The 61,497-nt window shown below is 52.5% G+C and overlaps 2 protein-coding genes across 5 annotated transcripts; both read right to left on the bottom strand.

Moving 5' to 3' along the window:
- Window positions 1–1,186: 1,186 nt before the first annotated feature.
- DMAP1 (DNA methyltransferase 1 associated protein 1) lies at window positions 1,187–30,854 on the bottom strand. The gene is made up of 10 exons (XM_063165958.1): window positions 30,816–30,854; window positions 30,288–30,443; window positions 27,667–27,758; window positions 27,086–27,281; window positions 22,621–22,779; window positions 21,352–21,519; window positions 20,223–20,408; window positions 17,295–17,366; window positions 6,425–6,497; window positions 1,187–4,612 (listed from the first exon to the last, which is right to left on the bottom strand). Exons 2-10 carry the CDS (start codon window positions 30,387–30,389, stop codon window positions 4,266–4,268), a joined length of 1,395 nt encoding a protein of 464 aa, XP_063022028.1. The 5' UTR covers window positions 30,390–30,443; window positions 30,816–30,854; the 3' UTR covers window positions 1,187–4,265.
- A 5,196-nt stretch (window positions 30,855–36,050) lies between these two features.
- Window positions 36,051–42,869, bottom strand: LOC134423170 (Krueppel-like factor 2). 4 transcript variants are annotated; one of them, XM_063165957.1, is made up of 3 exons: window positions 42,329–42,869; window positions 38,178–39,147; window positions 36,051–37,396 (listed from the first exon to the last, which is right to left on the bottom strand). In XM_063165957.1, the coding sequence occupies exons 2-3, from the start codon at window positions 39,142–39,144 to the stop codon at window positions 37,221–37,223; spliced, it is 1,143 nt and encodes a 380-aa protein (XP_063022027.1). In that variant the 5' UTR covers window positions 39,145–39,147; window positions 42,329–42,869; the 3' UTR covers window positions 36,051–37,220. The 4 variants fall into 4 exon arrangements, with proteins under 4 accessions (XP_063022027.1, XP_063022026.1, XP_063022025.1 ...); XM_063165956.1 differs by lacking the exon at window positions 42,329–42,869 and adding an exon at window positions 39,689–39,731; XM_063165955.1 differs by lacking the exon at window positions 42,329–42,869 and adding an exon at window positions 39,403–39,549.
- Window positions 42,870–61,497: the final 18,628 nt, after the last annotated feature.

Below are 61,497 nucleotides of genomic sequence, written 5' to 3'. Positions count from 1 at the left end.
AGTAAGCCAGCATGCACCAAGCCCTAAGGAGCAGGACACTGAGAGAGGGGCAGAACAGCTCTGTGCTATGGGCAGCTGTGCCAGAGATGCTTGACATGGGACAGGGCAGAGCCTGGAAATGCTCCTCTGCCATCCAGACCTGCTGTGATGTGGCCAGGGAGCAAATCAGGAGGCTGACAGAAAACCAGGGCTCCTCAGAAAACCCACCCCTTTTCTGGGCAGTGCACACCAACACGCCTGAACGAGGCTGGCAAGCTCTGGGGAGCTCCCCTGCACAGAGAAGGTTCAGGGCAGCACCCAGCCCTAGGAAAGCCATTGTCACCAGGTGGGACCTTCCCCAGCCCCATCAGTGCCCTGCAGTGAGACTGTGCCAGTGCCACACGGACCCTGAGCCATGGCAGGATCAGCATTGGAGCTGGGCTCTGTGTGGGTGCCCCAGGCATGCACAGCTACCGGGTACCCTCAGGGACACGAGGAGCCAGGGCCCCGCGGCACAAGGCACGGCAGGCAGTGCTCAGGGACTGCAGTGCCCCAGAGCCCTCCCCTGCTCCCAAGGCCTCCGAGCCCCTGCCCCAGCCCGCAGGCACCCAGGGACGGACAAGGCAGAGCCATCCCTGCCCATCCCTGCCCATCCCTGCCCATCCCGGCTCCCGGCAGGAGAGCAGAGCTCGTCGTGGGAGGCCCCGCTGCCTCCCTGGCGGGAAGCGGCCCCCAGCTCCCGCCGGGCAGACGGCAAACAGAGCATGGAATTTGCACGGCTGAAAGTTAAATACAACACACACACGGATTTCGTCAGAGGCCCTGGCACCGCTGCCTTCGTGGGATCCGATTAACGGGGAAATAAAAGGGCCAGAGAACCCACACAGCAGAGTGAGCAGATGCCCTATAAAAATCAAATACAGGGTAATCAAGGGGACCGAAAGGTACATTTAAAAAAACAAAAACCCACCCTGGAAACAAAGGAGCTGGGCTTTGTGGCTTTCCTGGGAGGGCTGCAGAATTAATGGGGAAGAGCACATGTGTTTGATAATCTTTATATGGCAAAAGACCCATCTTTCAAATATGTCACAAATTCATATTAATCACCTTCCTATTGCCTTCCGTGGCACAGCTATTCCAGTTGCCTCGGGCAAAATTGGGAACTGTCTGGTTAAAAAAAATGTTTTACATTATAATTTACAAGAGCTTACAAGTCTAGTTTCTTTTAATGGAAAGAACGATTAAAAAAAAGAGAAGAATATATATACACCCTGGTATATATACACTATATATATTAAAATATATATATATAAAAGACAGATATTGTAACTCCATCTGGAAAGAGAGAATGTTTGATCTTAACAATGTAACTTCTAGCTTTCAAACAGGCTCAGAAAACAAGAAGTCAGCAGGAGTTCAGATAAAGGAAGCTTAAAAGTCAAATAATTCTGACTCTGAACCCGAGACTTCTTAGACTCAAGGTCCTTTCCTTTACCCATTAATGGGCTGACTTGTGAGCTCAGGAACAAAGTGCTGCAATGTGAGGATTTCTGAGAGTCACTCATTACAGATCACTGAGTGGAGTCTGAGTTGCGGAAATCAAAGGATCCAATCTGGAGTAACTGGCTGAACTTCTGCTTGGAACTAATTTGTTCCGAGTTCGGCTCACCTTTCACCTCCCAAAGGCCCCGAGTAAAGTCCCCACCGGGGTCAGCCTCAAACAGCACTGGGGGGATCCCAGCTCAGCTTTAATGGTCAGCAATGGGCACTGCAGCCCCTGGGGGAGCGTGGACAGGAACCAGGGGAGCAGGAGAGTGCTGGACACAGCAGGGCAGGACAGCACCAGGCTTCCCACTGCCCCAGGGGCTCTGAGACAGATGCCTGTCCCAGCCTGACTAACACACCCTGCTGCCATGTCCCCCATCCCCACTGCTGGCCAAGCGGGCTGGTGGCAGACAGCTGCTGACAAAACCAGTACCTCAAAAGACCCTGGTGTGCCTTTGCCCATTCATTCCAATTCCTGGAAAGGAATCCAGACATGCCAGGCAGCGCTCAGGACTCAGGACTCCTAGTCCTATTCCTGGCTTTGCCACTCACTCCCTCCAACATCTGGAGCAAGATACTTCTCTCCAGGGAAACAAATCTGGCTTCAGGGGAGCAGCTGGTTTGGAGACTGAACTAATCCATGCTTAATCCAACGTGTAGAGTGCCATGGACAGGCAGTGCTAGACAGCACAAAGGGATTCTCCAACTCAGAGGAATTTGAAGGAGGGAGATTAAATGATTCTCCCAAAGGCCCTGGCAGCTCAGTGGCAAAGCACACGCTGGAACTCGGGAGTTGAAGGCTGGCATGGCAGGGTGAAACCACTGCAGCAGGACGAGGGCAGGTGTCGTGGCCAAGCACCCATGGCTGCAGGAGGAGAGGGAAGGAAGGGCCATCCACACCATGTCCTGGCCCTGCTGTCCCCACCACAGCCTGGGACACCTTGGGGCCCTCACTGTGCAGGGTGGGGACACATGCATGCACCCACCAGCCATTCCCCTTCTCAAAGCTGACCAAGCCCAACCATCTTCCAGAGGCAAATTTCAGCCATGATGCTGGACAAGAGGCACTGGAGCTGCATCTGCCAGCTTTGGGCAGGGCAGGAAGGATCACCAGGACATGACCTCTACTCACCCTGTCTTGGGAAAAGCTGGCTGTGGGCTGCAGGGTGTTGATCTCTCTCTCCCACCACCACATAGCCCAACAATCATAGACAGGTTCAGGGTAAGCACGCTGCCAAGCCCTGCCTGACTCTCCAAACATATCTGAACCAGGCAGAACATGGTACAGCAGCCCCATTCTCTTCCTCTCCAAAATACCCCTCCAGCTGGGATGTAATTCCCCCCCCTCAAAAGGTAGCAAAAAATGGTCACAGTGTGAATGTGCTTGACCTTTTGTCTTGGACTAATCTAATTGTGTCGTCTTTGTGTAATCAGCCGGTAAAGGTCAGTGCTGTATTTAACATGGGGGCCCTTTAGGTACTGAATTTGCCTTGCAGTGAATTAACTTGATTATATTTCTTTCAAATATGTCAGAGACCAGGTCAGTTTAACCCTCTCTGTGCTGCCTGGGCCCGTGCCTTTGTTTCCAATTCCAGGAGGTGGCACCGAGGAACAATATGGTCAGAAACACACACGTGGGCTCCCTCCTCCTACAGGCATGGCCACCACCACCATCTCTCCCACCTTCCCAACAAGCCAGTTCTCAATGGACACCAACTGTACTGTAAATCAGCCCGAAAAGTTTGCAAACCAGGACACTCCAGACCGCAGGGAGGGAGGGGTGAGATTCCAGATTGAATGCAGTAGGGAAAAAAATAATAATTCAAAAGACTCCTTTACAAACATGAACCTGTCTCAGTGGAACTCTTCCTTACGACTCAACATTGTCACAATCAAATAGGACATTACTCAAGTCCAGGTTAACGTGTCGCCTCTGCCGTTGACAGATAAGGTGTTCTCAATATCCTGCAATACATTATACATTTCAGAAAGTAAAGGTCTGTGCCGCTACCAGGGGCAGTGCGTCGGAGGCGTCGGGGATGCCACGGTGTGGAGATGGGCAGCTTTCATCAGGCAGTTCAGCTCAGCTGTGCCAGGGGACTGCACAGAGGGGAAAGCAGCCTCAGCTGATCCCCAGGCTTACCCTTGGCCCTGAGGCAGTGGTGAGGGGCTGGGCAACCTGCCCTCCTGGAGGCAGGGAGGAGAGGCCGGTGATTCACATCCTGCAGAGGTGCATGCACAGGACATTGCCACAGGGCTTGCACTGGAAGAAGCCCTAGGCCAGGCTTTTCTTTCTTGGCACTGGAAGTAGGGTATAAAAACCCTCCTTTGCTCTTCAAACACCTCTGTCCTTCCCAAGCCTCCTGCTCCAGGCAGGGCTACTGCTTGACTCCAGGGTCTCGGGCAGGTCATGTCTCATCACCTGAAGACTGCTTTCCCCACCTGCTTCCCTCTGCTGAGCAAAATGCCTCAGGTTTGCAGCTGTACCGTTGCTGCCTTAGAACAAGCTCTCATCACCCAAAGCCTCACCGCTTTGGTCCACAGTGGCACCCACACCAAGCCATCTGCCTGCATGCAGGATGTAGAAAGCCCTGCTGACCCCACCTGTAGCACCAAGAACACTGTCCAGCACAGGAGACAAGCCCAGAGAGCAGCACTGGGCCTTGGGGGGGAACAGGCGTGTTCTGCTCCCTCGGACGCGCATGCCTGGAAGGAGAGCAGGGCAGCATCCCCAGCGCTTGTCAGGGCATCTGCGTCGGAGACCTGAGTGCGCCCTGCTCTGCCCCCCCGACCTTCCTCCTCACCGAGTTGGGGGTCAGAGGTGCTCCTACTACATCAATGATCTGGTCCTTGGTATCGCCCTTGCCCTCCTCGATGCCGAGCCCTGTCTGGCCATCTGGATGGGCGCCTTCCACGCTGAGGGGGCCGATGCTCCCAGCCTTGGCCAGGGCCTCGTAGCGGTGCCGTAGCATCTGCAGCTCGTACTCGCAGTTGGCAAAGGCTTGTTTCAGCTCGTACAGCAGCACCAGGTCGCTCCGCAGCTCGTTGAACATCTGTACAATCTCCTCTGTGGGCATAGGGTTAAGATCTAGGGAGAAAAACACCGCCTGTTAAACACCCAGACCTACAGCCCTGCAATGAAAAATCCCTATAAAGGTCTCGGCTGCTGTTTCATTTCCACAGAGATACACCAGGAGCCTCGCTCCAATAACATGGATCAGTAGCAACTGCTATCCCTAAGGGCTGCACTCCTATTTCTCAGGCTGTCCTTTGGTTCTGACCAAGGACTAAGGGGGAACCTGCTAAGTCCAGGACTCAGCAAGGGAAGGATGATGGAAGACCAGATGATTGAATCTTGCCACCCACCAAGTCACATGAAGACAGGTCTGTCTTGCAGAGTTTGGATCCACACTGCTGCAAAGGGCAGAAGAGCTCCTGCTGCTACCTACACCTTCACCAACATCAGGTGGACAGGCTCAGTTCTGTTGACTCTCTTATTGCTCCTCCCAGGGCAGGTCCAAGGCAGAGAACTGCTCTGCTGCTGTGTTACAGACTTGTTTGTAGCAGCAGCTACCTTGCATTCTGCTGCACCCCACCATGCACACACACAGAGCCAGGAAGAGCTGCAAGTTCTGCAGAAGGAAAGGATGAAGCTCTGTGTGTTTGTCCTGATACACAGCAGTGGCCCCTGTCTGCAGGGCTGCCCACCTGACCCCCTTCCTGCTGGCATTGGGTTCACCCCCACAAAGCCCAGGTGTGGTTCTGCACTCTAAGGTACAGCAGGGCCGAAGCCCCAAGAGACCCTCAAGATATGTGAGTTCTGTGAGGCAGGAGTGGGGAGTCAGGAACCCCTCCTTACCCTCATGGAAAGTGAGCTCCAAGAAGCACTCGCATGCTTCCCTCAGGCTTCCCCAGCAAGCACAAACAGCAACTCCCTTAGTTCTACAGCAGAAAGAGGAAACCATCCTGGCTGAGCCACTTTCGCCAGCCACAGGAGGCCTTCGGAATGGCACAGTCTCTGAGACAACATATCAAGCCACAAACCAGTTGGCCCAAAAAACTAACAAGACTTAACAGAAGTCAGTGCTGGAAACAGGCTCAGTAATCTCCTGTAAATCATTAATAAGGCTTCTATTTTTCTATTTTTCTCTTTTCCTACCTTTAAATGTCTCTCTAGCCACAGTGGGGGAGGGAAAGGAGCATCAGGTGTCTAATCAAGAGACACCGCATGCTGGGACCTGTAATACCTGCAAACTGTCCCCACTGCATGGAGAGCAGCCGCTGGCCACAGGCTGCACTTCTCCCCCTCTAGCCACGAGCAGGTATTGTACATGTTAAGTGAACCCTTCTTTCAGCTGCTTAGACACTCGAGTTCAAGAGTGAGGGATGTGTGTTTACTCGCCTTTCAGCAGAGATGCTCCAGATTTTCACACAGCATGCAACCTATAAAGGGGGGGATGAACAGTCCCAGATGCATTTTGGACTTGCCACCGTGAGCAGTAAATTAAGAGGAAATGAAGCTTAAAAGCAAGACAGGGCAGCCCTGAACAATGCGCATGCCGTGGTCACTAACACACTTAGAAGTAGCTCTCCTGGCAAGGCTGAGATTTGCCTTCCTAATACTGTGCTGCCTCTCTTGATGGTTAAAAAGGCCCAAACAAGAGAGAAACAAAGGCTCTTTTAAAAGATTTTTCTACTGGGAGGAAAAAAAAAAACCCTGTGCATCTTGTTCTGGCTTTTACCCTCTCTTTTTTTTTTAAACACATAAAATATTTTAAAAACCATTCACATACTGTTATTCAAGAAACTGGCTGTATTACTAGGGGAAAAAATAGCCCATCTCGAGAACAAAGGCTAGCTCTGTGTGTCTCTTTCTCTCTCGCGTGCCCCCTTTACTCACCTACTCCGAGTTCCATCAGCATCTGCTCCAGGGCTTTAATCTTCTTCTGTCCCACCGAGCTTGGCAGTTTCATCTGGAACACAAAGGTAACAGAGCCACACAGCTCAGAGATAGCCCTCACTCACAGCCGTCTAGTTCAAAAGGCAAGAGAGCTTTTCTTTTTATAGTGCAGGGGGAACAAAAAAAAGAAAGGGAGAGAAAGGAAAATCAAGTGGTAAGAGAGGGAGACAGGGGCTGAAAGTTTTCAGACTAGGTCTGAGGGCAGGTATTGAAAAGCCCGGTCGTGAGGGCTTTTATTTTCTCTCTCGTGTGTGTGCAAGACACGCTGTTTTACAGTTTCCATGTGTCACTGAATTAACAACAAAAGTTCTTCTTGGCTTCAAACCCTCTCCCGCGGTGCCCAGCCCATCAAAGGGCTCATTTACACAGCGGCTAATGTGCAATGCTGCCCTACTTTATTCGCTTTAGCCGGCCTGATTAGACTCATGCGCTAACAGACTCACTTCTCCTTTTACCTGCTGAGCCCCAGACCTGTGGGATTCATTTACAGAGCAGGCTTTGTAACAAAGGGGAGAGACAGAGAGAGCACAGTTACTTGACTGGCGGAAGTGTGCACACACATTTACATCGGAGCTAAGGGGCTAGGTGAGAGAGGAAGCATCAGATGTGAGCTATGAAAGGGAATTGGAGCTGGCCAGGAGAGGAAGAATGCACACACTTAGCAGGGTCCTTCCTCTGCATTCATTTGGGCTCTAGCAGGAGTGCTAGCTGCTCAGACCAAGCATTTATTAGATTACCAGCAGCACAAATGCAGCTGGCACAATATGGCAGGGAGAACAGGTTTCCAAGCCCCACGGACATATTCAAGAAAAAATGAAAGCACTTGGCTAGGCTAGAAGACACACCAGGAAAGAAATGGTTCTCAATACTGCATTGTCAAACACCCTTCTGCACAGGCACAGGCTGCCCTTCCACATCCAGCCCTGCAAAGGTGACCTCACATCTCAACCTGGGGATCCCAATCTCCAACCCAAGTTGCCCAGCAGGCCACGGAGCAGTCAGGAGGCAGGAGCATCCTGCAGCCATCCTGCACACACCACTCACTGACCAGGGGCCCAAACCTCAGCTGCGAGTCCCCCAGCCACGAGTCTGCAATGTGGCAGGGAATGACCTGAAGGAAGGAACATTATTCACCCCACCTTAAAAGTGGCCTCTGAGGAGAGCTCACTGGGAGGGCCTGTGGTCACCTTACTTGCCATAAGCCACAGGCTGAAGTTGCCCAAAGCAGGCAGCCCAACATCAGTCTCCCAATTAGACCCATTGCTTCCAATGTTCTCTGCCCCAACACAAAAATGCCAAGAGGCTCCACCTGGAACTTCCTAATTCCTCTGAATGCAGGAGCACTGCATGCACACACACATCCCCAAATAGTGAGAGCTCTAACTTAACTCAGCTATGGCTGTTAAGTTAGAGCTGCTCCACAACACCAGTGTAGGACCTGTGTAGGACCAGAAGAATCCTGCCTTCTCCACAACATCACTTCAGCCAAGACACCAGAGTATGGATGCCATAGAGCACCCCAGGGGAATGGGCCTTTCACAGTACATGCTGAGAAGCACCAGGTCCTTTTTGACAGATATTAGCACTCCAGCAAAGGACCAATAGGATTATTAGGAGATGATTTCTAAGAAACCAGCCTGCCCCTGCCTTTTTTTTTTTTACCCCAAAGGTCTTTGGCTTAGTGCTGAGGTTTCTGCACAGCAGTCAATTTCATACTTCTTTCCTACTTGTAAAGAAACCAATTCTTTGCAGTTCACCACAAAATGATTGTTTTAGCAGAAGAAAGGCTGTCAAAGTTATCACGTATTTGGATTTCAGTCAAGTCTTCATCCCAGAGTCTCAACTTGAGCAGAACCTCACTAAAAGAGGTCTTCTGAGGAGCTCTCCTGCACAGATTACCTGCACAGGCTCTGCTGAAAAGGAGAGGGTAGAGCCCTAAGATAAGGCAGCCCAGAGCACTGGGACAGGAGATGTTCTGTTTATTCCACGGGTGCCACTGCAGCTAGCAGCAGGAGGCCGAGGAAGAAAAGGTCACTTTGCACAGCTCAGCAGAAGACTGAGTAGTCAGTCTAGAACATCTGGAAGATATCCCTGAAAGCAAGAGGATTCAGCCCAAAGAACTGTTCTGTGCCATGAGGAATCACACAGAACATTTAAATGGGTGACATACCCAAATCTGCCTCAGCTTGGGGATGTAAGGGCTGACCTAGTCAGAAGTGCTACCCTTAATTTGGGGGACACAACAAGCCCAGCATCTCCTCACTGAAAAGCTTGTGGACACACAACATTTGTGTGACTATCACAGCCCTGAGATGTCCTCACTCCTGCCCCAACACCAGCCATTGAAGCCTTTTTAGCCAAAGACAGGATTCCCTTCTGTTAATTTCCTTTCTGGCAAAAGCACGCTGGGCACCAAGCCAGCTTCAGGAACAAAGGACAAGAAAAGTTCATCCTTGGCTAGGCTAGGTAGACAGACAGGAGCTCTTGGTTTGTTGGTCAGAGGAAAAACACAAGCTTTCCTCCTGGAGGCCTCCACTAAGCAAAGCCTTCAGCTGTGATGTTGTGCACATCTGGATCATGTCCCACACTGAACGCTCCTGAAGATTAGGAGATGGAGCAGGGAGAGGCAGGACAAATTAATTTAACTTCAAAGAAAGGAACACTTAAGATGCTGAGGAAGAGTAGGACTGTGAGTTTAGTTTAAAACCACATCAATTAAGCTTCCTGTTAATTCAGGCAGGAGGATCTAGCCTGCAAACAGGAAGGCTTCATTGGTTTCTCAAAGCAAGAGTATATTTTAATTTTACCATCATTAAGAAAATGTTATGATTTATGTGGCTGCTGTCGGACTAATATCTTTAGAATTTAGCTGGCTAAGCCAATTCATCTCTAAGACTGATGAAGGCTGATTGCTCTCTATGCAAAATGTATTAAAACTAAATGAGCAGTCTATTACTCAAACGCTGCTGATAATCTGTTAGCCAAGGTCCGTTAGCTGGGCTGCCTTGTTGCAAGGGAGAAGTCTTCATGCTCTGTACGGCTCTGGTAAGACCAAGCTTACATCAGAAAGCCTTCTTTGTTTTGGTCTTTCAAGCAGATATGCAGGGAAGCAGCACAGTGCTGGAAGTGGTGCTCACTTGCCCCTCATTCCCAAGGAATAAAGCGATCTGCAGGGGCCACAAGTGCCAGCCAGCAGCCCAGAGAAGAGCCCTCTGGCTCATGATGTCTGCACTGGGAGATGTGGTTTCTGTGGGCCATATCTCTGCATTAATGAGAGCACCCCTTCAGGCAACCTCACTGCTGACACCACAGCTCCTGGGATGTTCTTGGTGTTGTCATGGATGGAGGCCTCCACAGGGGCTGAGGAAAATTATGTTCCTCTGAGAACTCCAGTGAGCAACCACAGCTTCTGAGGTGAATGGCATTTGCCCTTTTCTTTCCTTCCTCATAGCAGACTATTATTGTTATTTATTATCTTTAAAGTCCCCATATAATAATAATACCTGGGAAACAGATTGCTCCCGTCAGAAAACTGATTAGCTGGGATTTTTGAGGTTACTATATTTTGGATGCTCTTCTCCTTTGACAGCCTCTCCCTACAGCCCTCTTTGCAACACTAGCCTGTGCTTATAATTACACCAACATCACTTTTGATTTAAGGACTGTAATCCTTTGTCCTTGCTATAAACAACCTGCATTAAACACACGAACTGCGTGTACCAAGAGAAAAATAAAGAGCTACAGAAAATTGTGAGTCAACACCACAAAGCCACAGTACCAGAGCCTGCCTGGGATACACAGCCTCTGCTGGAATGCATTTGGTCTGGGAATACAGGGCACTGACCTGTATTGGGTCATGCAGTTTAAAAAGATCAGACCAGAGCAGCCACCACACCTTCACAGCAAGGGCTGGGACTGGGGTGGACTCTCTGCAGCTCAATTTCTCTACAGGATCTCACCATGGATTACCCTTGAGGTTTTGCATGATACAGGGTTTTTATTTAATGTTCGAGGCATTTTGCCAACAAAACCTTGCTAATTCACACTAATGACTAGGAGACCTACTGCAAATTAATTGCTAATTGGCAAAATTCATTAAATTAACAAACAGGATAAGAAATAACTGAAGATATAGCCTCCCCAAACAGACTTGGTTCATTTATTTCTGTGTGCCATTCAGTTTTCATGATTTATGCTAATACTTTTAAGCATAGTTGTAAATGTATTTGAATCTATTTTAGTAGAGTAATGAAGTCTAAATAATAGCAGAGCTTGCAACACAGTCCTGTTATGTCTCACAGCATCACCACCTGGCAGGTAGAGGCTGTCATGGGGATCTGCAGTAGGAATGGAAGAGGTCTGCAGGACCTACAGATTCAGTCAGGGCCTTGTGAGTGATTGTATTTGTGTGGTCATCTTAAATGTCCTGCTCTCAATCCATCACTTTCCACATAAATGCTCCTTTTCTGATGCTCCCAATTTCCCACTCCTCCCCAAAAAAATCTTCTTCCGTGCTGAAACCTTTTGTTTGGTCTACCACCAAAATACAAGGTTTTTAAAATTAATCAGTGGTTATTTAAATATTTCACATGAACCCTCCCTGATGCTGCACTTCATTTTAATTCAATTTTAAGGTAAGTTTTTTCTTAAAATCAGCCTTCCCCAGTCCTAAACAATATAACTGTCCTAAAACATTAACCCTAAAATCTCCACACATCTGACCTATGCCTGTACAGCCTGTACAGCTGTACCCGTGGTTTTATGCACCAGCACCAGTATTGTTCAGCATTATAATACAGCTCACTGACATTGAAAACCACCTTCCTTATGGATTTCAGCAGCAAGAAAACTTTCTCATTAGGCACTTTCTTCATGGATATCTTTAGAGTACTGAATGGTTTAGTGGATTTCCAGGAAGGAGTGCTAAAGTTTCAGATGAATAATGTTTTTTGCATTTTCTGCCTGAAGGTCAAACATTCCTGAGTTGCATGGCTCTACTCTGCAGGAGCAGAGAGCCTCCACTCCTGTACAGTTTTAAGACCCAAGGAAGGAAAGAACCATATTAAGTACTTTAGTCTTAGAGCTCTGGAATTTGAAAAACCTCAGCTGAAAAATTCAGTTTTAGATATGAACTTGCACATTTCTGAAATTCTGAAGTGCTTCACTGCATGGAACTGAAGGGCTGCAGAAGAAAGAACTGCACAGGATATTTTTACTGGGGGTATTTTATGCTAAAAGTACATTACCAGAATGACACTACAGTAGTTTGTTTTAAGCAGATTCCCAGAAAGTCCTACCCCTGCTCTCACTACAGGCACGAAGACCAAGCTGAGACCTGCAGAAAATGGAAATGGCTGCAGCCTCTGACAGAAAGAAACCAAGAGCACAGCAGTGTGTGCTGTGATTGCAGGGAGGACCCTAAGACTGGCCACAGGAGGGGGAATTCCAAGGACATTCTACCATAGTACAAGAACATTATGTAAACTTCCAGATCAGACACAGCAAAGTGTAGCAACACACGCATCTAGTCTTGAATTGATGCTTTTCTCTTAAATAATTTAACTGAACCTCCACTTACACAAATACCAACAACAGAGTGACTAATTGCAGTCCAATCATTATATTGGTTACACTAATGAAAGAAAAAAAGTGATATATATGGAGCTCTGCACACAATGAAACTGGCTGATGAATGACACCCCAGACTGTCTCACTAGAACCACACAAAGATACTAAAAGCTTCTCAAATCCAGGACTGACAAAGCTCCCTGAGGCCTCATACTGCATGGACACTGTTTGGTACTGGATGTTTCAACAGAAGCAGCAACGTGGAGTGTCCTTTCCAGAACTGGAATTTATTTTAAAGATCCCACTCCTGCACCCAGAGTGATCCCACTCCTGTAGCCAGAGTGCTCTCCTTATACCCAAGAACCTACTAAGGCTTTGGTCCAGATGCTCTCCCACATCAATGACCTCCACAAAAAAGGTGATGGATGGATTTTCTTTCAGCAATTTAACATTAAGTGCCTTTCAGTTTAGCTAGACACAAGAATGGAGGAAAAGGCATGTTGGATTCACCTTCTCTAGTTCATTCAAGAGTTTGTATCCTTTGCAGTTCTCTCTAAAAATAAATACACCAATATTTTCATCTTATTTCATTCTCTACAGACAGGAGTTTGATTAGGAAATGCACCAGCACTCTCTTGGCCCTAATTAAAGGGCATATAGTACAACAAATAGATGGCAATGCCACAACATGAATTCGATGCAGCCTGCATCATTTCTTCATAAGTTTTATTCACAGAAATGAGAGAACTACTTCCCTTCTACACCTGTCAGACTCCCTGTGGAAATTACTCCCAGCCACTCTCTTGAAGAGTGCAAAACACACAACTTCACTAATGAAAAATTGCTAGCAGAAGCAACAAGCACATCTCAGCTAACTAATCCATGGGATGTTCAGACCTGGAAACATAAACTTTCCCCACCTAATAAGGGCGTGCTGATCTCCATGAGATTGATGTCAGAACGCCTTGGAGTGCAATCAATACAAAGCAAATAAATAATTAATTGCTTCAAGTAATTAAATTTATCAAATCCAAATAAGAATAACTGGTATTTTATGGAACTGCTTTCAAAAGCTGAACCTCTGAAGGGACGGTATTGATCACAGGAGGACAGACAGATGTGTCACATGCTCACTGCCATTGAAGTCTGGGTTTGCATTAATGACAGGGAAGGAACAGAAGCCAGGAGCCTCCAGTGCAGGGTAAACAGCCGGCGTGCTTGGCCATGTAATTATTGGTCAGACCAAATACAGAGAATGAACATGTCTAAACACATACATACAACCCATCTTCCTCCAGAAATTTCATTCACCTTGGACTTGCAGGAAGTACTTAGTTCTCACTCCAAGAAAAAAAAATGGAAGAACTCACACACATGCTTCCCCACACAACCACAGTAAATTCTTATTCATTAATCAGTGCTAAAAAAGTGCTCAGAAGGCTACTAAACATTTAAAAGCTGGTGAGTGTGAATTTTTGAATCAATGGGTACTAAAGCTCTACTTGTAATTTTCCTTCCTTTATTTCTTTCTTAATTTGTTCAACTGGCAAAGGTCTACAAGATCCCAGTTAAGCAGATGGAGTCAGGCTGCTGGCTGGAAGCCTTTTCTGAGGGGAGGAGGCCAGCTTTGAATGACTAAGCTGGAGCATCCCTCAATCCTTCCTGCAGACTGAGAATTCTACAAACATCTTCTCATCACAAGGTTTTGTTTTGTTTCCAGATGAGACACCACTTAAATCAATTCTCTTCCCGTTCCTTTGCTTCCAAACCCATGAGAACTGAGCAAGGACACAGACATAGACCTCAACATGCAGGAGTGGGTACAAACATCCACCCTTTCCCATGCATCATCTTCTTTCTTAAACCACTGCTGCAACAATTCAACAGCATTACCAAAATTGTAAGTTAAAATCCACTGACAGAGCTGAGAGAGAACTTAAAACACACTGCAGAGATGTTAAATATGGCAAAGTCAAGTGCTCTGAACACAACAAAGACAAAGGTTAAATTTAAAAGAAAGCTGAACATACATGGTACAGAAACACTGTGATGAAATCAAACAAACTCAGTTCTGCCATACTGAAGCAGCATCATGCCCAGATCACAAACATGAGGTTACTGTTTGTTTGTCTGGATCCTGGAAAAGATCCAAGTTCAACAGCTCCCATCTTCCTTTCCTTCAGGCAGGCCCACAGCAAAGCATTCCCTTCTCATAGCTCCCTGCTTTCCCTTTAGTCTTTTCTTCACCTTTCCCTGTTCAAATTCCCTACACATCTCTCTTTTCCTCTGGCTCTTTGGCTGTCTGACCTCCCAGCTGAGCAGAGCTGGTATAACAGGAAGTTTTCCAGAAGCAATGCTTAGGATTAATAACACACTTCTGATGCTATTTTCATAACACTGTTTTACTAACATCAAATGCAAAGATCTGAAATTCTTTTCAAGAAACTCTTAGAAGGCTCACCCCTCTCCAAACATCTGCTACTGCCTCCTGTTCTCAGTGGCACCAAGGCAATACACTGCCTTGAATTAAGAGGGAGCTTTTCATAATGCCCAGCTTGCCACTGCCTTAGAGAAACTTGCAGTCTGTGCTGCCAGGAGGCAGAGGGAAATCCCAAGCAGAGCAAGGGCACGGGGGCTGTGGCCTCCTTTGCCTGTGGCCACAGTCCCATGGAGAACAATGGGACACTGAGGCCAGTCTGATAGCAGCCAGCTTGTCCAAGTCCCTGCAGAAGATTACTCTTCAGCGTCTGCTGAAGGAGAAACTTTCAGTTATGAAGAATAATGGCTCTAAGTGACCATTAATCCTCACAGGGGGAGAAAAAAACAGTCCTCAAATTCAGCCTGTCCATAAGATTGTGTAAGCTGTAATGAAAGGGAATTTGAAGAGCCATGGCTATTGTCACAAAAACTACTGGGAACAAATTAAGTTGAATGCGGATTCCTAACTTTTTCTTCAAGGACTCATTTCTATAAATTAATTTTAACTCAGATTTCAGACTAATTGTAAATCCTCAGGAAAAAAAAATCTCTAATCAAAGAGTAAGTGCTATTATCCTGGGGATGATATGGTACATTTTTCACACATGACAGAGGTTGAGCCCTGATCTCACTGCAAAATCCAACTTCACCTAACCACGAAAGGCATAAAGCACAGTAGCAAAGTATGAAACAAAGGAGGAAAACAGAAGCCTTTAGGTGAGGAACTCTTGAGGTCTTCAGGCAAAAAGAACTTACTGCAGGAAAGAACAAGCTTTTAGAAATCATTTTTCAATGTGCTAAGGGCAAAACATCTTATGCTGGATGTTGCCAGAGTATGAATTTCCAGCACTTCATTCCAATTCCTCACTTAGTCCTAGTCAGGACATCCTCCACCCTGATCAATTCCACATCACTGGAGATCAGAGGGTTTACCATATAAATCCCACAAGTAAAATAATTTGGATTAGCATGGACTGTCAACTTCATAACAGTTGGCACTTCAGCACCTCTTGCCAGTTCAAAAGGCCTGTACTGACCTCATGTAATTAATTCTCCCCATCATGCATCTCTGAAGCAAGTGAGTCTCATAGCTTCCATTTTAAAAACAGGGAAGGCTTGGATAAGGAAGCCAGGTGACTGGCTAAAAGCCACAAATGAATTCATTTTTCTGGCTTAGAGGTAGGTTTCACACTTCCAAACAGCAAGGTGCTGTTTTTTCACCTAGATCAGTGATGAACCATCTTTTTAACTCACAAACCACTGGCAATTCTAAGAACAGCATTTATCTCCTTAAAAATTTCAAGAAGAACATAGAAAGTTGCTCTAGGTCACTCCAGGAGCTTGGACACTGCAGGCTAAAAGTTGCTGAATCAGACTGCCATGCCTCAGCTTAACACTGCATCTTGTGAGCATGAGGGAACAGATAAAAGCAAGTAGCACCCATTTTCATGAAGGCTGGGATTTGAATTGCCTGTTTGGCACACAAAAAGGCTGCTGGCTTTGCCAGATGGTTCCATCACTGATACATTATTGCTCAGCTTCTCTTCCAGAGGGGGTAAAAAAAATAGAAAAGATCAACCATTACTTATTAGTTTTCAAAATCCAAATCAATCTCCATAAATTACTCTATTTATCTTAGTGCTGGAGAACACATCTGCCACGTCTCAATAAATCTCAACACCTGCACTGCAATCTTGCTTATCTCTGGACTGTGACTTCCTCAAGGCTGTAGCCCCTCACTCAAACACTTATCCTGCAGATGGTGGCACTGGTACCCTGAAGGGGCCCCCCAGCAGTGGCCCTGCTGAGGCATCCCACCTCTAACACACACATGCACCAGTACATCAAAGCAGCATTATCCCAAACACATTTCTATTAACAGCCAGCAAGATCTGCAACCAGTCTGATATCAAAAGAGCATTCCATAAAAACTGTCATTTAAATTTACTGTGCCAAGTGAGGATGCCAGGCAAGGAATGTACTCATCCAACTTTGCTATAATAAAGCAATTAATAAAGCAATTTAATTTTTTTTTTTTTTTGCTAGGAAAAAAGCAAAAAGTACTTGTACAGGCACATAGGATTTTGATATCAAAACTTCTCTGAAAACATTCAGTTGACCAAGCAGGTTTTTAAGTTACTTGATATCCCAAAACCTGTGGCAAAGAGGCAGGGGTCAAGTCTTGCTGATATATGAAAGCAATACAAAAACAGCAAGAAAGTTCTTTACTCAGGAGTATCTCTGCAACAGACTGAACACGGGGGGTTTAAAAAAAATCTTCTAACATAATGTAAATAGAAAAGCTAAAAATTCTACATGTTTATGTGTTTCTGGCTTTTTTCAAGATACAACCTGAACATGCAGTCCTTAATCATCTTAACTAGATGATTTTTAAGGTCCTTTCCAGCTCAAACCAATCCAAAAGAACCTCTCAGCTAGCAACACACATGCTCCAAGAGGCCCATTAGTTCTGGCTGTGAGCTCTGTTTGGACTAGAGAGCTCCATTTGGTTGTGTCACAGGTGTCTAACAGCAGAGCAGGCACATTAGTGACAAACACCAGCAAGTTCAGGTGCCTCTGCAAGGCAATGAGTTGGCTTCCACAGAGCCAGCATTCCAGGTTTCTGAGTCTCCACATTTATAGAATTCCTTTCTTATTTTAGAGGCAAGAACTCGACTTTCTTTAGCTATAAAAGGATGAGGAGAGAGGGAGGCAAAGTGAAAGACATTAACAGAGGTCCCATGGGAACAGGACAAGAGCCTACCCTCTGGCTCCGCAGCGTGACACCTGCAGATTTGAAGTCAGGAAACTTGATGCCAGCAGTCTCAGGAACAGCCTGAAAGAGATTGAAACAGGATGTGTTGATGGAGGAAACACAAGAAACACAACATTTCATATAGAGACTATCTGAAGGGGAAACACCATTTCCTATGACAGAGAACCACCTGCCACGGCCACACGTCAGAGCTGAGGCAAGAGGAAAATCCCAGACAACAGGATTCAGTGGGAAAATCCCAAGCAATTCATTGAGAAAACTACTCAAGGCATCTTTGGAAAGCTCAAACATTTTTGGTCAGTTGGTTTAAACGCGCTGCTCTGCACAGGGACTTACATCCACCCACACAGAAACCCTGACCCCACATGGTAGTTATACATATTTGCACAGTATCATCCTCATCCAAATTTGACCCATTTCACTGATCAAAACAGCCCAGGACTTCCCTAAATCTTGCCTTTTGACTGTAAATTCTCAAAGGAATGAGCTGAGAAACCTCTGATCTGTACAGACCTGAGGCCACTAATGAGGATGCAAGGACTGCCCTCTCCCAGGGAGGCCTGCTGTTCATACGTGTTTTGCCATTTGTCCACACATTAGACAGTTTTCTTTCTTTCTTCACATTTTAAGTACAGCATTAAAATGCAGCAAACTTCCACGTTTCTGCTGCTAACAGTGGAGCATATAGTTGCATTTCAATGAAATGGAAAAAAATAAATACAATCCCTTAAAAATCTATGCTGATGAGGAAAGCAAAAGGTGAGCAGACTTTTAAAATACTAAACCAGGCTATCTGTGCAGTGAATGGTTTGGGTTCCCCTGAGTGGATCAGCAATACTTATGATTCAAGCGAAGAATAGCCACAACCTCTGCAAAACACATGCACAATTGTGTTTTTCCAAAAGCAAGTCACCTCAAATCTCCCCATTTCTTTGGAAACAGCATTTGCCTTGCTGTACCCAGATTTCTCTGCAGAGAGGCTCTGCAGCTTGCTGTTTCTTTGTTCCAGACAGAGCTGAGACAGCCAGGGCTGCCCCAAGATCATAAGAGATGCTGAAGGACAGTGACTCAATTTCTCAAGTTCCCTGCCAATAACTCTCACATCCCCATCAGCTATCTCTAGGTCTTGGTCTTGAGGTGGCACCCTGCAAACCACTCTGCATGGCCAGGCATTAAGATTATTTCAGTTATCTGCTGTCTGTCCAATAAAGAGAGGACCTGGGAAAAGACTCCTAGACACAGCCATGAAGGAAAAAGTATTCTCTAACTACCAATAGGGCTAATGAACTTGTAGAGATCACTTTGATCTTTGGTAGGATACAGCCTCCCTGCTTGCCTTATTAGAGACAAACAAGGCTGCAATCAAAAACCAATCCTGTCTGCTTCCTTTGCACAAAGGCTGGCTTCCAAACTCCCTGAACTCTGCCCCTCAGCTTGTTGCTGAACACCCTGACACAAGCAGTGTGGGGAAATCAGCATCACTGCCTCAGCCAAGCCAACTCTGACTTGCATTCAGCAATAAGCAATTAAATGGGTTCTTTTGCCTCATGTGCCTGTACAGCCTGTACATGCTGTAAACGCTTCAACCTCAATTGACTCTTTGCTAAATGATTTTCCTTTGTTGAAATGATGCTGATGCAGCTCCCGATTCAAATTCTTAGTTAAAATGCCATTTTTTTCTTAACATTTCCTGGCTATAGTTGGTAATTGACTCCTAATGGACTCTGTCATGGATGAAATGATGCTACTGCAACAACAGAAACTGCTTCTCTGCCCACCCTGGTGTGCCTATGCACTACATGCCTGCAGACAGGTCCTAGACAATGTTTAGAGGTGAACTCCCTTGCCTTGGCACCCTCAGCATCTTTCCAGCCCCATTCTCTAGCCCCCTTTTGTTCATTCCCACCAGTGACAAACTGCTTTCTTCACGGGAGATATGCCAACCATGGCTGAGCTTTCCCAGAACAACCCTTTGGGGAATTCAATGCAAAAGGTGCCCAGTGGTATTATACTCATCACACAGCAGGGACACACACAGGACACGACACGCCAAAAGAGTGTTTTGAGCAAGTGGTGGCCATTAGGCACACTTCAAGCAATAACTGTCTAGAATTCACTGCTTCTCCCTGCTCTCTGTACAGAACCTTTTGGAGAAAAATTACTCAAGTACTCTCTGTTCACAAGGTGAAGGGACAAGAATTCTGAGGGACTGGAAACATCTGAGATTTTTTTAACAGCCCTTTCCTACTGAAGGTGCTGAATTTAGATCAGTCCATGCTGTCCACCTCTTTCCAGTAAGGGAAGCTGAGATAGCCCCAAATGTGAAGTGAAAGCTGTGTTCTGGGCTCCTTAGAATGCAGCTCAGCTCATGGAGAAATAGCCAACAGCTCCCAGAATACAGGAGTCCCACAGCAAGGCTGCTCTGATCACAACTGAGGATCAGGAGAGAGGCATAGCTTGGGGAGATGCTGCTGAGATCCAGGAGCTGGGGACAAAAGGAAAACTTGAACTAGAAAAATAAGGCAGGTGAAAGACAATGGCTTTGTGGGCCAACCCTACACAGCAGCAACAGAGTACACTTGGAAGAAGCAGGGAGACATGCTTCTCCCTGCCATGATGCATTAACAGCTGGCATTATTTCATCCCTTTTCTCAGGCAGGGAAAGATAAACAGGACTTAAACCAGCATTTTTCAAATGGGAGAGAGACTGAGAGCACACCAGGGGATTCAGACAATGGCTGCCTTACACCAATCTGCCTTCCAAAGATGTAACCAAAAAACATCTGCCAGAAGGCAGCCAGCAGTTACTCCTACCACCCAGAAAGGGCCTGATCCCCACAGGACTGCTGCAGAAAATGTTACCCAGCCAGAGCATAAACAGGGTAAAGGGAAAAAAAAAGAAAGATAAATGTTTACAGGCTTCTCTGTCTCCTTCTTCTGTGGCAGCTTCTTCTTGGGAGCCTTGCGCTCAGCACGCCTCTGCTCAGTGGTGGTGTCGGCAGCTGTGATGAGCTTCTGCAGGTCTTGGGTTCTCTTTTCTCTCTCTTTCTTCCTGGTTTCAATTTTACGGAGCTCCTGGATGAGGTATTCTTCTTCTGCCACCTGCAGAGCAGAGCGCGTCAGGGCAGTCAGAGAGCAGAGGAGGCCTGGCAAGGCAAGGGGGCCCTCTACCGACAGCAGCTCTGCCCTGGGCCAGCCCGGGAATGATTTCGTGCTCCTGCCTGACTTCTTGGATTTGTAGAGCACGTTATACTCCATAACCTTACCCTGCACCCACGGCAATGCCACTCTACAATCTGGCAGGTACTGCACCACAACCTTTATGATGCACCCTTCAACAATCCATAAATTAATAATCCCATTTTCCAGAGATCAAAAGCACAGAAGGGTTAAAAAGCCCAAATGTGCTGTGGTTGGAAATACAGTGTTGTGAAAAGAAAAAAACTCCCCGCCCCAGTCATAGCATATAGAACCTAGAGCAGCTATGCCTAGTTCTCACACCTATCAGTGGGGTGAAGAAGCAGAGTAAGTCACATATGAACTTGTCCTTGGGGGGAACTAACTGAAAACTGAAACTGATGCTCTCCCCCAGCCTATGGAGAACACACTTTCTTAATCTCTGAACTGTAGGACCCTCACATAGCTTCAACATAGAGAAGAACTAAGCATGTAGATTTAGTCTTTGATGCTTTCTGGAAAGATTTCTACTCTCAGATAAATAATTCTCTCTCCACGAGACTCTGGTATACTCATAACAACACTGAGAATTTGCTTCTATCAGAGGACTAATACAGTCAGTGTCACTGAGAAGGTCAGACCATTACTCTGTTCATGTAGACCTTTCTCCTGGATAGCCAGGTTTCTCAATGATTGTCCTTTTAAACTCCTTAAAGGGACATTAACCTAACAACAAAAGCTGTACTCAGGTGTTGCTTTTTTCTTGTCCAGCCCTTCTTTACCTTTCCCACCCTCTGGCCTGCATCATACACCTCCTGATTCAACTTATCAATCTCCTGGAGAAGTGATGCTCTCTTCCCCAAGTTACCTGCTCTGGTGTCCTATTGTAAAGCCTTTCCAGCTGTTCCTTCCTTCGTCTCTCATGGCCAGCATCAAAGACTGGGATTTTTAGGTCTGTGCCGGGAGCTGCACGAATGTTTGCCAGCTTGGCACAAATGTGGTAATACCGTTCCTTCAGATCCTCCACTGACCTTTTCTGTGGAAGACATCACAGGATGACAACATTATGGAAGAACTAAGCAAAACCTTGTGCAGTAGCCACCTAAGGACCACAAGGATGTCACATACAGTACAAGAGACAGTGCCTGGGAAGGCCTAGAGGGACCCTTGCAGTGCCAGGGGAATGACAGGGAAGGACGAGCTTCTCAGTGAGCTGCATGAATTAACTGCCAGGGTTTACAGCTACTGCTCTAAAAATACCCACCAAAAGATCCAACAGTGCTAAGGGTTTAGAGACAATACAGCAGTGGAGCATCCCAAGCAGTGAAGATAAAAGGATGCAAGGAGAGTTGAGAGGAGAAAGCCTGCAAGCAGGAAACTGCAACAAATGTGCAGGTCTCCAATTTGCTCTAGACAATGGTCATTCAAGTCACAGCAAAAGTATCAGCAGCATCGATTCACTGCCCATCATTTCATGAAGTCTGAGCTGTGCTCCATTAACCCAAGCCCAAAACATGTTTGGGCTGCTTAGCTGGGCATACTCTCGTTATTTTACTTTGCTCTTCATGTAAGCATTTCAGAGGATAACAAGGAGGTGTTCTGTAGATGTCACATCATTCCCTATGTCACCAGAAAGCATGGAACCAGTATAGCAGATCAGCAATCATGACACCAGGGCTGCAATTTCAGACCACTGAGAGTCCCTGTTTTACAGCAGAGATGATAGAAACCTGCACCATGTCAGACCACAAGTCAGGAGCAGCACCAGGGAGAAGTCTCAGCCCCCAGGGTTTTGGGAGATCCTTCTCCAAGGGCCTAGACTGAAATACAGAACACCTAACCTGCTCCAATAAACTCCCCAGCTGCCTTATCTTCAAGGAACAACGAGCTGTTCTACTGGCAGGTGCAAACCTTCTACTTTCTAATAAAACACAACATGGAATGAGAACAAGTCACAGTGGATTTAATTACAAACAAAGCAAACAGCAATGCCTTGTGCTGGAAATTCAATATTCCTTGCTGCCAATAATTCATTCTTTTCCCCTAATTAAGTTGATATAAAGGGTAATTTGGTCTTTCAAGCGCAGAAAACCCTGCCCATGCCATGGCAGCAGGTTGCTTGGCCCCCAGGACTCACCTTGAACTGCTGGTGATCGTAGCGGTCGTGAATGACCACGAAGCGCAGATCGAAGCGCCGAGCCAGGTCGAAGAGATGGTCTGTCTCAGCCTTGGTCCACGCGTCGTCGTGGAGATACATCTGGTACTCCTGCTCTGAGTACACAGGAACCTGCACTGTCTGTGGAGAGAGAGAAAACCATGGTAGCTCTCCTGCAGCACTGCCCTCCTCGCTGCCAAGACACCTGAGCCAAGAGCATGAGCACAGCACTGACAGGAGGGTGCTGCCAGCACCCTGAGCAATGAGTCCGGATAGGAAACACGATGAGCAGGCAGAGGACCTGAAATGGAGCAATGTGTGATCCCAAGGCCATAATGTGACATTCAGGGAAGCCTACAAGGAACTACTGCCTAGGAGGCTGAAACCTATTTCAGATGGTTTACACAGGCAGAGGTCAGCAACCCACATCCTGACTATGGGTTTCAAAATTTCAGGCTAACATGACAGTGAAACCAAGATTCAGCCTCCCTGCATTCCTCCCATACAGCAAAACCAATACCTTGGCAGAAAGTGCTCTGACAGTTGACTCTTAGGTTGGGACATGCTCACTTGTACAGGAAGAACAGGAAAGGCAAGGGGCAGTAATCCCCAGCCTTTAGCACACCTTCTCCTTTGATACTCAGACTACTTCTTTCATGTTTGGTGCAGACAGTATCATGAAGATCTGAAAGACTGTGTACTGTACAACTGAAGGCTATAAACTTGGCAGATAACTTTGTCCCTCCCTTTCCCATAGATCTTTCCCCCAGCAGAATGACTGAGCCAAATGACAGTCCAACTCTCACAGTGTCCTAAAGGACCAAGCCCACACTCCTGTCCCCAGCCTGGGACTGCTCTGCAAGGCCTCTATCCAGAACACAAGTGTCACATGAATACTAAAGCAACAGCAAAAATACTTACTACATTAGGGGAAATCCTAGCATGTGATAAAGCAAAAGTGTAAATAACCCTGTGCTTTCCTCCCTTATTGCCTCTCACTCCCTCCTGCAGCAAAACTTTGCTCAGCCTGAGGAGGTCCTGCCTCCAGAAGAAAACAGTGTGCATGCAAGCAGGTGTGCTTCAACACCTCTGTGGTTTTGTGTCCTGTCATGAGGAAAGTCATCCTCATGAACTCCCTGGAGCTCAGAGGAGCATTTCTGAGCCTCCAAGTAACAGCTTCTTTAGGCCTACTGCCCTTCCTCTACCACTTAGACACAGAAACTCAAAGGTGAAGCAGATCTCTTGGGGATGCACTGAACCTCAACCTTCAAGTACCACCTCCCCCAGGAGCAAAGCATCTTACCAGACACTATAAGGATGTCCCATGCACATCATGAAACAAAAATAATTTCTAGAGGAGCACACACACACTTGAGAAGAGCCAGCAGGGCCCTCTGCAGTGGATCATGGCAGATGCCTCAGTAGACAAGAGAATGTGACAAGAGCAAAGATACTTCCAAAACACTTCCTCAGCCCCATTCATGGCTGCTCAGGTGAGAACCCCTGAAAGAAATCAGAAGGTGGGAACAGATGGAAAGCTTGAGCCAACCATGGGCTGACAATACATTCAAATGCAACATAACCATGAAAAGGCAAATATGATCCCCAGAGAGGGATTTCCAGCAGAAACTGGCAGTGTTTCAACTGCACACCAAGAATACTGGCAGGAACAGCAACTCCAACACTACTGATCCCTGGTCAGGAGAGGTGCACTGAAATGGAAACAAGTACAGAGAGGAGCATGAGTAATGGGGTGGTGAGCCTGCCTTCCTAGAGCAGACTGGAAGAGAACACAGCCTAGCAAAGCAAGTCTGAAGGAGAATCTGACTGCAGGCTTCAAGTATGCTAGATGAAATGAAAGGAATACTCATGGGAAGAAAAGAACAACTGAAATAAGAACAAAGAAATTGACTTGCAAAGAAATGCCAATTTAACACGGAAAATTTAACCTGGAAATGAAATGGAGCAAAGACAGCCTAGAAGAGCTTCCCAAGGAAGCACAGGGGCAGGAAAAGCCAAGTGCTATTCAAAAGGAACTTGATCAGTTTATGAAAGGGACTGGATTGTGGGAGGACCTGAAAGAGCCAAGAGGAGGATTCAATAGCCCAGAAAACCTCTCTCAGCCCAACATTTCCCACTATAAATTCACAAAATTATGAGTATTAAATTTGCTGAAACTGCTCAGGATCCTGAAGCCACAAGACAGCTCTGTGAAAGCATCAGCACAATGCCTAATAGAGGTAAAAATTCAAACTGAACAGTAAAAATTATGAGAGGAATAGAGAAAATAGCCCACATAAATCTACCATGCTCTCCTAAGTGGAACACTCACTCCTAATCCATACATTTCAAAAGAAAGGATATTTGAGAACAAGAGAGTGCACAGGAGGGCATGTCACATTACAGAGAACACAGCACACAGCAAGGGCAATTTACTACATCATGTAACACAAGATCTCTGAGGGACTAAACCTCAAGGCAGCAGTTTGAAATGAGCAGAGGAAGCACCTTTGCACACCACACAAAATTAACTTGAAGAACTCATTAGCATGGGTTACTCACGAAGCAGCTTTCTGCCCTGAATGTACCTAGCAAGAATTATTAAACACAAATTTCAAATTAAGAAATCCTTAAGCTAAAGACCACCAGAAAATAGGAAAATATGTATTTGCCCCATTCTCATACTCTTTCACTAAGCCTTTACTGATGGTAATAAAAAAAAAACAGTATTGGCTGAGAGAGGGCTTTGCTCTGACACCAGCAAAGCTGCTTTTATACTCCTATTTCACAGCCTGAAACAAGGCTCAGTGTACATGGTGAAACCCAAGTTCACATTTTGGATCTCACAGCAAAGAGGAGGGAATTGTACTGGAGACTGGAAGCACAGAGAAAAGGGAAAGCAACTGAGCAGTGACCCAGGAGCTTGGTTAAAGAGCTGGAGTGATCAACAGGACAGACTACACAGGAAAACAGGCTCATGGCAAGGGGAGAGAAAGATTCAGGCAGAGGTATCAAGTATGTGAGAAGAAACCCACAAGAGTCTGGAAAAGTAGGTAAGCTTCCTCTGATAAAGCAAATATCTGCAAAACTCTTCATCAGTGCCTTCAACTTTCTCAACTACAGCACCACAAGGGTAACAACTTGCTCCTGATATTAGGTAATTGTGCATTTGCAGATGGCAGAGGTCTGTATCACTAATCTAAAGGTTACAGCCTTGCTGAAGGCTCTTCTGCCTGTCAGCTCACAGTACCTGATAAAGTTAAGGAAACGAGAATCATGTAATTAAAACACCCAGATGTGATGTGTGGCCCCCTCTGATAAACTCAGTTGAACTCAGCCAAAACCAGTTCCAGCAGTAGAGTCTTAGAGACAATTAGCCTCACAAAGTTTCACTCAGACAGCTAGGTAGGTGCCTCGACTAAGTGAGTCATACTTCAGACTTCCACCCCAGACATCAGAGAAGAGATACCACAGGAGGCTCTTACCAATGTCCCAGCTACAGGAAAAGCATCAGTCAGAGCTGGAGCCTTCTAACATATAAGGTCAACCAACCATTTAACTCTGCAGGAAGCCAAGCTTTGTTAGAGCTGATGCTCTGTGGGTTACAAACTTAAAATATTGTATACGGTTACACACAAGCAGAGCTTTTGTGGAATCGTGTTAGCACACAGTTTTCTCACTCTTTCATATTTGCATCATGAAGGGAGTGAAATTACATTATGGAAGCACCCTAACTCTGCTCCTTCCTAACTTTGGAGGTCCTGACTTTGAAGTATAAATCTTGATGTAGTTTTCTTTGTGCATACACATAAAAGGCGCAGCCACTCAAAGCAGATACATCTGGGACAAAAGACAGCAGGAGATTACAACAACACATTGTGACAATTTAATGTAAGATGCAAAGAACAGGGGACTGCACCACACTGATACCACAGGAGCAATTTCAGAGGGAACACAAAGTAATTCAGCATCTGTGCTGGAATCTGGCCAAGAGGTTCCAAGCCACCTTTTTGGCCATGAAGCTCAAGCCATTTTTTTCATACTGAGCAAAATAGCAAGATTTCTGACTTTTATGTCTCACTCAGAATAGAATACCTTTTACTATCCTGAGCCTGTAATCAGGGGGAGGGTGTTGGTCAGGAATAGAGGTAGGTATCACGAGTTCTCCTCACCAAATCACCAAATCCATGACTGCACACCTGAAACACCAGGGTCTCTACCAAGCTCTGACCACATACAAAGCCTGCTTTGCCTGAATGATTTGGAGACATCAGTCCATGGTCACAAGCTTGCAGGTCATGCTGCAATTCAAAATGCAATTACCAAATATAACTCAGCCTTCACGTGTTGAAAGAATCAACTTCCCATCTGGACAGCCAAGGAACTGACTGAAGGGTATTTTCCAGCTGCTGTTCATATGCTTTTGTTTGAAAGTGCTCCCACTTACTTTATTAAATCTGGCAAAAGGGTAATCCTTCCCCTCCTCTGCTGCCCTCCTCCAGTGGTAGAACATGGCTCCATCTTTCCTCGCTGGGTTGGTGAAAGGCATCCACTTCCAAGGCCGGACTTTCTTGGAGCCCAGTTTTGCTTTGACTGTTCGATAACCCTGAGTTGTGTCGCTTGGCAGCAGCGGAGGTGCATCCCTGTGGGGGAGAAAAGTGCTGGTGATGAGAAGCAAGAAGCAAACCCAAAGAGATTTCAAGCTCAGAACTCTTTTTGCAGATGGAATAGCAGGTGCTATTCCCAGCTGAGATTAAGAAAAAATTAGATACAAAGGCTAAGAGCACTGGTTTGTCTGCATTAACTGTTTTGCCTGTATCTAATTAATTTCCTGTATCAAGCAAACCCCTCAAATTTAGAAGAGGGAAAACAGACACTGTCCATGACTGAGAAGGGCACAAGCATGGGCTGAGCACAAAGGGGAATCAATCTGAGAAGCAAGACTGCCCCTGATTTCAAGAGGATGATGCCCTGCCACCAAAAGCCCAGGCCACCCCACAACCAGCACAGATGACCATGTGCTCTTACTTTTTGTCAGAATAGAGGAGTGCATAAACTTCTCGGTGCATTCCTTCTGGCCTCTTAAACGTCAATGTCTCTGAGGATTTCTTGGATTTTTTCTGAAACAAAAAAATTGCACTTTAGATTCAGAAGTAGAAATTCCTGAGGGAACATTAAAACTGTATAACCTGGTGCCGTGTGATGGCTTTTACTTTTATCTGGTTTTAGACACCTTGAATTTCTCCAGGAAAGTGCCTATTCCTGCTGGAAGACACTGACAGACAAAATGTACCCAACTTTCAGTGATAGGGCTCACCAGTACCCACATTTGCTCTTGCTGATAACACACTTAAATTCCAAGCTGAACATCTGGCTGTAGATTGCAGGGGCTAGTGCATTAAGCCCTTCCTTACTAGGCAAGCACTCAGTGGTATTAATGCACTTAATTACGTGATTCTCCACCTTTTCAAGTAAGAAATGTCTTCCCAGATTTTTATAGTTTTTGTCACTTTGTTCTGCAGCAGCTTCAGTTTTTCCATCTGTGATTACATCCTTGCAGTAGCCCCTTGGCAAAACCCCCAGTGTCACCTACCAAAGTTCTCTGGCCCCCAAAATTCTGCTCTCCCATTTACACAGCAAACAAATTTTTTACAGTTTCCTCATAAGAGGAATTCAGTGTACACAGCCCAACCTGGCCCCTAAACCCTTGACAGAGTTGATGGTCTCTAAGACACAGCCCAGCTCATACCCATACACAAGTTTATCAGTAATCAACTGTATCAGGTGACCAGCTTTGGATTCAGGTAGGTGCACTAACAGCCACACTAAAAGTTACATTTCATTTAAGTGGGAAAAGTTTAGTGAGCATTTGGTCTAACTGTACCATCTTTATAACTACTACCCCACACACTAATATTACATACTTGCTTACTATATCACTACCAAATTTTAAATCAGAATGTTTTTCGTAGTAAAACTAACATTGCATCATAAATTGTGCTAAATCCATACAGCCACCTTTACCAAGCAAATTCAAGATTGCACTGAAAAAATAAGTCCCTGTCATCTTGGACTACAGCTGCTTTCCATAAAACTTCACGACAGACATGCATTATATCAGCACCTTTTCATCCCTAACCAAGCACCTCTCTCTAGTGTGTCCATCACTTTGCCCAGCAGCAATGTAAGGCCAACCAAGGCAGCTACCCACAGGTCACCACACACCCTCTATGAACACAGGCTTCTGGAACTCCCCCAAAGTTCCCAGATTTATTAAAAGTTAATATCAGAAGGCCAGAGATCAGCTCAGCCAGCCCTTTTAGGAGTTGAGAACAAATTACTTGGTCGTGCTGATTTAAATGTTTTTATGCCTAGTAATTTTTATTTTAACATTCTCAGTCACTAATGGACTGGAAAGTACTTCATGGTTCTCCTGTGATTTCAAGACATCAATCTGTTTCTTTTTTAATTGAGAATAGATCTATTTCCTGACTGAGAACTGCACTGTTATGAGCAACTTTGCACTCTCCATGTGATAACAGCTTACACCTTTGGTTTGGCTTCACTTCTGTACTTTGCAGAAATTCAGAATGTTTCATTCAATCCCTCCTGCATGCCTCCCAGAACTTTTCACTGCACCTTCCCTTCCTCTCTCTTCCCATTACAGCAAACTTGAGGAGAAAACCATCTTGTCCCCTGCTCCAAAGAGACAGCCAGCACCCAGTACTCCCTTGGCTCTCTGCTGCCTAACACAGACTCATTTAAATCAAAGAACTCACAACTCCAAAAGAACTCACAACTCCAAACACTCAGTGGCAACACTCAGGCTGAATCCAGCCATCAGGCTGCTCACCAGACACTGTTCACCAACACAGCCCATGACCAGCAATTCCAACATTTCAGCCTTTAAATGACTGAAACTCACTGGTTTTCCATCACACCAATTATACTGTGTGCCCTAGCCGGGCACTGAAACCACAGTGTCTCTCCTTCAGTTTTGTTTTGATTTTTTCCCAAATGCACAGGCTTTACTTCAAATCAGACCATCTCAGTACCAGAGAGCTCATTTCAAAGCACCTCCACATCCCATAACTACTCCTAAATTGACCTTCCCAACACCTTGCAAAACATGATGGAACGCCCATGACCCTGCCCAAATTTAAAACACAGAACACAAGTTACTGTAGCTCATTACCACACAGAATGCAGCACATCATGTCAGACATCCTTAACAGAGCTCACTAACTTGCCACATTCCCCCAGGCAATGCATCCCAGTTGTCCCAAACCCCAGCCACACACTTTCCACACACAGTTTGGAAGACTTCTGTCATTCAGTCGAGTCAGACAATATTTTCTGTCTTCTAAAACAAGACTGTGTTGTGTTATTTCCATTTGCTTTAGGGCTGGATACTTCACAAAATGAGAGTTTTAAAGACAGCTGAGAATGTCCTGAGGCCTGGCCCAGCTCAGCAGGACACAGCTTACACAGCTCCAGCTTAAATCCCACACCAGATGCCATAGCACAGGTAACTAAGAAGGTACACGCTTAATTCCATCCTTTCTTCCAATATTCACCCCAAACACCACATGCAAGGTCAGAAAGTGCCCAGGAATCACGCAGGAGCCCCTCGGGGCACTGCACTTCACCTTATCCGAGTTGATGATGTCCTTTTTGTTGATGGTGCCCGTGTTCTCTGACTCCACGCCTCCCAGCTCCAGGATGTCCCGTACATCTGCCCCCGTCGCCATGGCTCCGCCTGCCCTCTGGCCTTCTCTGCGCCGTCCTGTCCGTCCCCTCCAGCTCTGGGAGGGCGGGAAACCGGGGGTCGTGGGTTAACTCCCGCGGGGGTGTCCCGGACCCATACAAACACGCGTGGCTGCGTGTGTGTACACATACCCGCACGTATATCCGCGCACACACACGCGTATCCGTGCACACGCACACTCACACACTTATATCTACATAGACACACACCCCCCTCGGCCGCCTCCCATCCCCCCGCCAGGCCCAACAACGGGGCCTTGCACCCGGCGGGTCCCGGGGGTTCCGCACGCCGCGCCCGCGGCCCGCAGCGCCGCGGGGGGATCCCGGGAGGCCCGCGGGAGGGCGTGCGAGACGCGGCGCTCCCCGCGCGGCCGCGGCCGCCCCGCTCCGAGCGGGACCCGCGCACCCACCGGCGCCGGCTCCGCGGCCACCGGGACGTGCGGCGCATACGGCGGCCCGGGCAGCGCCGCTTCCGCTCCCGCCAAGAGGCGCCCGGAAGTGCCCGGAGCGCTTTGGGGAACGCACCGCGCGGGCGTGAGGGAGAAGGGTGGCGGGTTCGAGTCCCGCTCGTGGCACGTCGTGGCCGCCTAACCCGAGGCCGCCGGCGCCGCTGTCCCTGCGGGCCCGCGGCAGCGCCCGGCCCCAGCCGGGTCCCGGCACCCCTCGCCCCGCTCAGGGCGCAGAGCCCGCCGCAGGCGCAGCTCGCTCCCGCGCCGGGAGGTGGCAGCACCGCCGCGCCCGACCGGCGCCTCCGAGTCGGCCCGCGCGGCGGGGAGGGGGCGCCGCGAACGCGCTCGTCGCCCCCGCCGTGCCCCGAACTGCCGCGACCCCTTTCCCTCGGGGACTCTGAGATGGTCGCTGCTCTCCCGGGGTCCCGAAGCCGACCCTGGTTTCTCATCAGGAGTTTTCCCGTCTCCTTTCCCGAGGCGCTCGCTGGTGGCTTTGCCCTGTCCCGTTCTCCCCGGCAGCCGTGCCAGGAGCCAGCCAGAGCCACGGCTCACATGAGGCAGCCGGGAGCGAGAGTTTTATTAATAATACTGCCCTGTTTCCTCTTCCCTGTGGGAAGAGATGGGGGAAGAAGGAAAGGGCAGCAAACAGTGGTGTGGGGCCAGGTGAATCACCTTCCTGCGAGAGATCGAGGCAGGGCACGGCCGCCTGGCAGGGGTTCGCCTCAAGCAGATGGTTTCTGCACAGGGCACAGAGATACACCGGGACCTGCCCGCCACCCCAGGAGAGGGGTACCTCTGAGGGGAATCCCTTCTCCTTGCAGCCCTGGGATGAGCTGAACCCCACTTGCTCTTGCACGGAATCCCTCACTGCCAGCCAGGCTGTGCTGAATTTACCACCGTTCCCATCCTGCTGGTGAGCCCTTCCCACGAGGATTGGCACATCACCTCTGTAGCAGGGCGCAAACAATGCCCGTGTGCCACAATGGGAACTGGTGACACCCCCAGAGTACCATCTGTTGTCCCCAGAAATAATTTAATCCCTTTTCCACGCTACCAGGGATGGCTTTTAGCACCCTTCCCACAAGGACAGAGCTGATCCTGAGGTTTGGCCTGCCCTATTTGCTCTCAGCTCTGCCTCACCTACCCAAGTCCTCCCTCATCAGTGTATGTGGACATTGATAACAATTTCTAGCACATTTCCTTGCTCTCTTGCCACAGCTGGCCTGGAAGTGGGGTCCATACTCCCCCAAGGTGGGCTTGCAGAGGGACACAAGGCTTTCCCAACTTTTGCGGTCTCTGCCTGCCTGGCACTCCTGTTTCATGGAGAGCTTTGTAATACCAAAAAAGGGGCCTCTCTTTTTGCCACGAGTTGTTCGGTTGTTCACAGTCGTTCATCCTGTTAAAACGGCACTTAAAGAAAACAAAAACCAGTTCCAAAAATAAAGCCTTGAGACAGATGGGGCCATTCAGCGCTAGTTTTTGATTATATCTCCCACTTGTTGGCCTGCCTCCCCCACACCTCAGTGAGCCTCGGGAGCTGTGTCCCACCTGGAGCTGTATGGACCCGCAGGTGAAACACATTAGCCGGGTGCTTCTGCTAATGGGCTCATCAGCGGAGCAATTAGCACTGCTTCAGGGGGGCCTGCAGTTATTGTTTCTGGCCTGGAGTTATTGTTAATGGCCACTGCATCCCAAAGCTAGCACAGAGCAAAGGGGAAAGGCTGGAAGGCTGAGTCACGTACCTGGTCTGTCATTGAGAGTCCTGCACTGGGACTGTGCCCAGATCTGACCACCAGGGTCCTGCCTCGCCAGGGCACAGGGAGTATGGAGGGAATGCAGGGAATCAGGGAAAGCCAGCAGCGACAGGGAGTTCAGCGCTTCCGTGCCCTGGAACTCTGGCATCACTGTCCTGTCACTGCAACACCATCACCCACCTCCAGCTGTCCTGGATACCAGGAATGTCCAGAGTGATCTGCCACCAAGCAACTGGGGGAGCGATGCGCCCCCAGATTTAGCCCTGGCAGGAAGGCTCCCTCCAAGCCAGCTCCCCACCCACCTGGGGAAGGATGCACCTCCTGCCCTTTACCCCTGCCCTGGCTGCCAGGCATGACCCAAGGTGGCCCCAGGCCAGAGGTGTGCGTGCCTTCTGACCAGGGCTCAGGGCGTGTGTGTCTCCCAGCCTGGCACCAGCGGAGGAGGACAAGTGCAAACACTGTGGCCAGTGGGGCAGGAGAAGGTTATCTGGGGCCCGGCAGTGGAAAAACTCTCGGTGTGTGACTAAGGCACAACAGCGCCAGGTGTGGGTCCAGGCAGGGCAAGGGAGCCGGGAGTTATCGCTTCCCGTGGGTTCAGGTGTCTGAAGCCAAATGTTTCCTAAGGGTGCGGTGACAGCCACAGCCCCGTTATCGGGCACCTGGCCCACCCCAAGCAGCATGGACATGGGGACAGGTTGCTGGACCTTCCCCCCATGGTAGAGATGGGGCACTTCCCACTGCTCCTCCAATGGGAGACTCAATCCCTGGGAGCACACTTCAGCAGGGACACCTTGGTCCTAGGGATCCAAGCTCTGGCCTCACGGTGAGGAATAGTCTGTGTCAGCCTGTCCAAGCACCCCAAAATTATCCTCCCACCCTGGAGCACCCAGGCTGCATCCCACCCACAGCACTCTGGTCCCCTCCCCAGCTCTGTGCTGTCCCCATGGACCGCAGCATCCTGAAGGTCAAGCCCTGGCTAAGGAACCCTCAAACCTGCAACACTCCTTCTCCCTATGGATCAACAATCCCAGACCCACTGTGGGACCTGTTGGCTGTAGCATGGGGGATCCCCATGAGTTGGGTCATCCTCAGACAACAGAAACCCACTCAAGCTTCTCTTTCACCCCTCTCCAGCTCTGAAGACCCCAGGGCCCTGCTCCAACTGGCAGGTGCCAGGCCATACTGTGGCCATGACTCACGCTTCTGCTGGGAGGTGTTTCTCCATACCTTGCTCCTTCCCTTACTCCCTTGCCTCCTCATTGGACCAGGTCAGCTGTACCCCAAAACCTTGGGGCTTAAGAGTTACAGAAGTTTCAGGGAGCTCTGCACAGTTCCCAGGGTCCTTTTTGACAGGAAGTGACCAAGGTGGAAAAGGAAGGGAGGGAGACATGGCCTAGCTTAGGGTTCTCCAGCTGACTGCAGGTGCACATACCACAGGGATTGCACCCCAGCCGTGCCTCCCTCAGTGCTGCCAAAGGTGTTTTCTTGCTGCCCTCATCACTTTGCAGGGCAGGTTTTACTGGGGACAGGACTGGCCTCCCTTCTCCCATGGAGAGTGTGTCTTGGCCCAGGCAATTGGAAGAGGGTGTTTTTTATTAACAACAAATTAATCGTAATTGTCTTTTCCACTACAGCCACTCCTCCCCAGCTATGCAGTGGTGATTCCCAGCATTGCTGGTCCATCCATTTGGCTGCCGTGCCCCATCTGTGCCTGAAGGAGTGCCTTGCCCCAGGCACAGGGGAGCAATCCCTCTGTTTGGAGGAGCCCAAAGCACCTTCCCCTGCTCTTGCCTCCCCGTGTAGGCAGTGGCAGCTGAGCCGGACCTCACTCCTGCCCTGGCACAGCAATGATGAAAGGCGAGAAAGAACTGGTTTGTGCTCTGATCTCAGAGCTGAACCTCAAAACAGCCGTGAACCGTCACTCCAGCTCCCAGGCTGCTTAGGGAGGACAGGACAGCAGAGCCAGCCTTTCCAGTGGGACAGGATGGTTGGAGAAATTCATCGTTCCCCTGGAAATAAAAATAATAATCATAATAAAAACACAAAGCCAGAGATTACTTATACGCACACAAACACGCAGGCACGCACTCTCCCCATCTGGCTTTGCCAGCCTGACTCATCGCTAATTCAAACAGCCCACACCTTTCCCTCTCCCTCCATGTGACGTTTTGAACAAGTTTCCAGGGAAGAGGCAGAAGTTTTGCCCCAGCTATCCCCTGGCATTGTAGCCTTATCCTTGGGTTCTGGTGGTCCCAGGAACAAGACACCCCCAGTATCTCATCACAGACCACATGTGTCCCAGCAGTCACCCCTACACAAGAACCTCCCAGAAAGTGGGGCAAGCAGAGGGTGGAGACAGCAGTGGAAAGGACAAATGATTGAACCTGATGGATCTGTGACACCTGTGGATGCAGCCCCGTGGTCCTGATCTCAGGCCTACAGGCAGAACATGATGTCCCAAGCTGCTGCCACCCTGCCTGGAATCACCCATGCTTTTGTACCTGCTCAAGGGCAGACCACAAGGGTGGGTGCTGGCCCCAGAACAAAGAGCCCAACACCAAAATATTAGCCACTCCTCAGGGGAACATCAGACCTGCTCTGCCATTCCCATCTGAGCAGGAAAGAGTGGGATCAGCCCAGCTACATCCCACTTCCACTTGCAGGGCAAGCAGCCCCAGGGCACCCTTCAGCCCTGACCAGCTGCTGGGGGTTACAGAGATGAGCAGCAGGAGGGAGGCACTGCCACCACCACCCTGGGCCAGGGCATCAAACAGCTTGTGTGCTCCCTGCACTGCCAGCATGGTGTCAGGTCTGGACAAGTTCCTGCCTTCAGAGGGATTCGTGCATCACAGGTAATCAGCTGTGGGAGGGAGGGAGGGATGGAGCCAGACCTGCTTGCTGAGCTCCGGGACCTGCCAGCATGCTTGTGCTGAGTCACCACCTATTAACGCAGGGAAACCTCAGCACCTGAACCCCGCCAAGCTGCCAGGCCATCCCCAGGAGGACAGCAGAGACAGCACCCAGGACCAGCTGACACCAACCTCCCTGCTGGCTGTGACCACAAGGCCAGTACTGCAGAGCTCCCACTGTGAGGCACAGCAGGACAGGACTGCTCAGGAAGAATTCAGGACCAGCAGGGCTCTCGGTGGAGTTTCGGCTGCCATTCTCCTCGGAGATGACTCACCGCAGGACCAGTCACACCATCCCAGTGCCGCAATTGCCCCATCTGCAGATTAGGGAAACTGAGGCACAGGGAAGTGAGGTGACTCAAGAGCTGTTGCACAGGAGATGCTACTCAGATGCCGAGGCTTGGGCGTTCCCCATCGATCCTCCGCAGCTAACTTAAGCAGAAATGAACATCGATGTAAATATTTACTGACAAACAAGCTCAGCCTCACCCTCTCCTCTTAGAAGAAACCTTTAAAGTAAACTCTCCTGGCTCTTTCATGTTTACATCTTGTTTATTTATTATACAGCAGATCACAATATTTCAACAGTTTGCATATAAAGAAAAGTAACATTTCAGAGTGCAAGAGACCTAACGTGCCCAAGCAGAGAAATGTTAATTAACAATATACACAGATGGGAACAGTGCACTTCCCAAAGCTGAGACTCATCTGTGTTCCCAGCTGGAAAAAAATATATTAAAAAAAAAGAGAAACATTAATATATTACTGCTTTGTTTAATTTACAACTTGCTTTGCAGAAGCTGCACATAAAAAGACTCATTTTCTTTTGAGCTTTCTTTTTTGTCCCCCCCCCCTACAAAAATTTCAAGTATAGCAGAGACCTGGGCATTCATAGCTGGACTCACTGTCCTTTACATACTAAATTTTAAAAAAGCAGCATGGGGAAGGCAGCTGCAGCAGTACCTGGTGTCATCCTGAGGGGAAGAACAAGACAAAATAAAGCAGACAAGAGCCAGGAGAGACATTTTAGGCTCTTGAGTGGAAAACTGGGAATGGCCAGGGGGGTCCCAGGCTGGTGACAGGAGCTTCCCTGTCCTCTGTGCAAGGTGACGCTGTGCTGCCAACACCTGCAAACCTTTATAGCCAGGAGCCAGTCAAATCCCACCCTCACCCCATCCACTCTGGGCTTTGGGTCAGGTTTGTTCTGATGATCACAACCGAGACAACCAGCAACCCATTTCCCAGCACCACAACCAATGTGCCCAACTGGCATGGTTCGCCAGCCAAAAAGCAGCCAGTCAGCCACCACAGCCCCTAGAGCCAGGGGGGTGCCAGAATCTGGGGGAAGAAGGTTAAGCTGATGCCAAATACAAGCCAGGAGTTCTGGGGACAGACCCCTTTATGCACCAGCTCCCCCACTCACTGGGTACCTGGCTGGGGGGAACCCTCCAGGCATGGGGAGCTGAGTGGTGATGACTGGGCAGATGTTTCTCACAGTTTTGCTCCCCACATACATCCCCAAAGCAGCCCTTCCCCACCACTTGGCTGGGCCAGCTCTCACAGGAGCAGGAGGAGAAAACTAGTTATCAACTACAAGCAGAGGGGGCTGGGTGGCCAGGCTGCTCCCCACTGCCATCCCTGGCCCGACACTATTTACACCGTGAGCTGGCTCCGGGGACATCGAGTCCGGCCGCAGGCACCGCTCACATGTGCCGCTTCATGTGGAGAGCGAGGTGGTCCGAGCGGGAGAAAGCCCGCTCGCAGAGGTGGCACTGGAATGGCCGGTGCCCTGTGTGCTTGCGGTAGTGGCGGGTCAGCTCATCGGAGCGGGCGAATTTCCAGCCACATCCTTCCCAGGTGCAGTGGTAGGGCTTCTCGCCTGCAGAGGAGAGGGGGTGTCAGTGGGCTTGTAGGTTCCCACCCTCCCTGCGCCTTCAGTTCTGGGCTACCCTACCCAGCATCCCCTTTTCAAAGGGATGGGAGGTCCATTGCGCACCTCTGCCTGCTCAGCTTTCTTTCCCCATCTGTCCCCCATTTTTCTGCCCTTCCCCATGTGCCAAGGTGTGTTTTCTGGGCATCCCTGCCCCATTAGAGCACCCTTCCTCTGTGCCCCTGCTTCACTTTAAACTGTGGCTGGTCCCCTGCTGTGGGCTGGCACCGTGTGCCCTGTCCCAGCTCGGCCAGAGGGTCTCAGCGTACAACCCCTGGTCTGCCTCCTATTCTGTTTGTCCCTAACCCAAGTGGAGAGTATCTCCATGTCCCTCAGTCCTACCACCTCAGGCACCCCCGGGCCCCAAAACCAGCAACTGGAGGCGCCACAAGTGGTCTCGCTACATGCCAGGTCCCTATGTGTCCCTGCCCAGCGCCACCACGGGGTCCTTCTGAGCACTTCGGGGCCATCCCCATTGCCCCCTGCCCTACACGCAGAACGCCTCCACGCGGGCTATCCCTCGGTGCCGTCACACAGCCCCACCACGGGACCCACCGTGCACTCCTTGACCCACCGCAGGGGTCCTCCCCACGCGACACGCCCCCACTCCCGGTGTCACCTCCCGCGACGCCCCTTCCCAGCCCCGGAACCTCGCTCGGGGTCTCACCACGTGCCGCGGTACCCGCGCCCGGGACCCTCCGCGCGTGTCCCCGCCCCGGCGCGCCCTTACCCGTGTGGGTCCGCATGTGCGCCTTGAGGTGCGAGCTCTTGGTGTAGGTCTTGCCGCAGCCCGGGTATTCACAGTTGTGCGTGGCCGTTCGCTTGCGCGCCCACGAGCGGCGGCCGCGCTTGGGCTTGCAGTCCTCGGGGGGAGCCCCGGCCGGGAAGTACTCCAGCACCGGGGAGTTGGGCGGCGTGACCAGCAGCCCGGGCAGCCCCGCCGGGCCCGGGCCCTTCAGGGGCTCCCTGAAAACACTGAAATGTCCATGAAACTGCGGTGGCGGCTGGGGAGCGAAGTGGGGCGCATAGCGGTGCGGGGCCACGGCGTAGTGGGGCGGCAGGTCGGCCAAGAGGTGGGGATCGGCGCCAGGCAGCGGCTCCTCGGGGGGCCCCAAGCGGCCGTGGGGGAAGCCCGGGTAGGGCAGCGGCGGCCCCGGTACCGGTCCCGGCCCGGGACCCGGCGCCACCCGTGGCTTGTGCTCGCCGCCGCCCGATCCCAGGTACTCGGCGGCAGACATCCCCATCATGCAGGCGCGCTCCTCCGGCTGCTCCTTCTTGATGCGGGGCCCGAAGGACTGCGCGGGGTCCAGGGGCAGTGGGCGGGCTAGGGCCGGGTGGAGGGGCGGGTGGTGATGGGGGTGAGGGTGGTGGTGGGGGCCGCCGGGCACCCGCAGCTCCGTGTACTCCCTCCGCTGCGGGTCGTAGTGGCCGGGCAGGTCCGGGGTGAGCAGCTCAGCCACGTAGCTGTGGCCCTGGGCCTCGGGGTAAGGCGCCGGGAACTTGCCCGGCGTGGAGTACGAGCCGTCGCTGTCGTACGTGGTGCCACAGCTCTCGGGGGTCTCGGGCAGGGGGTAGTTGGGGCCGGTCGGCCCCTGCCCGCCACTGCTGGTGTGCGCCAGGATGAAGTCCAAGTCCACGAACTTGCCCAAGTCATCCTCCTCCCGCTTGACGGCAGCGGGGCCATCCTGTTGCAGCATCCTCTGCGGGAAAACGAAGCGTCAGGATCGGCAGGAGACGGTTGCGGCGGCACCCGCCGCCCCAACACCGCGGCCCGCGCCTCCCCCCAACCCGTCCGACGGGTCGGCACCACTCCGGTTGCGCTGCGCCGCCCTCGGGGCGCCCTCCGACGGCGAGAAGGCGGCCCGCCCCCCACTCCCTGGCCGGGCTGAGCCCCCGCCCGGAACGCTCTGTCCCGTACCCACCTTGCCACCCTCTCCCCGGTGCCAGGTGCTTACGTGGAGCATGTCGGCGGGCCGCTCCTCTAGCGGCATCAAGTTGGCGAAAGTGGAGATAGAGGGCAGAGCGCTCTCGTCCACGGCCGCCGCCATGGCGAGCCGGGCCGAGGCAGCGGGGCCGGGGCGGGTAGGGGAGCGCGGTGCGCGGAGCCCGGCACCGCTCCGCTCCGCTCCGCTCCCCGTGGCAGCAGCGCTGCTCTGCGCCGCCCCGCGCCCCTAAGCTGTTAACAGCATGGCTGCGCCCCGATTGGTCCGGCCGGCATTGATATTCACCGCTGCCACTTACCATTGGCTCTGCTGCGGCCTGAGCCACGCCCCCTCCGGCGGGGCTGCCCCGGCGGGCGGGGGTCGGCGGTTGCCGCTGCCCCGACCGCGCTCGGAGCCCGCGCGGGACGGGACGGGACAGGGCAGAGCGGCGGGAGCTCAGCGTCCCGGTGTCCGCGTCCCGCTTTGCCTTGCTCTGCGACACTGTCCCACGGACTAGAAGAGACAAGGGTGCTGTTGTGGATCGCGGAGGCCAGAATCCTGCCCGTGACGTGAACGGGGCAGCGGCGCCCTCAGGGCTTGCCCACACTCCGAGCGAGGCGGGGGGGGGCTGTAGGTGGCAGAGCTGGAGGTGCCCCGGCACCTTATCCCGAGTGGGGTAGGGGCGATGGCAATGGCTCTGTCACAGGCGCCCTGTGTGGAGGCAGAGAGTGCCGGAGAGGTCTGGCGCAGGGGTACATACAGGCAAAAGCATTTCAGCCACTGTGCCGGGCGCTATAGTCGCCACGGGGGTGCCGAGCGCGTCAGCGAGCGAAGGTGCAGTCCCAAAAAGGTGTGCTTGTGCCTCCATAGGAGATGAACCAGATAACCGAGCCCCGGTGCCCCCACACCCCCACGCGAATCGTTTCAAGTAAGCGCACCCGTGAAGCCGCGTCCTCCCGCGCCGCTGCTGTCGGTGAGGCAATCAGCAGCACAGAGCGTACCAGCTCGCATCTGGCTGCGTGCAGGGTGCGTGTGCGAGCCGAGATAACTGCTCCTCGACCCTGCCGGGGGCTGGCACCCTGCCGACATTGCCTCATCTCGCCCCACAGCCCCCACAACACGTTTGTCTGCCCTCCCTAGGGACCAGTGCTGTAGCTGAGTCTCCGAACGCCCTGGCACAGGGGGACATGGGCCGGCTGTCCCACCCTGCCCACCCTGAGCAGCCCCTGGGACAGCGCTGTCCTGAAGGCTTCCCACGGCAGGGGACACAAGGATACAAAGTGGTTATCCTGCTTTGAAGGAGACACTCAAGTCACCCACCCTATTCTAGCTAGTTGTATGATGGTGCAGAGACCCAGGGCACTGGGCAGGCCTCCCCGGGGGCTCTCTGCCTCCCTGTCCGGCTCACACAGCAAGATCTTCTCCGTTTGGCCCCCATCCAACCAGTACCAGGAATGGCCCTGCTGCTGTTGCTCTGGAGAAGCAATGTCCCTTATCTCTTGGAGCCTGTCTCCCTGCTCTCTGGAGCTGTCCATCTCCAGATACCTTTCTAAGAACTGAGGCTGTTGCCTGCTCTATTCAGAAGCAAGGAGTCAATTTAAAAAAAAACAAATATAAACACCAAAGGTGAGGTGTGCACACACACCGCACACACATGCTGCTTCTGAATCCAAAGCTACTCTACCAGTTGCTTTCATCACCGTGCTTTAATTATAAGGGTGGAGCATTGCAATAAATTATTTCAGTAATCCAGTGGAACAACAACAATTCAGATCTTCCCCCTTTTACCAAGAATCCCTGCCCTGGTTTCCAGAGCACATTTTGGGCTGCTGCCTGAGCCCCATCTGCTTGTCTGCTGGCAAGGCAGCAGGTTTATTAATGGCACCTATTGGGTCAAAACACATGGGCTCCAAAGTCCTTCCTCAGAAAAAGTCACCACCAAAGTAGCAAAGAAGCATGTGGGCATTAGTTGAAATTACTTTTAGCTTGCCTCCCAGAGTAGTTTATTGAAGTCACCAGTTAATCCCATTTCTTGTTTCTTGGCCAAACAATAATTAATAGCAAGGCAGTTCCTGCCCCAGACTTTTACAGATAAGTGAGAGAAGATGCCATAGGAGACAAAGTAATTCCTCTTGGTTTTCCCCTTTTCCAGGCAGTTTTGGCATTTGCACCCGTGCTGACTTATTTTGAGAGGCGTTGCCAACAGATCAGCTTAATTTTTACAGCCAATATTTCTTGCAAATGTGGGATATTCCCCAGGAAGCTCTTTTTACTGATGCTCCGGTGGGAGGGCCGGCGCGGCGGGGAGCGGCAGCATGCCAGGCACCGCAGCAACACAGGCACTGCCAGCGCCGAGTGTGCAGGGAGCCAGCAGTGTGTCACGGGCAGGGCTTTCCTGCTCTGAGCCATGGGATAGGCACAGGGGGTCCCTGCCACAGCCCTCTCAGCCCCTGGGCCACAGGGGAGGCAAGCAGGAGCAGACAGTGCATGCACAGCCCGCTGTTGACAGGAGCCCATTTAGGAAACGTGGGTTATCTCCCGCGCCACTACGGCACACTGTAAAGTCGCTGGCATCTCAAGAGATCAAACAGCAGCCAGGCAAGAGAGCAAACAGAAAGTGGGAAGGGCCACCCACCCAGGTGATGGCTAAAGAGGAAAGGGTTAATGGTTATCCTTACTTTTGACACATCTGGCAGCAGAGGAATGAGGAGAGTGGCTTGCCCAGCATGGTGTGCCAGAGGTGGCCCCGTCAAAACAAGAGCATTGTCAGCCCTGCCAACACTTCCACAGTGCCATGGCACCCTCCCCAGTGCACACAGCATGGGTGGGATGGACAGGGGGACAATGCCCTGGGGCACTGCCAGAGGTGGAATTGGTGCCCTGGTTGCTGAGCAGGGCTCCCAGGAGACCCAGAGGGGTCTCCTACCCCACAAAACACTGGGGACTGAAAAACACTTACCCTGCATCCTTTTCTGTGCTGTCACCTGGAGTTGGGAGACTGGAGTAAACCCAAGGACTCTCCTCTGGAGCATCTCCAGTGTCCCCTCTCCAACACCACCTACAGCATCACAGCCCAGAGAGCTTCTGCTCCAGTGGGAGGCAAAACCCAAGTCCCAAAAGCTCCACAGGGGATCCCATGAGAGCTGCGGGAGATCCACACCGCAGAACACCCTAAACAAAGGTGACACTTCAGGGTTATATCCCTGAGAGCAGAAAATGAATCTGGATGGGTTTTACTCTCTGTCTTCCCCTCTGCATGGTACTGGCCTGCCTAGAGAAGGGTCCAGGAGCCCCCAGACCTGCCTGTACACCCAAAGCCCCCTTCTCCTCCTGAAAAGAAAAGAGGAACTGAAAATGAAATTAAAGCATAATTCAATCCGGAGCGGGTCCAGAGTAAAGTCATCTGCTCTTATCGTGTGCTGGCAGGCTCTTCCCGCTCCGCAACAAACACAATGTTATCAGGGCACAGAGGGCAGATTCGTTTGCACCGGCCCAGCAAGCTGCTGTGTCCGCCCTGCCTACCCTGGGGTCTGGGGAGCGCCGGGATGCACGGCCAAGGACCAGGGCTGACGGGGGCTCGGGGAGACCCGAGGCAGCACCCCGGCAGCACCGACAGGGAGCTCAGTCCCAGGACAGGGTGCTTTGGCTGGAGGCCATATCCAGCCTGCCTGAGCAGCTCTCTGGCCATGGGAGATGGGTCAGGGTGCTCCCAGTGAATGTCAGCACAGAGTAAAGGCTACAGAGGGACAGGGTCTGTGAGAGATGTCTTTGCCTATGGGAATACACACGGCCTCATCCTCCATGGGTGCTGCCCAGCTGCTTGGCCAGGAGGCTGCCGAGCTGGCAGATCTTGGCATCCCACCCCTGGCAGAGCAGCCCAGTGGCACCCACAGACCCTGCACACAGTCCCAGCCCCACTGCATCGCCTGGACTGCATCCTGCTTTGATCTCTGCCTGCTGCCTGGCTGTGCCCTGGTGGCTGCGGGGCCAGTGCAGCCCTCTCCGTCCTTCTTTATATACCCCTGTTATTTTTAACTCTGCCTACGCAAATCCCGAATCCGGAATGAGCAGCAGCCGGGGGCCAAGGGGAAATGGACATGGTGCAAATTTCCTGCCCTTTTTACCTCTCTTCCTCTATAACATACAGCAACGTTTTTCCTCCACTTCTTAACTTTCACTGGTACAGGAAAGCTGAAAGCTCCAGGCTCTGCATAGAGCCGCAAGGTCCAGCACCACAGTGGACGGGGTATCCCACTTGGAAGGGACATCGCACTCAGTGTGGTGCCAGGAGTTGTCCCTCCCCACAGCACACAGCACAGGCTCCATCAGCAGTGCGATGCGCTGGAGGCATCCGGGCAGCCCTCGCAGCAGCAGCCTCACGTGCAAACACGTGTGCTCACGTGCCAGCCCAGGGGCCCATCCTTCCTTCCCTCTGGCCCGGCAAGTGCTCTGGCCCCAGCCACAGCAGCTGGGACTGGACCACAGCCATGAGAGCCGTTCCCTTTTGCCACTTACAAAAGTGCTGGACAAGACCTGTGACACCCCAGCAGCTCCAGGAGTAACATCAGGAATTGCTGTTTTCCTTGTGAGCAACTAGAAGGAGGAACACAAGATATTTTTCCAACATTTCTGGGTTAATCTTTAAAAAAAATGCCACAACACAGAGTGCCACAGCGAGCTGAATTTTGCAGAGGATATCATGGTATGGCTGCAGTGCCCACGGGATGTGCATGTTAGAACCCTTCTTTCACATGCTGGAGATTAATAGCTGTACATCATGTAAAAGCAATTTGTCTACAAAAGTTCCAAATGGCCCAGGTAAACATCTCTGCCACTCTTTTCCAAGCAGTGTCCATCCCTCCTCCCAGCTATACTCTGAGGTATTCAGTCTCCAGTGAACCTGGATTCTCAATGAGTGGGGAAAACCCCTCTTAAACCATGCACAGAGATGGGAAAAGTGTGGATGCTGAGGCCAGTGCTGGTGAGATCTGATCCACTCAGATATATGGCATTTGCCAGCCTGGAGAAAGCCTGGCTAGCCCTGGAAGCTGGGCACTGCTGTGGCTGCAGTATCCAACCACTGCCGGGCCAGTGGGGGAACAATTTTCCAACGGGAGCTGTGGGATAGGATTGAGTGAAAGGTCTGCACCATGAGTCACTGGGGGGACACAGCTCAGTGTGAGGCAGTGAGGGACAGCCCAGGCAACAGCAGAACAAACAGGGAGCTGGAGAACTTTGTGTGGAAACTGTTTTCCAGGTAATTTGGTTTTGTTATTCCTCCCTTGCAGCTATCTGCCCAGAGCCCCCCACCAGTGTAAATCACATAGCATAGCACATTGCATGGAAAACTCATCCTACCACCATCCCATGCCCCTGGGACACTGCAGCAAGAGCACCACTATGGCACAGGATGCTGAAATAAATCACAGTCAGCCACATGTGGCTGCTGCAGTGGTTTTACAGAAGTAGCCCACAAAACTGCATCCTCCCACTCACAGTGCTCATGGGGTGTCTGGCAGGATCAGTGGCCTCCCTGTGTTGAGAGCAAACCCTTCTGCACTGGCGTTACATAGGGTGCTTCATTCTGCTCCAGGAAGTGGCATTTAATTACCCAGCCTCCTGGTAGTAAATAGGTTTCCAACATATTACAAAAGGCTGTATTACATTTTTTTTATCCCCAGCCTTGCTCATGCTCTGCGCCGGTGAGCTCATCTCCTGGGAATACCGTCTCCAAAATAGATTCACTCCCTTGTTGGAAATAATCAAATGGGAATCCAAGCTGCTGAGCCCAAGCCCAATTCCTCCCTTTGTTCTGGGGCTCTGGCAGCGAAGGGGTTCGGAGCAGGGTGACAGGAACTCGCCTTCTTTTAATTGACCTCCGATGATGAAACAATCAACCAAACGATTTAGAAATGTGCATCCAGTGAGATCATCAGGAAAACTTCTCCACAAAGGGGCCTGGGGAAAGGAAGGTGCAGTAATCCACCTGCCCCAGCCGCCTCAGCAGGCCTCACTGCATGGCACAACGTGGCACAGCATGGCATGGTGTGTCACAGCCACTCAGTGCCTCTTGGGCTACCTTGCTGTGGCTTCATGCCAGAAGCTGCCTCACTAGGTCCAAAATGGGGAAAGAGTACAGCTAGACCTGTCCCAGTAAGGACATCTGCTCCCATGGGAGATTTATCCTCCTTGTTCCCAGCCCCAGCCCATCCTTAGCTGCTGGGCACTCACGTATCCCAAGCCAGCACCGAGGGGTAGTGCTGCCGGTCTCCACTCCCAGACTCACTGCAAGTGCTGCCACCCAGGCATTTCTAGGACAAGATTCCATGATATTGTGGGGGGAAAACCCTCCCAGCCCAACAAGCAGTGCCTCTCTGGGGATTTCCATTTCTTGCACCCTTTCCCCAGCTTTTTGTAGCCTGTTGGGAGGGGAGCCACCCGGGAAGGGCTGGCATGGCTCCCTGGCCCCAGCTGCGCCACTGGGGCTGCCCCGGCTTCCCCAGCCCAGGGCAGTGCACGCTCCAGCTTGGCATGTGGCAGGCACTAATTTTGGCCCAAAGGTTTTCCCTTCAGCAGACTCTGCCGCCAGGGTGGTTTTGAAGACAATCTTAGCCAGAGTCTTCCTTCCTCGACTGCCAGCAATCCGGAGCCAGGCTGGTGTGTTTGTGTTGTGTGTACATGTGTGTGTGTATCTCCAAACCGCAACAAATACTTCATATTCGTTTTCTTTCTTTCCCTTTTTTTTTTTCCCCCTCCAAGCCCTTAGCTGCGGTATTTAAATAGTAGGTGTGGTCCCGGTGCTGTGTGCCAAAACCAACACCAGTTCCAGAGCAGATAACCCTGCGAGCAAACGCAGCAGCGAAACCACACTGAACTGCTGGGAGAGCTGTGCCGGGAAGGGCAGCGCTGCTGGCTGTGGCCACGGCGTGGCCCTGTGGGCAGGCTGGCAGCAAGCAGGCACAGTGGCCACATGGCTCCCTGGCCCAACACGAAAGCTCAGCCAAAGGGGCCAGGTAAAGGGAGGAGGTGGTGGAGTCAGCACATCCAGCTGAAGAGCCATGCACTAGCTGTTCACTGTGTGCAGCCAGGAGTTGTTTGGGATGGACCCAGATGGTCTTTTGGAGTTTGTTTTTTTATAAATCAAGGCAAAACGTGTTACTTAATCATCTATTTTCCATGTTATAAACAATCAAAATGATTTGTTTGTTAAAAAGGCTGCATTTCTCCCCCAAAAACGTAGACTGTGAGCAAGTGGGAGGAGAAGTCCCTCCAGTGTTTTAAAAGCAGTTCGCAAAGAAACTTTCTTACGCCCTGATGTTTTTCTCATCCAAGCTGAAAGCCCTGAAATATGGTGAACGTCATGTATTTCAGCATGAGTCACCCAGAGAGAACCAGCTGCGTCACCTTCCCTGGCAGAGCTGGCTGTGCTTGTGTGTACTGGGGACAGTGGGCATGGAGGGCACCCCTGGGTGCTCTTCATCCAAGGATAGATAAAGATAAATCAGCTCGGGCAGGAGAGAAATGAAGGATTGCTGCAGACTCCAAGCCAGAATGCCACCCTCCCCTTCCCTAGGGCAACTGCCATTTTTGGGGATGGAGAGGGGTTGCCTTGGAGTACCCATGAAGTTTTGAAGATTTGTGGTGTGAGCATAATCCCCAGGAAGTCTGCAAACTCATCCAGAGGGGAGTGTGCACACACTGCTGCAGGCAATCAAGTGAGTGAGGGCCACAGCACCCCAGCTCCAGGACAGCCTATGCCTCGCTGCTGGTGTCCCTCCACAGCAGGACCCACATCCAAAAAGACAAAGGAAAATCCTTATTACAGCCTTCAATCCCCCAGCTTTCCACAGGGCTGGCAGGGCATCATGTTTCTTGAGGGGGTGGTTCTCATAAGATTTTGCTCCAGATGGGACCTATTTGCTTTCTGCAGCCTGTAGGGTAGTGGGCCAATGTCCTGGGACAGAGACTAGGGGAAGCCTGAGCTTTTCCAGACCTGGCACTCACATCCCACTGTCTTCCTGGCTCCCTGGGTGGCTCTGGTATGGCATACCCTGTTTGCTCCTGCCCTAAGCCAGTGCCTTGTGGGAAGTAGGCAGTGACATCCCACAGTTATGGTCCCAAGCAGAGACCACTCAGGTGAACGGTCCCTGGAACACTCATCTGCTGCAGACAATGCCAGGACACGGGGATGCTCCTCTCCGGGTGAAGCCCGACACCCTGCCCTGAGGATGACCAGGGATAAGTGTCCCCTGGCTGGACAGTGCCTGGGGGTGGCCGCAGGCGGCTTGTCCCTGGGCTGAGCTGGTGCACGGCGTGTGGCGGGCACAGGCAGCACCCCGCTCCCTGCCTCCCGGCCCCGCCGCAGCTGCAGCTGGAGAGGAGCCGGCCGGGCGTGCAGCGCTCCGCCAGCAGCACAAGGTGCACAGCGGGGCCGGATCCACCCCGCCCCTGGCAGAGGAGGAGGGTCCTTGGCAGACAAGGTTCTATTTGAAAACCCACAGCCAAGCCGGCTCCCTGCCCGACCTCAGCGCGTGTTCTGGCTATGGGCAATCCGCCTCGAGCCCAAACCCAACCTCTAGTGGCCTCCATTTTGCCTGGCTCCATCTTCCCTGACCTGCCTCAGTTCTGCTTCGCCACTGCCTCCCACATGCCAGCTCAGTGTGGTGTCCCGTGGCTCCCCAGGGACCTGTTGGCCCCACTGGCACGTGTCCCAGCGTGGAAAGGAAAATAAAGTTCGGATGTCACCTCCCCAATCAAGAGTGGAAAAATCTTTCCCAAAAAACACCCTTTTAATCCTTCACTGAGCATAGCCAATGTTGGAGTCCCCAGCCCCACAGATTCACAGCCAAACAGGGAATTTTCCACCTACATCAAAGCAAAACCACATGGTTTTACAGGAACGGACATGGAGGTTGTGTCCTGTGCACCTGCCTGGCTGTTTTCTTGTTTTGGAAAATTGCAGTGACCACGAGGCACTGTGCAGGATACCGTGGTCCCCTCCTCCACACCATGTTGTTTCAGTCCCTCCTGCCCCCCACCAGTGCCCTATGTACTGTGAGGTGTAGGGACCCTGGGGCCTTTCCCAGTGATTACCCTAAATCCATCTCCCCTCCCAGACACTTAAAATGAATGAGGTCTGACTGAACTCATGGCACATGCGACAGTGAGGAGGCTGCTCTGCCTACAGCAGGGGAAGAACTGAAGGGGGTGGAGAGGGGATCTCAGGGGTTTAGAGCTGTAAGTCTACCCTGACCCACTGCTGCCCCCCATGCATGACCCTCCATCCCTCCCTCTGCTCTGAAGGGGAGGATGCTGGGGGGCAGGGGGAGTTTCTAAGGGGCTGAAGTGAGGTTCTGTTGCACTGCAGAGCTCTCTCCATGGGGCTGGGGGACTCCACAGGACTGTTTGTTGGGCTGTTCCTGGGTCATTGGGCAAGGGATCACATGGGGAGAGCCCAGCCCTGCATCCCAGGCTTTCCCCAACACCAAGCCCTTTGCAGAGCCTGCCCTCACAAACTTAGAGACCAGGGGTGGGGGATAGGATCCATGGGTTGGTGGGCAGCCCGCCCCCAACCCATGACTGCGACATTCTAGTGGCCCAACCTCGCTCTTAGCCCTTGGTTGGATTTAGGAAGCCAGGATGCCCCTAAAATTACTTGAACCCGGCTTTGCCCCAGCAAGCCTGTTCCAATTCACTTGGTGCACACGGGGCCACCACGGACACAGGGACTTGGGGATTCCCGGTCATGCCTGGTTACCTCCCCCACAGCATCTGTGCCCTGGGCAGGGGAATCGCTCCTCCAGCCCTCCGGTGTGGATCAGGTGGCTGTACCTTCCCTCCAGCCCAATCTGATGCACTTCAAAGCCCGGCAGGAGCACGGGCCGCCTGCCCCGGGGACATTAGTGTCAGGCAGGGGGACATCCAGGCAGCCCCGGCTGCCGGTGGGGATGGTAGGAGATTGCTCTGGGAATCTGCACTTCCCATAAAGGGGCTGATTCCGGGAAGAACCCCGGACCGGAGCCATCAGTGGGACCATTACGGGCCACTGCAGCCATCTGGATCTTTTAGTCTCCAGCCGGGTCTGCTTCCACAGAGGGTGATGTGTGGGGGTTCTTCTGCCCTCCCAGTACACAATTGCAGGGTCATTTGCATCTAAAATGGGAGCTGGGCCCTTTAGCGGCTCCTCTGCTCCTGATAGGGGCCGGGAGCCTGCTCGGGCACTAAACCCGTTAATGCAATCAGCGGGGCCGGGCGCTGCACATCAAAGATCCCCGGCTCCCTTATAGCAGCCTCCCGGCCACAAACCTCCCCTGGGCCACCTTTCATCACTGCCAGAGTGGCTGTCACCCCTCTCCTGGGGAGCCCTGGCTGGGGGAAGTCCAAGGAACAGGGATGATGAAGGGCCACCAGGCCTCCTTGAGTGCAGGATGGGGTCAATGCTGCATCCTTGCCTGCACCCTTTTCACGGAATTGTAAGATTATTTTGGGTTGAAAGGGACCTTTTAAAGACCATCTAGTTCCACCCTGCCTGCCATGGGCAGACACCTTCCACTAGAGCAGGCTGCTTAAAGCCCCATCCAGCATGGTCACTCCCCCACTGCTGTACTTTGCTTCCCTGTAGGACTTCTTTTGTCCCCATTCATGTTGTGGAGGAACACGACCATGGAGAGACTGGGGAGGGGGCCACAGCCCCCACCACTGACCCGAGGGAACCGTGGGGCCAGCACAGTACAGGAGCACCCACAAACATTGACTCATTAATGGGGTTACAAAAAATATCCGAAAGGAAACTGGCTGAGGCAGCCCTGCCCCACATTCTCTGCACCAGGGAGTGGCACCATCTTCATCCCACTGCAAGGTGTCCCTAGAGAAAGGACTGGCAGCCCTGGTGACACGTACTAACAGGGAGAGTGCTGCTTGGCATCCATGTAACAGGGTGCTGGATGCTGGAGGCTCAGCTGAGTGGTTCAGCCAGCCCCTCAGGGTGCCCTGCCTGGGGCTGCTACATCCCCCAGGGTGTGCTTGCAGACCAGCCAGCATCTCCTCCTCTTGAGAAAGTGCTTTCCTCCTTGTTCATCCTCTGCACCCCCAGGGTCACCACAGAGAGCCTTCCCTGGGAGCAGAGAGGACACTGCCCAAGGTGGTATCACACTGCACCTGCAGGCAGGACAGACCTGAGCCATCCCTGAATCCAGAGGCATGCACTGGGTACTCCCACACCATGGGCTGGTGGCCCTGATCCTCCAGCTCAGGCAGACCCTAGAGCACCCTTGTGTCACTGGATAACCCTTGCCACAGGCAGGTTGTGGAAACCATGCCCTCCCTGGATGGCTGCTGGCTACAGCTCTGCTCAATCCACAGCAGGGTCTCGCTCTGCTGAAGGGACAGCACAGTGCTCCTGGAGGGACACGAGGACACCTCCTCAGAGGCACGGGGCTGCTGGCTGTGCTGGCTGGGTGCCATGCAGGGTGCTGGCCCACGGCTCCTGGCCAGCAGTCACTGCTCATGGCAAACACAGCTGCTTCCCCATCCTTCTCCATGCCCGGCTCCTGGCGCCAGAGCCTGTTGCCATATGGTGCTGATGTGTACACAGAGCCTGGGTACACACAGTGTGCCAGGAGCACTCCCCTGGGGTCTGCCTGGCCTCAGGGGGACACAACACCCTCCAAATGGCTGCACCCTTTGGCAAGGAGCGGGGTGGAGACCCTCAAGTGCCTGTACAAGGGATAGGGACTCACCACTGGCTGAGCCATGTCTGATCTGGCCTGCTGGAGATGGGGATGGGCTCCTGGCACAGTCAGGAGCTGCTCCCCTTGTGGTGGTGGGGAGCACTTGGGGCACAGTGGTGTTTTTTCATGGTTTTTTCATGCCTGCTGGTGGCTTGGTGCTCCCAGTGCAACCAGTGGGATGCCAGGTGGCTGTGGCAGTCCCACCCTGGCAGGGAAAGCGGGCAGTGACTCACTACCCTCACCAGCCCTGCCTGCTGGGTGACTCCTCCTGCAACCCATCCCACTGCTATTGCCAGTCCCTGCTCCCTCCATGGGCACAGATCCTTTGGCTAGGCTGGCTGCCACCCATGGGGGACAACCCCTGAGCCAGGGGGACCCCACACCCCATGGCCAGGGCTGCCATTGACACCTTGTTCCTGTGCCCTGGCTTGAGGGTGCCAGATTCAGGACAGGGGGGAAAGAAAGTCATCCTCCGCTCCTTTTTCCCTGTTTTTCTGCCCTCTCAAGGGGAATCCCCAATGTCTTCCACAGGGTCACTCCATCCTCCTGCTCCCAACCAGTGCATGGGACAGGGAGAGGGGGAGCCCTGTTGGGACTGCTGTGGTCCCCAGGGCAGTACCTGGGGCTGAGCTGAGCCCTACACCTCACCCAGCTGCCCCAGGGCTCACAGGGATGTGTGTGCATCCTGGGGGAAGGATGCAGGCAACGTTTGCATGCATCCAGGGAGAACGGAAAGTCACGTTGGGATGTGTCCCAGTTGTGAGTTGCCATTTTGGGAAAGGGGCTGTGGGTGTGGGAGGGGCAGATGGGCCCGGTAGGGGTGAGGCAGTAGGCAGGAGGTGGGGACAGGACTGGCTTTGGAACCCTCCCCAGAGGTTCTGTAGAGTTTAGCTCCCTGCACAGCTGTTGTGGCAGCAACAGGGTCCCTAAAGAGCAATAGCCTCCTGCAGCGTGTGATGTGCTCTGCTCTTGCCACATCCAGGGTGCAGCAAGCCCAAGAGGAGCCCCTGAGTGTGCATGGGGCTTGGCCCCTGCACACTGATTGCAGCAGGGAGGATGTGGGATGATGCCCAGGGTCTGGCAGGAGCAGGCTGGGGGCTGGGGCCGAGTCCTGCCTGGCCCAGCTGTCCTGCACGAGTCCTGCAGGCACTCAGCTCCCAGCCAGGACCCACAGGCTGCAGGAGCACTGATGCAAAGACAAGAATACAGAGGCACCGATGCTTTGCTGCTCCCTGCACTCCCATGGCTCAAGATTCATTGCATGAACCAGCACATGGAGCCAAGGACCCCAAAAACAGCGTTCCAGAGAAGTGTGGGGTGACAGCACAGCTGATGGTTGGGAGATGCAGGAGATGATGTGGTTGGTGGGAGCTGGTGGGGTAGGCAGGGAGAGGTAGGAAGCTGGACATCAGCTCTGCTGGGTGGTGGTGATGGGGGGATTACAGGGTGGTTTGCATTTTTGGGGGTCTCCCTGCAGCCCTGCTGAGAACCTGGGAAGCGAGGGGAGGAGCAGAGGGATCAAAGAAGTGGGGGAGTGGAGAAGCTCGTGAGTTGTGGGTCATTATCTGCTATTAACATCTGTAATCTCCCAAGAGCAAACTGAGATTTACAGCCTGTTATTAGGCTGTTACTCAACCTGTTGTGCAACAGCTCAATTAAAAAAAAAAAAAAAAAAAAAAAAAGCCCAACCTGAACGTGATTAATAGCCTGCTAATAAGGGGGAAATCTCTCCTATTTAATTCAAACAGCCTCTGCCTAGGTACTCCAGGAAGGTATGGGCTCTCAGCCCAGGTTCCCAGCCTGGCTGCTGGGCTCCTTCCTGCTGGGATTCCCCCGGGAGCTGACACTGGATGGATATCCTGGGGGGTCGGTGGGTGCTGCTCCCCACCACAGATCTGGACTCTGGGTTCCCAAAAGCTTCGGGGTGCAATTGCAACCTCCTCCCAACACTGCCTCAATGCTAAGGGAGCACCAAATAGTTCCTGGCCATTCTCTGTGGTCACCCTCTGGAAGAGGTGGAAACTCTGAGTCAGCTGCGGTTCTTACCCAGGCATCTCACCTTTTCTTTGGCCATGACTTGCACTTGAGTCACTTTGACCCCACAGCTTCCTGCCCTTCCACCTTTCACTGCCTGTGGTCCAGAGGGTGCTCTCTGTCCCCAGATGTTCATAAGTGCTACAGCTTCACCTCTTGACTCTCACCTCCATTTCCAGACATCCAAACAAGTCCTTCTTGTAAACACCTCCATGGCCTTGAGACCACCCCACTGGGAGTGCTCCCTGGTACCTGAACTCCTCTGCTCCTGGGACTTTGTTTCTTCAAATTGTCCCTTCTTAGGAGAGGAGAAGCAGTGTCACATGGCTGTTCCCTTCAAATCCAGTCTCTGGACACTATGTGCACCCCACTGAGATCCCAAGGACTTGTCCCTGTCCAAGGTGGAGTCTTCAGCACAGGCTTAAGTAGAAGAGAACATGCCAACAGACCCACTTACACTTTGCAGCCTGGATTCAGCCCATGCACTAAGTCAATGGCCTCCCTCAGCCAGCATTTGACCCAGTGACTGAGCACCATGGTTAATTGGATTGCAGCCGGCCTCATTCCTGTCCCTGCAGCCAGCCCAAGTCCTGCCTGTGATCCTGGCATGCTTCAGGAAAGCTGCCATCCAGGATCCACCTCACTGAGCATTTTCCTCTCCCTGTGGCATTAAATCCCTTGGCCACTTCCCTTTGGACACACGCTGGCCCTGCCCAGAGGGACTCGCAAGCTCTGCCCTGGGTGAAGAATTTGGCCACGCAGGAGCTGCTGCTGTCACCATCCCTGGCTGAAGGCAACATCACCTGCAAATGCTGGTGCTTCTGGTCTTGCCAGCAGTAGCTGGTCTCCAGGGCCATTCTTTGACTGTCCTGGGGTGGTTGGAGGCAGCTGGGATGAAAGAACAGCCCATGCCACCTCAAAATGACACCCAGGGAGGACTAAAGTGGCCCTGGGCAGTTTCTTCCAGCATCATGGTGTCTGTTTGGGAGCAAATACACCTAGGGAGGGCTGGGCTGTGGTACCACAGGGTAGCATGGCCACAGACAGCATCCATGGGCACCAGGGCAGTGGCACATCACAGGGGGCACAAAAACATAGAATTGGGGTCCCTGCTCTCCACACCTGTCCAACCTGCAAGGCCAGGCAGCATCTGCTCACCCAGCCCACATACTGGTGATTGGAGCTGCCACTCACCACCACCTCCAGCACAGGGCTGCAGTGGGCTGGGGCTTTGTTGGTGGCCCCTGGGCCCCCAAGCATCCTGTCTGGTTGCTGCTGTGGGACGTGTGGGCAGCCACACTGTGGCAGCTTCCCTCAGGCTTGCTCAACGCTGCGTTGGAGGGTGAGCTGAGCCCGTCCTGGCCGCGGCCCACGCGGGTAATGAGGGCCTGGCGGTGCCTCGTCAGCAGCGCCCCGGCTGCCCCGGCCCGCGGCCCTCACCCAGCGCGGGCACGCGGCACCAGGCCGCCCGCAGGCCCAGCCCTGCCTGCTGCTCACGTGGCACTGCGGCCGGGCTGCATTTTCCACATTCTGCCCCGCTCTGAGTCATCCACACCTCTGCTGCCAAAACCTGTACCTGTGCCTGGCTGTGCCAGCAGGCAGGGCTGGCTCCAGCGGCTGTGCATGGCTCCATGCGAGGTGAGGGCACCTATCCCTGTGTGTTTGCTCCAGGGCACTCTCCCCTGCCTCAGAGATGAACTTCCCAACCTTGGCCCAAGGAGAATTGCAGGAACGCTCCTGCCTTGCTCTGGGGAAGCTTTGGTGCTGGAGGTCCTGCACCCCATGGGGAACACCCACCTTTGTACCCTTTGCCCCAAGCATCTCAGGGAAGGGGTTTGCATCCTCTGCCACCATTCCCCAGCTCCAGGCACTGCATCACTAACCTGCTGCTGCCTCCTGTCCCAGCTCACTGTGGTGCTTGACTCTTTCAAAGAGTGCAGCAGTGCTGCCAGCTACCTCACCCTGCTGGCAGCCAGCCTGCCCTGCCCCAGCCCCTGCTCATCTCCATGTGCACTGTCCCATGTCCCCATCCAGACATGCCACAAGTGAGTGCCACCCCCCAGCTCTGGGCCTGGACTGGCATTTGCAAAAGTAGCCACAACCAGGGCTCAGGCACATGGGAAGCACTTGACACGGAGCTCTGTGTGCTGGCTGTGGAAGTGGGGTGCAGAGGCAGAGATGTGTGGGGCTCCCACCCACAACGCCCTGGCAGCACCTTGGCGTGGCTCAGTCAGCAAGGACTGCACATGCCTCTCCTGTCACCTGGCTCTTCAGTCCACTGTGGAGCCTGGCACAAATATGCCAGAGATTGCCAAGACCCAGCACCAGAGCGATGTGTGACCCCCAGCATGGATGTGATTCCACCCCACCGTGGGGCCTTTGGCTCACACCGGTGCCGGTGTGTGCAGGGACTTTGCCAGGCCATAGCTGAGCCCAGGGCTGTGTGGCTGCATGGCCGAAGGAGTCTGGGTGATCAGCACACCACAGCACACCACCAGCCCCACAGTGACAGCCCCTGGGGGAGCAGCCAGGAGGGGAAGCAGTGTGAATGCTGGATGTACAGGAGCATGGGGATGTGTGTGCTCTGTGGCTGTCCATGGTGGTGGGCCCTGTGTCCATATCCCCGTGTGATGTGCAGGCGCATGTGAGCCCAAACTGAGCCCATGCGGCTGGGGGCAAGGAAAGGAGTGAGGTGAAGGGGGCTGGTAAGTGGGCACATGGAGGTTGGCATGTGAGGGGCATGGGGAATGTGGGGGGATACATGGTGTGGCATCTGGGCTCACCCACATGCACAGGTATGGTGAGTGTGTATGTGCTGTGTGTGTGTGTAGGGCATGTGTAGGCATGTGTGGGCATGTATATACATGTGCAGGGTGTGCATGCATGTGAGGGGTGCACATGCATTCCCATGGGGGCATTTTTGTAGTGCAGATGCATGAGGGGGTACTGATGTATGCACAGCATGTCAGGAGGGGTGTGGGAGGCCCGTACAGGCCTGTGGGGTCTGTGTCCAGGCATGTGCCACACTCCTGGGTGGTGGGTGTGTGTGTGTGTACACAGCATGTGCACTGCAAGGTGCACACAATGTCAGGTGTGTGTCTGTCCACCTGTGCCACGCATAAACATGGGCAAGTGCCCACAGCAGCAGCTCCCAGCACTCAGCAGAGTTCCAGGGAGCACCGCTGGCTCACTCGGTGCCAGCAGCCAGCGAGCTCTCGTGCAAGCAGGTGGCGGGGGAGCAGCCCTGAGCCCTTCCTGGTGCCTCTCCCCACAGCGGTGGCTCCAAGCCGTGACACAGGGGCCAGGTTTTCTCTTTCCGGCTGTTTCCCAGCCTGTCAGGCCAGTCGTGTTGGGTCTTGCTGCGATTTCCCGGATGGTTGCTTGGCACCTTCCTCTTCCCCATCCGGATGGACAAGTTCCTGGAGCACCAGGCTGGGGCAGCACCTTGGCTCCTGCCCTGCCTTTCCACCTGCGTGCCCTGGCTTCAGAATCCCTCCCCAGTGCTGGCCAGCTCCCTGCCTGGGTGATTTGAGGGGGTGGTGAGGCAGCGGGGCTGCGGGCGGGCCCTGAGTCAGGCAGGGCGGGAGGCACGAAGGGGACAAAGCTGCCGCCTCTGCCGGGGCTTGGAGCGGCGGGACTGGCTGGGTCAGTCAGGCTCGGGCGGGCGCCGCTCGCTCCTTCACCGCTGCGGCTGTGGGACGTGCCGGGAGCAGCAGCGCGGTGGGCATGGGCACCTCCCGGGGCTGGAGCCTGGGGAGAGGTGCCCAGAGGGGCTGGGCAGCAGGACAAGGCCTGCCCGGGGCTGGGAGCTGGGCTGGGATGGCTCCAGTGAGCTCGGCTCTCCCTCCCACTGTGCAGGATGGCACCGACCATATGGGGATGCTCAGCCTTGGGGACAGGCCAGATCTCACGCTGCCCATGGAAAATCCCTTCCTTGCCCAGAGCCACTCGCGACTCCATGCCAGGGGTAAGGATGCAGTTTTGAGCAGAGGGTGTAGCCCTGGCCACAGGCACGCTCGCTCATGGAAGCCTCTTGCCATGCTGAGTCCTGCTGTGCCTTGCTGTCCCTGCAGCCTGCCCAAGGTAACTCTCACCATGCCATCGCTCCTACCTTGGCAGCAGGACTGCTCACATGCCTGCTCGCCCACCCCTCCTTCTGCACATGGGAAAAGTGAAGCAGAGAGTGTGTTAGAAAAGACATGTTGGGTTAAGCCCCAGAGAAGCTGTGGGCACTGAGCCATCAGCCCTGCCCAACCCCACACACTGCAAGAGCATCCTTAAGGGAGAGCTGGAATATGCAGCTCAGGTACTGTGGTAATGCCAGACCCATTTCAGCGTCCCCAAGAGGCAGGGGACAGCCCTGGGCACATGTCCCTCAAGCCATGCTAAGCTGTGGTTCTGTGCCCTCCTGGCCACACAGGCTCTTGGCTGGGGCAGGGGAAGTGCAGGGCCTCAGGCATTTGGAGCTGTTCAATTTATTCCCACAACCTGTGATTAGCATTGCTGGCAGGGTCTGTAATTACCCACAGATCTTCATGGCAGGAGCATGGTCCTGGAGGGACAATCCCCCTGCAGGGAGCCAGTGGAACCCCCAGGCTAGAAGTCCCCTCTGATACCCTGTGAGACCCAGGGGCTGCATCCCCATTGGAGGGAAAAAGAGTTTTCTTCATTCCTGGTGTTTCCAGGAGCCCTTTGGCTGTGGTGTCCCACCAGCCACTGCACAGCAGGGGCAGGAAGCAAATGAAATGGGGATCACTGCCTTAGCCCAAGGGATGCAGGAGTAGGGCTGACCAGCGCCACTGCCGACTCAGGGTGTCCTCCCTGGCAAGCAAGGCCAGATCTAGGAGGGATAGAGCCCCTCAGTGCCCAGAGGCTGGGCCACTGAGTTCTGCTCTCCATCCCTAATGAAGTCCTTCCCACCCCTGCCACAGACATCTGGTTAATGAGCCCTGTAGTTCCTGCTGGGAAGGTGCTGGGACCTTGTCCTTCTGTGGCTGTAACCCTTCCCAGCCTGGGCTCCTACAGCCTGCCCTGTGTCCTCTCCTGGCTGCTAGTGGAGGGTGGGGATGCACCAGCCATAGGGGACCCAGACTTCAGGGCTATTGGCAAGTCTGGGTGCCCTAGCAGAGCCAGGATTTGTCCATCTTGTGTGGTCCCATCCAGCCCCACGAGTATCCTGGGGTATGGCTTGGGGGAGGGTCCTGTTGGAGAGACCGAAAGGACCTTGTGGACCCACAAGGCAGTAGGGTGGAGGTGCAGGGATGGGGCTGTGGGAAGGGCCAGGCTGCACCCTTAGTGCATATCTGGGATGCAGGTCTGCCACTGCAGCCAGTGGCAGGGGCCTGCTGTAGCATAAGGGAGCCAAGTGCATTGCCCCAGAAGGGACAGCAGCAATATTCATTGCTGGAGGAACCTATTCCTGAGGGTATCAGAGCCTGGCACACCTGTGCACAGGGCTGTACATACCTGTACAGCACACACATACAGGGATGTGCAGATTCCCTGAAGCAGCATGTGGGCAGCACCTGCAACCCCTCTCCTGGCTCTAGTGCCATCAGATCAGTGTCCAGAGCAAGGGTGCTGGACATTAAGATACAAACAAACCTACCATTTTCCTGTTGTCCCCCACATTGTCCCAGCAGAGCCTTCACCCCATGAGTGATACTTGCCTGGGGCCAGGACAGGTAGAGCAGGATCCCTGCTCCGGCCTGTCATTTTGTCTCTAATTGGATACCCTGCTGTTCCCCTTGGTCAGGACTGAATGAGGGCTGGCTAATGAGGGGAATGTGATTAGCAGGGCAGGGGGCTGGCTCTGGGCACAGGAGGTTACCCTGGGCCAGGTAATGACAGGCTTTTGTCCCCTCTGGTCCTGCTTCCAACAGAGGCAGGAGGATGAGGATGCCCCGAGCAAGGAGTGGGTACCAAAGGGCTGAACTCAGCAAGTCCTGGCTGTTCCCACTCCTCTGTAGTGTCCTGCTAAGGGAATGCTTCTGCTGCCAGAGCCTGACTGGAGACCTGGGAGTCCTGGCTCCAGTTCAACTGCCCAGACCCAGTGTGTCAGCTGTGGCAACATCCCAGCACTGTCACCCCCAGGCCTGAGGATCCTGGTCCCAGCTGCGAAACTCATCCAGCTATCAGGTCCTGTCTTGGGACACCACATTTCTAGTGGCCAGGGTTTAGCAGGATGGGACAGATGCATGGACAGCAGGCTCCAATTCACTTTGGCCCTGGGCCACAGAGCCACAGGCTGCAGAGGCATGTTGGGCCAGCTGCCCCCTGCACTGCTCACCTGTGCAGGTGTCAGCATGGGGACGCATCAGGCAGCACTGTTTGGGACACACGTTGGAGCCCATGGATGCTGGGAGCTAGGAAGAGGGTCTTGTTCTTGTGTGGGCTGAGCTGGGTGCTGTACTTGGAACCAGGAGAAGAGTAGGACGGGCTCCCACTCCTGTGCATGCTGAGGGTGTCTCAGGCCTCGGGGGAGGGATGTGTGGGTCCCCACTTTAACCAAGGTCACACAGCCAGTGTTTGGTCGTACCTCAGCCCTGCTGGGGTCTTGCACCCTGTGAGGCTACAAGGATGTGGGGAACTCAGGATGGACACGACACGGTGTGCAGAGGCAGGACCCTGCAGTGGGAGCCTGGTGCAGCCAGCCCATGGGAGAGGTGCTGCGCCTGCAGCCTGGCAAGCAGCAGAGTGGAGAGGCAGACAGATTGCGTGTGACAGGCCAAGGATAATTCACCGCTCCTGAAGAGAGAAATCTTCCACCTGGAAAGGAATCTGCCCCCTCCGCCCTCAGCCCAGGAGGCTGCAGGGCCCAGAGGGGCAGGGAGGGGTGTGCAGGTGGGCTGCTGCACTGTGAGCCTGGACAGGCAGGACAGGCAGCACCCTGCACTGGGCAGGGCACCGCAGCACTGCCGTAGCTGCGTGGGTCCCCTCTGTCCCACCGACACGAGTCCTGACTCTGATGGGACACTGGGGAGGAAACTGGGGTTGGTGCCAGCTGCTCACCCACCTTGCAGCTGAACATGCACACCCAGCACAGCCAACACTGTCCCTATGCTGGGTGCACGTGCTGGAATGAGCTGTGGGTGCTTCTTGATCCCACCAGCTCCTGGCCACTGACCGCCTGGAACCAGCAATTCCTGTCCTGGCACACAGGTGGGGGGGACCATGATCCCAGTGGGGTGCTTAGAGGCCCCAGCAAGGTGCAGTAATGCACTGCTTTGGAAAAAGGCTGTGCCAGGCAGTGCTGACAGGGCTGGGAGCCAGAGCGGCTGGAGGGCCCATGGGGAGGGTATGGCCTGCGTGCCCCAGCCCATCACTGCTGTGCTAGGGAAGCTGGCTGCCTGGCAGGCCCTGGCATGAAGCAGCGTCTTTGCTGAACTCCTCTCGTGTCTTAGCATCTCCCAGGAGAGGCAACGTGTTCCTCTCAGGGTGTCCTGGCCTTTAGGCTGCTGAGCACACACAGACCCATGTGTGTGTGTGTGTGTGTGTGTGTGTACACATATGTCTGAGCATGAGCATTCTGGCTGTGCACATGACACTTCTTCAGTCAGGGCTAATTAGGTAGTGAGCTGATCAGCAAATGACCCTGAAAGCATTGGCTTTCTGGGGACAGCAAAGGAGAGAAATGAGGATCAGTGAAGACACATGCTCCCCCATAGCATCCCTCTAAGCCACACCTGAACCACAAGCAGCCTCACACCAGGGTGTCCTGGGGAGGATTTTCCCCACCTTCAGCCAGGTACATCCATCCCTGTTGTCCTTGTCTCCAGCTCTCTGCCTCGTTGGGAAACAGGCTGAGATGATGGGGACAACATGCCAGCAAGGATGCTGGAGCAGGCTGCTAGCAAGGGGAAGGCTGGGCACCTACGGAGGTGGCTTTGGTTCCCCGGGATGGACAGACACACCAGAGGGACACGGGGACACCCTGCTGAACTGAGGGCAGAGGTGGCCGTGCCAGGCACCCTACCTGCAGTGGGTGGGACTGCAGCAGTGTGAGCAGTCCTTTGCCCAGCGCTGTCACACTCCCCTGCTGGTCCCCGTGTCGCCGCGCCGTCCTGTCCCGCACAAACATTCCCTCACTCCCGGCCATGGTAAATATTGTTGCAGGGCAAACAGTGAATCAGCCCTCTTTGTTCGAGTGCTGCTGGCAGCCCCATCTTGTTCGACTGCTGTTTAATGACCCTCCAGTTGTGTACCCTGGAGGTACTCATTAACCTTGGGCTGCAGATGGTGAGGAGGATGGATCTGAGCTAGCCAGGAATGGTTTGACAGTGCTGGGGACCAGCTCTGAGCAAATTCTGGTGACCTTTTACCAGGAGCGGATGTGCCAGAGGTTTCCCCTCACACCTCTGCAAGG

This window comes from Melospiza melodia, chromosome 11 (genome assembly GCF_035770615.1).
Source record: "Melospiza melodia melodia isolate bMelMel2 chromosome 11, bMelMel2.pri, whole genome shotgun sequence".
In the NCBI taxonomy this organism is placed as follows: domain Eukaryota; kingdom Metazoa; phylum Chordata; class Aves; order Passeriformes; family Passerellidae; genus Melospiza; species Melospiza melodia.
This window is presented reverse-complemented; position numbering and strand designations above follow the sequence as displayed.

Bases quoted from the DNA above. Each gene is read 5' to 3' on its own strand.
- DMAP1 (XM_063165958.1), bottom strand. From the start codon at position 30,389: ATGGCGACGGGGGCAGATGTACGGGACATCCTGGAGCTGGGAGGCGTG. The intron at 22,780-27,085 runs GTAAGTGGGAGC...CTCTCTCCACAG, and splicing joins CTTTTGCCAGATTTAATAAA to ACAGTGCAGGTTCCTGTGTA. The intron at 4,613-6,424 runs GTGAGTAAAGGG...TTTTCTCCCTAG, and splicing joins GCTGATGGAACTCGGAGTAG to ATCTTAACCCTATGCCCACA.
- LOC134423170 (XM_063165954.1), bottom strand. From the start codon at position 39,495: ATGGCGGCGGCCGTGGACGAGAGCGCTCTGCCCTCTATCTCCACTTTC. The intron at 39,148-39,369 runs GTGGGTACGGGA...GTTTTCCCGCAG, and splicing joins ACCGGGGAGAGGGTGGCAAG to AGGATGCTGCAACAGGATGG. The intron at 37,397-38,177 runs GTAAGGGCGCGC...TCTCCTCTGCAG, and splicing joins GCACATGCGGACCCACACGG to GCGAGAAGCCCTACCACTGC.